The sequence below is a fragment of the Notolepis coatsorum genome (assembly GCF_963971535.1).
Source record: "Notolepis coatsorum genome assembly, chromosome: 12".
NCBI classification, from domain to species: Eukaryota; Metazoa; Chordata; class Actinopteri; order Aulopiformes; family Paralepididae; genus Notolepis; species Notolepis coatsorum.
In genome coordinates this window covers 86,739,298-86,811,386 of record NC_140176.1, presented here as the reverse complement: position 1 = coordinate 86,811,386, position 72,089 = coordinate 86,739,298, and the positions used below count along the sequence as shown (strand labels likewise).

The following is a 72,089-nucleotide window of genomic DNA, read 5'->3' as shown; positions in this document are numbered from 1 at the left end:
GTCTTTAGAAAGCTAAGAAAATCCTTGTTTCAATAGTATATGAAACTCAAAATGCCCTTTGTTATTAATGTTTCACATTTTGTTTATCATTTTGGAAATAAATTCTATTTGAATAAATTATAATTTTGAAAGCTAACCTCACCTTTTAATTGCCAAATAATAACATACACTCTTACCAGGGGTCAAAACAATGCAATTTACCGCTTTTTATATAGAAATAAAATGTATATTATGCATAATTGAGTTTGGAATTTTGGCCCGGCCCCCCAACATATTTTCAGTTGCTCATTCGGCCCCCTGGGAAAAATAATTGCCCACCCCTGGTTTAGAGCATCAAAAAGAATATGGCAGTCAATACTACATAACAGTCAATATTTATACACCAAACATGACCTCTGCAAATCTTCGCAATTTCTGTTTGGAAACAGGCTTCGTCATAGCGTCTGCTACCATGTCGTCTGTCGGACAATAAATCAGTGTCATCCTTTCTTCCCTGATGACAGATCTGATGAAATGATATTTTATATCCACATGTTTACACCTCTGTCGGCACACAGGGTTTCTCGCAATTGCAATGGTTCCCTGGTTGTCTTCATAAACAACAGTTTTCTTTTATACATAGGTATCCATTCCTTCGAGCAGTTGTTCTAGATAAATACATTCCTGTATTGTCATAGCTAGAGCCATGTATTCGGCTTCACAAGTTGATAGTGCCACTGTGAGCTGCTTCTTTGTTTTCCACGAAACCAGTGAGCTGTTTGTGTTCAAACTCACACAATACCCTGTGGTACTTCTTCTGTCTGTGGTGTCTGCCACCCAATCTGCATCACTGTAGGCTTTAAGCCCTAAACCCTCGCTGCTCTTTTTGAAACAAAGCTGTTTATCTGCTGTACCTTTGAGATAACGAAAAACATGTTTTGCTGTAATCCAGTGCTCCTCTGTGGGGTCAGCAAAATGCTGTGACAATTTACTCACTACAAAACATAGGTCAGGGCGAGTACATGTTGTCAAATAAATGAGGCTACCTACAGCTTCTCTGTAAATTTTTACATCTGTCAGTTTCTGAGCATCCTCTTGGTAGTCTAGCTTTTGATCACATGGTGTTTCCCTTGTTCTACATTCTTGCATGTCAAAATGTTTCAGGATCTTTTCCACATATATCTTCTGGGATATTTTTACACATCTGGCTGACTGTTCGAAGTCCATGCCTAGAAAATGTTTTAACCTACCATGGTCTTTCATTTTGAATCTGGTGGAGAGCATACATTTCACCTGTTCTAGGTTTCTAGTGTTGTCTGCTGCAATGATAAAATCATCCACCCAAATGACAATTATCACTTTTCCTGACTCTTTTGACTCCCTTGAGTAAACACAGGGGTCTACTGGGTTCTGTAGGAAGTGATATTCAATGAGACATGTATGAAGCATCTCGTTCCAATTTCGCCCAGACTGTTTCAGGCCGTAAATGGATTTTTCTAGCTTACATACTAGCTTCTCTCCTTTCTTCTCGTAACCTTCAGGTTGTTCCATGTATATCTCCCTATCTATGGGTGCGTGCAGGTAGGCTGTCTTCACATCCATCTGGTGTAAAATCAAACTGTCCTCAGCCGCTTTCTGCATCACTACCCTTACACTGGTCAGATTTGCTGTGGGGGAGAAGGTCTCACCGTAGTCTATCCCCTCCCTCTGACTGTAACCTTTAGCTATAAACCTGGCTTTGTACTTGTCGTGGCCTTCAATACCCTCCTTGATTGAGTACACCCATTTCCGTCCCACTGTCTGTCTGCCCTCTGGTAACTTGGTTAGAGTAAAGGTGTGGTTGTCCTCTAGGGACCTCATCTCCTCATCCATTGCTCTCTCCCATTTACTTGATTCAGGGGACACTATGGCCTCTTTAAAGGGGACCTGCATTGCTATTCCTAGCACTATTTGGGCAACTTTACACAATTCCTGTGAGTCTATTGAAGACATCTGTAAGATTTATTTAAAAAAAAATCATTGTTTTATATTTCTAATGGAGTCAGTGGCGTAACTCTCTCTCAATGTGTGCGGGGGACAGATTTGGGGGCGTGGCGAGTGACGTCGATGGGGGGGGTTAGGGTGCCCCCCCCCCTCTACCTAGAGTTTTTTTTTTAAATACCAGGGGTGCATTTTCCAAGGCGGTGGCGCCATTTCTCCATGTAAACGACACACTGAGCTCATACAGAAACAACCCCACCCCACCTACCCAACCTCCTCCAATGTACAGTTTCTATCTCAAATGTATGTCAGTATTCCAATGTACAGTGTCCCCCCCTACCCAACCCCCCCCCCCTCCCCACCTCCAATGTACAGCCCCACCCCACCTACCCAACCTCATCCAATGCACAGTTTCTATGTCAAATGTATACACTCTTTTTCTGGATTTTTTTAGTATCACAAACAGTACTGTATTTGAAAATCTGGTATGTCATAAATGTATAGATGTAGCAGTACTGTCTATCTGTATGTCATATGTTATGATGAATTGAAAATGGGGGACCCTGATGGAAACAAGACGAAAGTCTTTCTCAGGTCTGCATCCTCTTAACAATTGTATGTATTGAGCTGTACTGTACTGTACCCATTCTGCAATCTGTTAATACACTTTTCAATCAATCATGGACTTATGAACCACGATTATTTTCAAGAGAAACAAACAGGCAAATAGCTATAGCTTAGTCAATCTGGACAAATACATTAGGCCTATATTAAAAAAAGAAAATCTGCTAAAATGCTGTTACTTGCCGTTGCCCTCCTGTTTCGTGGTGGTGTCGTCACTGCTGCTGGTTTAGCTCTAGGCGACAGCGTAGCAAAACTTAGTTTGCTTTGAAGAAGTAGCTTTCTCCTCTTGGGCGACGGTGCCATCTCGTTGTTGCATGCACGCAGGTAGGAGTCGGACATAGCACTGAATGTCTTATCTTATCTCTCTTTATACCGTATGTGATGACGTATTTTAACACACACCTCGGCTGACGACCCGAGCTATTATTATGCAAAGACGAGTACTTTAGCGAGTGGGTACTTGGCCCGTGCAGGGCAAGAATGCGACCCCCATCTACTGCTCTTTGCATAATAATAGGACAGGTAGTCAGACTCAGCTCTTTGGATGGTAAACCGTGGGGGGTACATAACTGCATTCTGAAAACATGCGGGGGACACTTTCCGATGTCCCCGGCGTGAGTTACGCCCCTGAATGGAGTACTCAAAAGCATCATTTTCCAGCCTCAAGATTTCAGCCTGATATTGGCCTGGCTCCGCCCATAAGCACTTTGAGTGGCAGTCATCCACAGAGTCTGCGACTGGTAGACAGAGAGAGAGAGAGAGAGAGAGAGAGAGAGAGAGAGAGAGAGAGAGAGAGAGAGAGAGAGAGAGAGAGAGAGAGAGAGAGAGAGAGAGAGAGACAGAGAGAGACAGAGAGAGACAGAGAGAGAGAGAGAGAGACAGAGAGAGAGAGAGAGAGAGAGAGAGAGAGAGAGAGAGAGAGAGAGAGAGAGAGAGAGAGAGAGAGAGAGAGAGAGAGAGAGAGAGAGAGAGAGAGAGAGAGATTTGAGTCATCTAAGCCCCGCCCGTGCAACTTTGCGCACGCTACTCACGAACGCGGGTTGAATGATTGACAGCCGTCAACGGTCTGAGACTCAGGGCCCTTTCTCACTCACTCTATTCGTTTCTATTTCGTTCCGTTCTTCCCGTACCGAGATCTGATCCGAACTCTCCCCCCCCCCTCTCCCCCTTCTAGTTTGTGTACACACTTCATTCTGGGTGCGCTCTGGGTTTTGTTTACGGTTTGCGTTTTGAGCTTGTAAGCTTGCCGTAGTCGATGATGTCACGCTCGAAATGTAAACACAGGAAGTGTTCACACGGAGACTGGAGAATGGATGTTGATATAAAGATACAAATAACTAATAAATATGAAGTTATATTTGAACCTCTGTTGTCAAGCCTTGTCAATATAACCCACCCCCATTTTCTCACGAATGGAACTCTGTTGTAGAGTCCGCTTTTGATCGTTTTGCAGCGTTAACAATAACGCTAAGCTAACGGCTAACGCTAACGTTACTGCAACATACTAGTAACTCGCATCGATTATATTGAATGTCATTGATCTACTGGTCGACCGAAAATGTAAACGGGAATGTCTTAACACGACTGCGGACTCTGGATGTTGATATAAAATGAACAAATTGCCAATAAATATGAAGTTATATTTTATCACGAATGGATGGTGTTGTAGAGTCCGCTTTTGAGCGATCTACTGGTCGACCACGGCCGACTTGTTGGGCACCACTGGTCTAATAGAAATAAATGCATTCGAACAATGTTATAGACATAGCAATGGCAAACAAAATTTATGACGTTATGTCAGCACCAGGCGCCACGCCCGTGAAAAGGTACAAGCTCGCAAAGCCACACCCCCCGTTCTCCCGGGACCGACCCCGAGACCACCTCTGCCAGCTGGTCCCGTTCAGCGGGGGGTGAAACGATTCAGCGCCGTTTCGCACCCCAAAAGTGGTGAGTGAGAACACTGCCCCCCGTGCTCCGGGACGGTGATTCGGTACAAAAGGCTGAGTGTGAAAGCCCCCTCAATCAGAGAAGCAAGGGAATCAAATGAATGCGCTGCCTTCCCCCCCGAACCTCCCATGAGCTCAAAATACCGGAAGTGGTGCGGTGGTCAATTGTTTACACTTTCCATGGGATAAAAGAACGTGTCTCGACTCGAGTCGGACTTGTCACGATGGAGAAGCTGCAATATTCAATGGAAGATGAGATCGGTCACTGCTTTGGCTGTTGTGTGGTGAGTGGATTTAAAATATATATATATATTTTACAGTGATTATGAATTAATTGGCCCGCTGTGGCCTTGCGTGTGTAATACACCAACACGGTTCCCGCGGGCACCAGGTAGCCCCCAAGGACCACATGAGTCGCCTGCGGCAAGCCTTGCTTGCGTTTCTAATCAAATATTAATATCGCCGCGGGAGGGGGGGGGGGGGGGGGGGGGCATAATCCCACGGGACAATGCATTGGGATCTTGTGTCCCCAACACTCCTCCTCTCTCCTCTCCTCTCCTCTCCTCTCCCTCTCCCTCTCATCTCCTCTCCTCTCCTCTCCTCTCCTCTCCTCTCCTCTCCTCTCCTCTCCTCTCCTCTCCTCTCCTCTCCTCTCCTCTCCTCTCCTCTCCTCTCCTCTCTTAGGTATGAATTGAAAATGGGGGACCCTGATGTAAACAAGATGAAAGTTTTTCTCTGGTCTGCATCCCCTTAACAATTGTGTGTATTGAGCCGTACTGTATTGTACCCATTCTGCAATCTGTTAAATAAAGTTTTCATTCATTCATTCATTCATTCATTCATTCATTCATTCATTCATTCATTCATTCATTCATTCATTCATTCATTCATTCATTCATTGTCCTTGTGTTACATAAAACCCATCTGTGGCCTCGTGCAGAGCAAGGTGGTAAATACATGTTAGATATTCCAATGTACATTTTTGCTGTACCATTGACTCAGAATGGTCTGTTTTATTGAAATCGTCACAGCAGTATAGTTTGTTTATACTTCAGAAGTATGATATTTAAACATGGTCCCCAAAATGAATGGAAGCGAATGAGGAGCCTGACACCTGGTAGCAATGGGGGTGTTGCAGCGTTGGGGATGTTTAAAAATATAATTTAATATATAATATAATATAATAATTTTGTGCTTCACCAAGAAATTTGGTCAGCAGCCGCCACTGGTATACGGGGTGGTGCCCGTGTGCTTATTAAAGCACCTGTTTCTGGTGTAAGTGGCTTCTTGTACCGCATAATGCCATAGGCTCTTAGGTAAGTTACCAGCTATTAGCTTACACCTAGCCATTTCGAAAAGAGTACGTCCTTCCCTCTCTGCCACTCCGTTCTGGTGTGGGGAGCACGGACATTACTTCTCGTGTCTTATCTTGTTCCTTCTCAACAGTGATTGGAACTCTCTATTTGTGAACTCGGTTCCGTTGTCGGACCTCAAGCATCTTATGTTGCCATAAGGGGCTACGTCTGCCAGGAATTTCTCCATGGCCTGGGGTATGTCACTCTTTGCTTTGAGAAAGTAAACAAACACTGCCCCTGTACACACATCTGTAAAAGACTGTACATATCTAAAGCCTCCTATGGACTTGTTGCTTACTGGACCGGCTAGATCTGTGTTAACTAGCGCAGGTGGTACCTTTACTTTTTCTGTGGGATTTCTGTTTCGCGATTGAGTGAACTTCCCCTTTATGCACACTACACATTCTTTGTCAGGTCTACGCTTTTCACCTTAATGTGCATGCCTTCTGTCACTGCTTGCAGTTTCAGTAAATCCTCGTAATTACAATGACCCATGATCTCATGCCATGTCTGAATATCGTGACTGACAGTCACATTACACATATCATTATTATTACACTTGTCGTTGTCATTACACTCTGTTTGTAGATAATACATTCTCTTGTACACCTCTATTTTAAATCGCGTGCCGTCAGGCTCTACAAGAAAATGTTTACCTTCATTGAAGAACACTTTGGCACCGTTCGCAGTATCAGATTTGACAGAGAATAGTTCTTGTGGGAACGAGGGTATGTAGAGAGCGTTCTTTAACGTCACTGTACACCGGCGCCCCTCACTGTCTATGAGGCATACCTGTGCGTCTCCTCTTCCTTGCGCCAACCCGTAGGTGCGCTTCCCGTCTGCCAGCTCCATGCTGTGTCTCTCCGGGTCGAAGGTGTTGTCAAAGTTCTTGAATCGATTCCTGTCGTTGATGACATGGGACGACGCACCTGTGTCCACGATCAGTCCCTTCCTTTGGGCCTGCTGCAGCTGCGTTGGCTGGGTGACGTACGCTGTCTGCGCCCCGAAGATTAAGTCCTCTTGTCCCGCTACTCTCCGGGCGTCGTCTCGACTCGTCTCACGTCCACCGTCGTCGCCATCTTGTCCACAGCCGCCATCTTGTCCATGCGCGTACCGTGCGTTCTGGTCGCGTGTCGTATCTTGATTTAGATACAATGTTCTATGTACTAGCATTGTTCTGATCCCAGACCTATAGTCTTCTTAAAAACGGGTTGTCCAGACAAGCGCTCCTGGTTTTCTCTTGCAAGTTTATTAACCAAAGCATACAATAACGGCTTCTTAATAACTTCTTGCAGTTGATCAAAAACACTGAATGGTTACAATAACTCAAGGTTTGCATTGGATCTCCAGACTACTGTTACAAGAATGTTCCTTAGTATTTGTCAATACCGTCGTCCGTGATCTCTGTCTCTGTATAGCGCCGCAGATATGTAGAGTGGTTGAGGCTTTGTTCAAAATCTTCTTTTGCATCTCATTCATCTCCTTCATTCATCTTCATTCATCTTCATTCATCTGCTCCTCACAGTCCTGGGGCCTCAGTTATAAAGGCCCAGATTGCAGGGTGATGACATCACAGAAAGTGACATCACAACCAGTTTCCCTCCAATCTCCAAACAGCTTATTTTGAATTTGAAATGTAGGCGTGACTTACCATTAACGGCTCTGCTTAAGACAGTATTTCTTTCCAAATCATTTTAAGGCCTAAATCATTGTTACTATTTATAGTTGCCAAACCTGATACATAGATATTAATTAACACTTTGGTTGCCTTGGGTTAAATTAATGATATACCATAGATTGCCAGCGCTATTTGTCTATGGAGAAAGTCCCCTTCTTTGCAGGGCTATAACTTTTTAAATTCTATTGCTACATTGCCATTATTAGGGCCCATTCAAAGTCCTATATGTATTGTTCATTGTGTAGCAACGTTAAACTTTTTCATTCACATATTCATAGTAAAGTATGGTCTAATGTATAAGTATGTTTTCATCTCTTTCTGCAGCTTTCTCCAGAACGTGATATATAGCCCCAAATGCATTATATTGATGATGAAATACAGTTTGATGGCAATCAGCGCGATATAAAAAATTCCAACTAGACGTACTTCTAGAAGTTACTACACGTCATCTGATGTTGACCGGATGGGCGAGGGGGCGTTTATAATTCCGTGGGCAGCGTTATACCAATCATCTAATGTGGGTAAAATGTTGATAATAGCAGTTAGTATCTAAGACGGTAACGTTACACGCTAAAACTCACCCCAGTCTCCGCGCGCCGTTGGGCGATCATCGTCGAGTAGAAATTTTATCATTATGGGATATATTTTTACCCGGTCCATCTCCAGCTTGTATAATGGTATATATGTCCAAATCATGTTGTTTATCGAGTTATTGCCAATCGATCACCGTGTAGCGTGACGAGCCAGAGTCCCATGAACCATAGCGAGCGCCCGGAAGTACTACGGTCATCATGACAACCTCTATTCAACATCCTGTGTGGCGATTGCGCCGATCGGCCACCAGATGGCGCTCCTGAACCGCCAGAGAGCTCAGTGGGTCCTGCTGGTGGATCTCAGGCCAGCGGAGGGGGAATATGAATCCGATCGCAGATTTTTGAAATATTGATATAAGGACGCTGTACAGCGTCCCCCGGCAACTTTAGCATGGCCAGCAAAGACGCGAAAAGACGTGTCCCGGCAGTCAAAGTGTTAATGTCTTTCAGAGACGCACATGTCAACATAAGTTATTACCAGAATATACCAGATTACAACATAATGCTTAAAAGTCTTTGTTCTCATTTCATGGTATACAAGCATTTTGACTTACTCCAGTTCTTCACCTAGATTTCTTAAAACAGCTTTTCTAAATAATTATCTTAAATGATCCTAAGCTAACCAGTTACTTTGATAGATAGCATGGCAACGCCTCTACTTCCTCAGGCGTCTAAGGAAGTTCCAAGTCAGTCAGAAGATCCTTAAGAACTTCTACTCATGCACAATAGAGAGCATCCTGACTGGCAATATCACCTCCTGGTTTGGGAATAGCACCGCACAAGACCGTAGCAGACTACAGAGAGTGGCACGTTCAGCCGAACGCACAATTGGAGGGGGGCTTCCCACTCTCCAGAACATTTACAACAAGCGGTGCATGGGTAAGGCTAAGAGAATTATCAAAGACTCCAGCCACCCAAACAACTGCCTCTTTGAACTGCTGCGGTCAGGCAAGCGATACCGGAGTCTCATGGCAAGCACAGAAAGACTCAGAAGAAGCTTCTATCCCCAGGCCATCAGGATGCTCAACGAACAATAACACTATGTAACAACCATCAAATGCACTCACAGCACACACATCCACACGCACACACTCACTTTAAACAAACAACTCACTGCAGCACCCACTTTACACACTTTAGAACACCTAAACACACTTTATATTTATTGGTAAAGAATTTGCACTACAACCCATACCTCATTACACCTTACTGTAAATTGTACCTCATCCCATTTCTGCTTTGCACTATATAGTATATTGTATATTAGTATATTGTATGGTAACTCAGTTACTTCTACTCGGCATTGAACATTGTACATATGTACATACTGAACACTTGTGTCCACGTACGTGACTTCTATTTTTACTTGCTATACTTATTTTATTTTATACTTATTTATTTTTGTCTAGCACAGTCTCTGGAGCGTAATAGAAAGAAGCATTTTGTATAAAAGTATTCTGTACTTCTGTATGACAACTAATAAAGAAACTTGAAACTTGAGATCTATTAACCTTATACATTGTGAAAATACAATTGACCTTGTTTTCATTACAGACTATATATTCTAATAATACCTTTTAAATTATTGGCTATAACTATTCCATGTTTACTCTCAAACTGTCATAATCTGCACTCCCAGCCTGGTCCAATTCCAATTCCTCCACAGCAGGCTGGGAACAAGATCCCTGACTGCCCTGTGGCTCCCCCTAGCGGAGTCAATGGCGTACTACTCCCTCTGTTATTCCCTATGTTAATCAGTCTCCATATGTTTCTCTTGTTGTCTCTAATATGTACCCCAATGTTCAATGTGTGTATTGCATTCCTGACTCTGTTTCCCGGTCTGGTTTAATGTTGTATTTGTATGTATCATTGTTAATTCAGTCCTGTCTTGTTTTATATGGGTGTCACTGTTTATGTCAGCTTGTGTGTTTGTTCCAGGTGTTTCTTGTTAGTCATTAGTCTTCCTATATAAGCTGTCCTGTCCTTACTCCCCTGTCGGTTCGTAAACATTACTTGTGAATGTTGTTGTTATCATTATCATCATTATCATAGCATTGTGGTTGTGGTTTCACGGAGCACCTTTCCGTGCGCTCCACGTTTGTACCCTTTGTTATTTGATCATTATCTGCCAGCTTAGGCTGTGGTACATTTATTGTTTCGTTGTTGTAGTTGTACTGTAAAGAGTTAAGTAAAGCCTCTTCCCAACTACACCCAGTTGTGTCCTGCCTCTCTCTCTCGTTCCTGTTATTGCGCCTGGGTCCACACCACCAACAACGAGATTCTTACACAAACTGTTTCCCAAGTAAAACCTTATTTCAGTAATATTTATACTTTAGTTGAAAAGCTACATTCTTAGCCATCGGGGTTGACTCCCCTCTGTTCTGGATTCGTTTGAAGCTGGGCTAGGTGTCAACAGTAATCAAGACATTCAAATCTGCCTCTATTCTCTTACTTTGGTTGCCTAGTAACTAAGTGTTGTGATATCTTCATCCATTGTCACTGTATGTAAATGAATCATGTGTGGCTTGCGAGTTCCTGTGATGACTCCCTGACTCAGCGGTTCTGTGTGGCTTCAGCGATGTCAGGGGTCACAAGTAGATTTCCAATAACCTTCTAAAATATGTATATTTTGTCAAAATATACTACACGAGTTTCTTTCTGCACACTTTGTCTGTGTGCCCCGTGGATTTGCAGAAGCTACACCAAACAGTCTTTGTGCAGTTATCTTTCCGATGCCCTTTTTCTCCGCATCGCCAACACGCCAGCTCCGTCGTGGGCCTGGTCTTCTCTCTCGGTGCCGCCCGGGCCTTCAGCACCCTCTCTCCCGCCTCCGTGGCGGCTGGGTGGGTATCTTCTGAGGCCTAAAAATTTCGCAACTTAGCCTTGAACTCTCCCAGCAACATGTCCGCTGAACCGTGTGTTACCAGTAGTGTGAACGGTTTGTCTAAACACAACATTAAAAGTGAGACCGACTTTTGCGGTTTCTGTTCAGACTCTCTCCGTCTAAACATGGCCTAAGTTCTCTTTTACCTCTTATTTAATTCATTAATTAATTTAATTGTAGGTACTGTTTATATTGTACATAGTCCTGTGTGTTGTATATTGTGTCCTATGTTACTTTTGTGTTTATTGTCTCTTTCTTTCTATATACACCGTGGGAAGGGGGGCACGTAATTGAATTTTTCTGTATGTCTTGCACAAATTGAATGTTAAAAACGGATACTGCTGTAATATAAAGTGAAATTCTACCATGCCTCAATGTATCAACTTTAAACATACACTAAATGTTAATGTTAGAAATGTTAACACTTTAATCGCCGGAAACGCCGAAACTCGTCATTGCCCGCCATGCTCATTCTGCCGAAGACGCCGTAACACGTCTTTGATATCAATATTTCAAAAATCTGTGATCGAAATCATATTTCTCCTCCGGGGACCTGAGATATACTGCTGAGCTCCACTCAACTCTCTAACGGTTCAAGAGCGCCATCTGGTGGCCGATCGGCAGATCGCCCAACAGGAAGTCATGTGGATGAAGTGGTGCTCACCCATATTTCGTCCGGGCACTCGCTATCATTAGCAGGACTCCATCTTGACACAGTGAACACCGATCGGTGCAAATAACTCGACAAACAACATGATTTGGACGTATATACTATTATACAACCTGGAGATGGATCGGGTATTTCGACATCCCATAATAGGAATATCTCTGCTCCACGCTCATCGCCCAACGGCGCGAGGAAGATACGGTAAGATCCAGCGTTATTTTCCAACATGTTCTTTACTAACTGCTCTGATGATCATATCACCCACACTAGATGAATGATATAACGTTGCCCACGGAATTATAAACGACCCCCCGCCCATACGGTCAACATCAGATGATACGTAGTAACTTCTAGAACCACGTCCAGTTGAAATTTTTTATCTCGCGCCGATTGCTATCAAACTGTATTTCATCATCAATATAATGCATTTGGATCTGGAGAAAGCTGCAGAAAACGATAAAAACATACTTATACTTTAGACCGTATTTTAGTATGAATATGTGAATGAAAAAGTATAACGTTGCTACACCCTGAACAATAGATATAGGACATTGAATGGGCCATAATAATGTCAATTTAGCAATACAATTTAAAAGGTTATAGCCCTGCAAAGAAGGGGAACTTCTCCATAGACAAATAGAGATGGCGAGGGATGGTAAATTATGAATTTAACCATGGCGATCAAAGTGTTAATTTCCATTATTTCCACCATGTGCAACATTTCCTAAGAACAGCAATGTCCATTCTATCAACTCCAAATCTGTGCTATGAGCTCAATTCTCCTGGTGCATGCAGAAGTAGAATTGCTGTCTTGTTTTGGATGAATGAGTAGAAATAAAAAACGCAAATCTTGTTTTATTAAAGTAGTTTTGACATGTGATATAGATAAAGATATTGTTTCATTGTATATTGATTAACTTTACATTTGCGCTTCATTACTTTACAAAAGTTATACTGGCACATGGTCTAATACAGCAATGGATTATGGGTAAATGCAACGTTAAAGCAGTGCCAATGTAAGACTGACTTTACATTAAACGAATGACAATAATATAGTATAAAGTAGGGTATTATTTGGACTAAAGAATGGTGTTGTCTTACCCTACTCGCATGTTGAGGGAGAGCACCATACATTATACACTGAGAAACCACGGCCGAGAGTGAGCTCTCCGGGAACAACCCCACTTTGCCCTACATTAAAACCATTGAAGAAGAAGAAGAAGTTTTTTCTGCAACTGGCGGCCGGTCTGATTTCCTGCGCGAACGGTCTAATCTACACTCCTGCCAACTGTCATCACGGAGGGGAATTGCAGCCATTTTGTATAAAAAAATAAAACGGTGCAAATACGGGAGAATATTTTTATAATAAACCGTTACCTGGCAGCAGCATCTCTTTGGTGAGAACTTTTCATGTAGCCTACCGTCAAGAAGTTGTCGGAGTTAACGTTATTATTGGACAACGTTAACAAAGATCTCTAGTAAGTAACGTTAGCGTTGTCGACAAACATGAGCGATGATGTGTGTGTGCGAGTGGCGGTCCGAATCCGCCCGTTGATTCCTAAAGAGGTCCTCCACAACCACCGGGTGTGTGTGCGGGTGAAACCGCCGGGGCCGGGCACCGCGGCGCAGGTGGTGATGCTCGGTACAGACCGGACCTTTGACTTCGACCACGTATTCGGACCGACGTCGACCCAAGACGAGCTGTACGAGTCTTGCGTCCAGCCGCTGGTGTCCTCCCTCATGGCGGGACACAACGTCACCGTCCTGGCATATGGACAGACGGGGTCGGGGAAGACGTACACGATAGGAGGGGCGCCCGTTGGTGAGTTTGACTGTGACATGCAATCATACATAACATCTAACTTCAACAGGCAACATCAACAACATATAACTAACTAGCTGTTAAACGGCAAGCCAGTCGTACTGTATGTGTCAGTTTTGTGTTAATGAGTCATCTGGTAATTATTAACGTCCATAGCTGTCAACATTGGGATTTGAAAAAAGTTGTCGGAGTTAACGTTATTATTGGACAACGTTAACAAAGATCTCTAGTAAGTAACGTTAGCGTTGTCGACAAACATGAGCGATGATGTGTGTGTGCGAGTGGCGGTCCGAATCCGCCCGTTGATTCCTAAAGAGGTCCTCCACAACCACCGGGATTGAGATTTCGAGATTTCGCCCCCCGCCCCCTCCCAATGTAGTCTCCTCCCCCTCCGCAACTGTCTTCCGGTCTGACTTCCTGCGCAAACGTTCTAATCTACACTGATGCCACCTGTCGTCACGGAGGGGAATTGCAGCCATCTTGTATAAATAAAAAGAAAGGGGGAAATACGGGAGAATATTTTAACTGGAGGACAGCGGGAGAGAAGGTTGAAATACGGGGGGAAACAGGAGGGTTGACAGGTATGGTTTAACGTGTTAAACCAAACAGCAACGTCAACAACTGTAAACATATATAACTAACTAGCTGTTAAACGGCAAGCCAGTCGTACTAGCTTTGTGTTAATGAGTCATCTGGTAATTATTAATAACGTGTTGGCCACGTTATTATACTAAACCGTTACCTGGCAGCATCTCGTTGGTGAGAACTTTTCATGTACCGTCAAGAAGTTGTCGGAGTTAACGCCCGTTGGTGAGTTTGACTGAATGCCTCTAGTGCTATATATACATATACTACACAATGGCTGGAAAGGCTCGATTGATATCAGCCAATTAAGGAGAGGGATGACACATCACATCCATTCTTCATCCTCTCTCTCTCTCTCTCTCTCTCTCTCTCTCTCTCTCTCTCTCTCTCTCTCTCTCTCTCTCTCTCTCTCTCTCTCTCTGCATTATCTCCTTCTCTTCACCCCCTCCAGCACCGCTCACTGAGGAGGAGTATGGAGGAGGAGGTGTCATTGAGCGGATGACCCATGCCGTGTTTCAGGCACTGCAGGGGTCCAAGCAGCAGGCGGGTGGTGTAGGCATGGAGGCTACGGTCTCCTACTTGGAGCTGTACATGGAGGAGCTACAGGACCTGCTGGCGCTGCCCACCGCTCACAAAGACCTACACATCAGGGAGGACTGCCGGGGGAACACGGGTAAGTGAACCATTTCACTGTGACAATACAGAAGGTTAGCCCTTTACTATCACACAACCGATGACGATGCTCCATCATTAGCTCCGCACATGTCGTGTGGCAGTAAAAGGGTTAAGGGAATTCTCAGCGAGACCACACAGTGTTTTCCTCTGCCATATAGGTGAGCCGCCCGTGGGCCACCCGGCAAAGGAGAACTGATTAAGAGATTTGAACTTGTTTGGTTTCAGAGGGGGAGTGTTAGCATCTTGCGGACTGAAGGCTGTTTTGAAAAATCTTTCGAGCCCTCCAAGATAGACTTCTAGGTAGGGCTGGGAGATATGGCCCCCCAAAAAAAACGGATTTAAAAAACAATTATAATCCGATTTACGATTTTAATAGATTTTTTTCTCTTGAAAACTAGAAAGGCCAAGGAAATCATTCAAATAACCTTTGTTTTTATTTGACACAAAAAAAATGATCAAACCAAGATGAATTTCCCTATTGGGATTGAAGTGCAAACCTAACTTTCACCAATCTTCACTTAAAAAAAATAATATATAAGATAAGATAAGATAAGATAAGATAAGATATTCCTTTATTGATCCCCTTGGGGAAATTCAGGCATCATAGCAGCATGGGGGGAGGGGGGGAGGGGTACAGGTAGTAAAACAACACAGTATACAGGTAGTAAAAGACAACACAGGCAGTGTAAACAATTTGATCAATATGGTCAATATAATTTACTATCTGACTAGCTGAGGAATATTCACATTATTCACAGTGTCACATGAGGTGCAGTATGCAAGAGGTAGTGTTATAATTTACTATCTACTGAGTATACATTAATCAAAGTACCAGGGTAGTCTACTTTGTCCCCCTTGGGTTCCTATAAGTCCCAGGTCAATGTCTGGTAGCAGTCGCTGTCGCTGCCCCCTGTTGTGGGGCCTGGAGGCTGCTAGTCGCTGCCCACTGTTGTGGAGCCTGATGGCCGCTGGTATGAAGGACTGTCCGAGGCGGTTAGTTGAGTGTCGGGGGGGGATGAGTCTGTGGCTGAACGAGCTTCTCATCTTGACTAGCTCGTCGTAGAGGGGGTGGTAGGGGTTCTCCATGATGGCATCCAGCTTCCTTATCATCCCCCTCTCTACCATCACCTCAAGTCTAGGTAGCTCGACTCCCACCACGGAGCTAGCCTTCCTCACCAGCTTGTTGAGCTTGTTGGTGTCCCTTGAGTTGATGTAGCCTCCCCAGCATGCCACAGCATAGAAGAGGATGCTGGCCACAACAGACTGGTAAAAGGACTGCAGCAGTTTGTTGCACACATTGAAGGACCTGAGTCTCCTCAGGAAGAACAGCCTGCTCTGTCCCTTCCTGTAGAGGGCCTCTGTGTTGTCCGACCAGTCCAGTTTATTGTTCAGGTGTACCCCAAGGAACTTGTATGAGTCCACCATCTCCACATCCACCCCTCGGATGGAGATGGGAATCGGGGGGGGCCTCTTCTTGCCCCTCCGGAAGTCCACCACCAGCTCCTTGGTCTTACTGGTGTTGAGTTGGAGGTGGTTGCTGTCGCTCCACCCCACGAAGCTCTCCACCAGGGCTCTGTACTCCTCATCATCGTCGGTGATGTAGCTTACGATGGAGGAGTCGTCTGAGAACTTCTGCAGGTGGCACCCGCTGGAGTTGCGGCAGAAGTCTGAGGTGTAGAGGGTGAAGAGGAAGGGTGACAGCACAGTTCCCTGGGGGGCGCCGGTGTTGCTCACCAGTACGTCAGACTGACTGTCCTTTAGTCTGACGTACTGTGGCCTCTCAGTGAGGTAGTCCTTGATCCAGGCCACCAAGCCGTGCTCCAGCTGCATCGCAGAGAGCTTCTCCGCTAGCAGTGACGGCTGGATGGTGTTGAAGGCGCTGGAGAAATCAAAGAACATAATCCTCACTGAGCTGCGCGGCTTCTCCAGGTGCGTGTACGCTCTGTGGAGCATGTAGATGATGGCATCCTCCACCCCGATGTTTGCCTGGTATGCAAACTGCAGGGGGTCGAGGGAGTCACGCACCAGGGGCTTGAGGTGTTGCAGGACCAGTCTCTCAAACGTCTTCATGACGTGTGACGTCAGAGCGACTGGCCTGTAGTCGTTGGGGGTGCTGGGACGTCCCTTCTTGGGCACCGGGACAATGCAGGAGGTCTTCCAGAGCTGGGGCACCCTCTCCAGCCTCAGGGAGAGGTTGAAAAGATGCTGGAGCGGTGCTGCCAGCTGCTCTGCACATACCTTGAGCACCCTGGGATTGGTGTTGTACCGTATATATATATATATATATATATATATATATATATATATATATATAAAAAGTTACTCTTGATCAAACAAAGCTTTTTCACCAAACTTACTTCACTTAAAACAAATAAAAGGTGCCTCTTGATCATCAAACAAGAATGAATTTCCCTATTGGGATTAATAAAGTGCAAATCTAACTTTCACCAAACATCACTTTTTGTAAAATAAAAGGTGACTCTTGATTTTTTTATTTATTTGTATTTGTGAAAATCGATTTAATTTTTTTTAGATCGTCCTAAATCATTCATTCGAATTAATCGATAAAATCGATAAATCGCCCAGCCCTACTTCTAGGGGGAACAGATACTGTGACCAGTTCGGTGTTCCCCCCCCCCTTCCCCATAGCCCACTAGGTTACCCTGGTTACCCACACCTATTTTGTCCCATTTGCCAATCCCCATCTTTGCAGACAGCAGTAGGTATATTGTCCATCTCCATGGCCTCAGAAAGTCTCCATCTTGTCGCCTTGGCACTTGAATTAGCTTAGTAGCAAAAAGTACGTCATTTTGGGACTCATTGAAATGTATTTGACTAATAATAGCAGCGTTGTGTGGTGTCACACAGGCCGATAAAGAGCTCTTTGATTATGAATTCACAGGATATCTGAGTGTCCATACACTGTAAAAAAAAAAAATCACAGGAAATTCACTATTATTTTACAGATTACTTTTGTTTTTCTACTTTAAGTGTAAATGCCATAAAAATACACCAAATGACCTTTTATCAAAATATTAACCATTAAATAAAGGTTGTAATCTGTAAATGTATTTTATTTGACTGTAATTTGACAGTAAGTATTTGGCAACCATTGATGCCAGACATTTACCGTTTCCTTGCAGCTTTTTTCTTACAGTGTAGTCTTATGTATTTTGTGTGCATGTGTGTGTGAGAGTGAGTGAGTGAGTGAGTGAGTGAGTGAGTGAGTGAGTGAGTGAGTGAGTGAGTGAGTGAGTGAGTGAGTGAGTGAGTGAGTGAGTGAGTGAGTGAGAGAGAGAGAGAGAGAGAGAGAGAGAGAGAGAGAGAGAGAGAGAGAGAGAGAGAGAGAGAGAGAGAGAGAGAGAGAGAGAGAGAGAGAGAGAGAGAGAGAGAGAGAGAGAGAGAGAGAGTGAGTGAGTCGACCCCTGTGGGTCTAAGGGTAAAGGGCTGTAACATAAATGTTGGTTGATAGAAATGATGGACCAGGTTTGTAAACACAAGGATATTTATTGGTAAATGCAAAGGAAGCACATGTAGCTCAAGGGTGAGCCAAGGCCAAAACAACAAACACCACTATTCTTCAAATAAACCAACCTAATCTATGGTAAAATAAATGACATTACCTAAACTACCCTTACCTAACCAAAACAAAAGCTCACCCCATCTGGGCTTTCTGAAAAAGAGGGGAAAAAACACATTAATGATACACACAAGAATGGAAAACATATAACAAAACAATCTATAGCTAATAATGCTCTCTCTGTGGCCATACACACACAAAGGCAGTTTCACAAAGGCCAATAAACAAATGCAATATTATCAATGTTCAATGTCACTAAATCACACCAGGCCTAGCCTCATGCCAGAGAGAGAGACTGAAGTGAGAAGCCATGTTTTAACAGGGTGGGGTGATCCATGATTGGGTGGTGGGTGATGGCTTCTGATTGGGTCTTGGAGTCTTGAAACCCATCCACCAATCGGTGCTGTGCTGCTATGTAGTCCACCAATGGAAGGGCATAGCAGGGACCAATGGTGGAGGACGGGTTCTGGCTGGAGGGAGGAAACAAAATGGAGAACAAGACACACACTGGGGAAGCACATACATTGGGATGTAACAGTGTGTGTGTGTGCGTGTGTGTGGATGTGTGTGTGTGTGTGTGTGTGTGTGTGTGTGTGTATTTCCAGTGGTGGTGGGGGCCAGGGAGGTGCCGGTGTGCTCAGCAGAGGAGCTCCTCAGTGTCCTGAAAACAGGGAGTGCCCTGCGCCACACCGGGCCCACGGGTATGAACGAGTGCTCCAGCCGCTCGCACGCCATCCTCACCCTGCAGCTCTCCCAGCATTCCCAACACAACCGCCCTTCAGACTCCTCCTCCCCTTCCACCCGCTATTCCAAACTCCACCTCGTGGACCTCGCAGGATCCGAACGCGCCAAGAAGACCGGGAACACCGGGATGCGCTTTCAAGAGTCCGTTCACATCAACACGGGCCTGCTGGCCCTGGGGAACGTCATCCGCGCCCTCTCCGACCCCGGCCGCCATCGCCGCGGCAACAACAACAACCAGCACAACCACGTGCCGTACCGCGACGCCAAGATCACGCGCCTCCTTCGCGATTCACTGGGCGGCTCCGCCCACACACTGATGGTGGTGTGCATGAGCCCCTCCGACTGCCACATGGCCGAGACGCTGGGCGCGTTGCAGTTCGCCTCCAGGGCGCGGCGCGTCCGCAACCGTCCCAGAGCGCCGTGTGCCCACGGCGAGGCCGCATTGTGTCCAGCGTGGGATCCCAGGGAGGCCAGGCTCGGGGAACTGGAGTATGAAGTGCAGATACTCAGAGAGGCACTGATGGAGAGGGAGAGGGAGAAGGGACGTGGCGGGGGTGGGAACGTGATGGACAGTTCCACGCGGGCCAACCAGACCGACGTGACACGTGACCCGGACGGGCTGCTGCACCGCCTCCTGGCTCAGGAAGCTGCTCTGCTATTGGAGGATATAGGTAGCGCCGCCTTGAGTCCCTCTCTCAAGCAGCGGTTCGAGGATTGGCAGGAAAAACTGAGAGCTATCAATGACTCTGATCATCACACTGATATACTACAGCTCCGACGACAACTCAACACATGCCAGGTATTATTGATCACAGTTGAGTCTCCTTTTGATCCGCAATGTGTGTTTTTATTTTATTTACATAAATTAGCATAAAACTGACGGGAGTAAAATGGTGCTATAGTGCAATAAAATAAGATACACAGAAAATGGCTGTGTCCTATTTTCCACCCTCCCTCTCTCTTCTGATCTCCCCCTCAGGAGGCTCTAGCCATAGGTGAGCAGCGGGAGGAGCAGCTGAGGAGGGAGGTGCAGAAACTCCTCCATGACAACAAGTCACATCTCCAGTCCTTAGATGAAGCCAGGGAGCACACACACGCACAGGTGGGGACAGAGAGAGATAGAGAAAAGCAAATCAATGACAATTATATTGGCAAGGCAAATAAAAAATGCAGGCTTAAAGTTCAGGTTCATTTTAATGAAATAAAATTATGGTTAAAGGGGCTTAGCCCTATTTGCTATTACCAATGATGATGTTGATTGATGGCATATTTTCTCAGCACAATCTATGCTGTTCCTCATACTAGCTCTGGATAAGAAGCCACAAACCAATATTAAGTCAATGGGGTCACACTCCTGTATGAACAAGCTGACTGAAGCTCACTGAAGTACATTTCTTCAGGCTACCTATCCAGAGCTAGTATGAGGAACAGCGTGGATGGTGCTGAGAAAGGATTCTGTACCAATCAACAACATTATTGTTCAAATGTAACATGTCCACATTAAATTGTCTAAAAACTACTAGACCTAGGTTGTATATTTTGTTGAGTTGTGTACTTACATTATTACAAATGTTTCAAACAATGTTCAAACTCTGCGAAATCTGTAAGTTCAATCAAGAACATGGAGCGTGTTCTGTGGTTTTTCTTCTTCTTTTACGTTCCAGCAGACTAGACACAGTATCCTGTCAATGATGTCATATCCCCTTTACCCCCTTCCTAACTCGCCCTGTAGCGTGACAAACTGCAGTGCCTCCGATATTACGCTGTGATAGGCCGATTGGCTCTTTAGAGGCGCGATCAGAGCACGCTTGATTGACAGCTCCCTTTTTAGTGGAACTAGCTAAACAAAATATAACAAAAACAAAACACTAAAACATTTTGGTATAAACTACCATATCTATGAAATGGACCCTGCTGGTTAGAAAGATTGACTAATCACTAACTAACAAACTAGGTTAGACCACCATTTCCTTTTATTTATTCAACATCTCCCAGAGTATGGGGTTAATGGCCATCCATTCACTTACATGAAACGGTTAGAGATTTCGGTGATGTACCCCAGTCTGCCACTAGCTTTCAAACCATGCCGAGGTTCATTTAAATTAGCAATCTAGCTAAAAGTGTGTGTGTGTGTGTGTGTGTGTCTGTGTCTGTCTCTCTCTCTCTCTCTCTCTCTCTCTCTCTCTCTCTCTCCAGTGTGATCAGCTGGAGGAGCAGCAGATGCTGATCGATCGTCTCCGTGGTGAACTCCTGACTTTTAAGGTGGCAACCTCAGGAGTGTCTGTCGAAGCAAAGGATTCTGGGAACTCGGCAGGGAGACCCCATAGTGTACCTTTGATCAGCCATAGTTGTGGCGACGGACCCGTCAGGAAGGTGGGTGACTGCAGTGTGTGTGCCTGGGGTCAAAAAGAGCCCGACATTTTCCAATGCAAAGTTAAGCTCCGGAACTTTGGAAATGTTGGCAAATTTAGAATATTTGCTGACTGAGGCTCATTTAAAGGTCAACCTCCACGTTGTATTTTTGTTCAATAAACAATGTGGACTAGGCCAACAGTGGCTTTCATGAAGAAGGGGGAAAAAAAGTATTGAAATTGACCCAGTTTTAGCGTTTTTATCAAACATTTTGTCTGCCCAACACAATCACCACGCACGTGCATATTTTAATCAATGGTTCATAACGTGCGTGTGTAATCGAAATGATCGTCACAACAGGTGCAGGGCACCAGGGGGCTCACCAGGGGGCGCTGAGAGTCACACAGCTAGTGGCAGGCAGAGAGCCTTGCTACCATAGATATATGCTCGCTACTACTAGCCGAATGAAAATGTATGTTTCACCTCACTATTGCTCCGTGATTATAGCCATCCATCCATCTCTAAAGCTAACCACTATTTGTAAAAGCCACAACGACGTTACCATATTTGTAATAATGTAAATCATTGTGTCGTTGTACACATATTGTGTTTATAACGTTAGTAGATAACATAGCTTAGCTTGGTAGCTATTGTGCTAACAACATATCCCGACATCCGGCTCGCTGGCCGGCATGAACGGCCGACCCAAAATGGTTCTCCTCTCTGTACACCCCCGTCCCCACGGGTGCCCTGCCGGGGGGCCCATGGACGCGACGGCGGCGGCAGCCGTAGGGTGCTCGAGCCCGTAAAGGCTATTGTTACACGATAGCTATGAGCTACTAGCGCTGCGGGCTCCGGCGCGTTGTCGAGTCCACAAGCTCCTCCGCGGGGACGGGGGCACACAAAGAGGAGAGAACCACCCGCAGGGACGGCAGGCTATAGGCTAACGTCAGTGAGTGTAGTGGTAGCAGGGACTGTAGCAGGGATGCGTCTCTACAATTCGTAGCCGCATTTCTGCAGACCCCTCTCTGATTGGTTGAACTCCATTTTTGCAGACCCCTCCCATTTCTGCAGACCCCTCTCTGATTGGTTGAGCGAAGCCCCTCTCTGATTGGCCCCCCGCATGAGCCGAGACAAGCTCCTCTAGCCAGGAGTCGAAACTCCGTTAACTCCAGAGAGAGAGGCTGAAAACCCACGGTTGTTGCCCGACGGATGGGAGCCGAATCCCGGATCCGAGTTTTCTGATGAATAGCCCCAAAACATGGAGGTCGCGAATGCAATTTATACGCATGGAAGTATTGATTACGCCATAACGAATCATTAAAAAAATATACCGTTAACGTTAGGTTATGACTATAACCAAGTTCTGTTAGTTAGGGGCGATGCTTGGCATCGCTACTGCACTATCTCGCGTACGTGCACGCGTACTGAATAAACCACAAATGTACCTCTAATACCAGTATTAGTCTGACCACACCCCTCATCAGCTTACCTTCATAAGCAGGTGTGTGGTCACCTGCTCTCCTCCTTCCCAAGCTTTCACCACAAGGTGAGGACAAGGGCTGCAGCGGCGTCCGATGCCAAGCATCGCCCCTAACTAACAGAACTTGGTTATAGTCATAACCTAACGTTCTGTATCGTTAGTGGCTTAGCTTGGCATCGCTACTGCACAAGGGAGGCCAAGCGGAGCCACTTGGCTGACAAATACACCCCGCTGACAGCCCCCCAAAACCATCAGAACAGGGAGGGCCGAGCCCCCCCGACCCCCCCTAATGGAGGGTAGCCCCCCTATTAGGGACGTCACGGGAGGGCGACGGACCCGACCGTGCGAAGAGGCACTCAAGCAACTCAACGCACAGGGTGAGCAGACCGTGGCTTGACCCCACGACTACACACACGCACAACCCGCATGCCACCCGGGAACGAACGGAGGAACAACCTCGTTACTGCCCCCAGAATCACGGGGTCAAGGGCAAACCCAACCCCGTGGCAAGGCCGTAGCAGCGGAGCACGAAGGAAGACCCAGACCCACCAAAAGGACTGGACTCCCTGGAATGGGGGCCCGGAGAAGTCCATGATGCCAGCATCAAGACCCCACCAGGTGGGCACGTAGTGCCCCGCCCCCCACATCGCCAGCGTATTCGGACAAAGGCCCCTCAGTTACTGCACCTGGTATTCCCAGGCGGAACCAACCAGGCCAGAACCTGCCCAGCTTCCGAGATCGGACGAGACCGGGCGTGTTCAGGTCGGTATGGCCGTAAGCCGAGCGGGCCCCGTCCCCCCAATAGTACACCGCCTGGCACACTGACCCTGCAGAATAGGCAGTCAGCATGGCCGTAAGCACACAAAAAAGGTTAACCAACGGAAGCAGGCAGCGCACCGGGGAAAAACCAGGCAACAGGCTGTTAACCCTAGCCTGGAGACTGCGGACGAGACAGGCGCCAGAGGGGACAGCTGAACACAGCCGCCCCGGCGGAAGGAGCGTAAGCTGGCGGTGTTGCATGACCAAGCCTCCATTTAACAACCCCCACCCAGAGGGGTCGAGGCAGAGAAGGCTGACACGATTGGCAGACGTCATGAACGTGCAGGGGCACCCTCAAACGGTGAACCCGGGAGTTGACACTGCTCCAACACACCAGGGAATCAACCACCTCGGTGTTACCCAATGCGGTGGTTGTTCCTATAACCCCTCAAGAAAAAACTCCAAAACACACCTGCGGGTATACACCGGCTATACCGCAGTACAAGTGTTCCAGTTTCCAAAAAGGGTTAACCCAGGCCTACGGGTCGCAAACATCACTTCGGACCGAGCCTGGCGGTACGGGAAGCACAGGGTCACCAGAGGAGGTCAAAAAACCACCCCCACAGGCCCCTCTTCGCCATGCGTGAGAGAGGAGCGAAAAATAATGGAGAACCAGCCCCTAAGCACACCGTACCTGGTATTCCCCGGCGGTCTCCCAACCAAGTACTAACCAGGACCAACCTGTGTAGCGGCCGAGATCCGACGAGATCGAGCGCGTACAGAATGGCATGGCTGTAAGCCATGACGACAGTGCTGAGTAAAAACATACCCAACCAGGGTCTCCATAGCGCTTAACCCTGTGACACCCAGACCGACCTGGCATTTTTCCCCCTGAAAAAAGCCCAAGTCCCTCAGGGTACCAGAACAGCAGATCTGCATCCCCGGCGGACAACGGGTTCAACTGATCTGGACCAGCGTGACCAGAACCAGTCCCGTGCCCTAACCACGCCGACATGCCTACTCCAGGAGAAGGGCAGATATGCGTGTTGATCTTAACATGAAAAGAAGGCGCCACCCAGACGTCGGGACGAACCGCGCCTGGTGGCCCACCCCAAGGGCGTGAGACCCCACTACATATGTTCAGATCCATCCCGTCATCATCCCCCAGACATGAACGAGAATCCGTCGACAACCCACCCAGGTCATGGGATGTGGTCGCCGGAAGAGGAAAAACCCCCATCTCAGTTGCTTTATAAAAACGCTGTTTCAACCACAAGCAACTAAGGCGTGCCAGTCAATCGCCTGTTTACAGCGAGCTAGCACTATACGTGCGTCGGGACACACCCCCATCAATGAACAGGCTATTTAGACCTGTCATTGAATCCTCAAGGCGCCCAGGGGAACGACAAGAGGGGTGTGACACTCCCTAACTCCAACACTTCTGGAATAGAAAGAAGGAAGCATCAACAGTATGTATCCCAGTCTACACAGCCGGGGTAAAAAATGTTCACATTTTTACATCCCACCACCCTCCCATAGGAAAGAGACGGGGATCCCCAGAGAGACTTCCCACGCGAGCTGTACAGATTGAAAAGAATATATTGCACCTTGAGCCATGTAAAAAACTGGTTTTAGGGCCTCCGGGGAAGAGGCACCGAACCCATACACACTCAATAAACGAATTGAATCGAATATACATACAATAGAAAAGGACCCTTCTAGAGGGTCCACTCACTTTGACAATCTGAGGAGGAAGGCTCTGTACTCTGATGGAGGCTTCCTCACATGGAAGAAGGAGTCCGAACTCACAGAAGGCCTGAGTAGGCGCTTGGTGAGGAGGAGCCCTGACCACCCCCCCTGAAAACAGATCCATCACATGGACCTGAACAGCACACGGAAGTCCTACCAACAGAGACGCGCACGGTGACGTACTCTATGGCGGGGGAATTCCTGCGGTGCACACGCCCAATATACCAGGCCGTGGGACCAGGAACTCCCTCCCCCCCCCCCCCCCCCCCCCCCCCGTAACGTGCCGAACCGCCACGTGACGGGAACCTTGAAGGACAGGGGGTGTACCCCTGACCGACAGAACAATGGGGAGAGGAAAGGTTACCAGTTCACCCCTTTACGACCCCACACCCATGATACGACGTAACGACAAAAAGAGAATATGACACAGTCATAGTCAGCTCTATGAAGCGTTTCACAGCTCCACACAGCGCACGAGCTAACCTGCTATCTGATTTTTACTAAGGAAAAACACAGAATAGAGAGGGCTCTAAGAACCCCGGTCCAACATACACATGTGCTTCTGTGGCCAGTACAACCCAGTTGTAGGTCACATGACACACACAACCCATCATCACCTACAAAAAATGGCAAAAACACTCAACAGAGGAACGCCGTTTTTTTCACAATGAGAGAATACATCATTCTTGATTAGTATCGACCACAGGCCTTGCTAAGCACACATGACAGCAACCAAACCAATTACCCTTTAGGAAATAAGTTTCTCCAGCAGATTTAGCACAACCTCAGCAATCAAGCTGAGAGTTACATCGTATCCCTACCACACAAAAGACACAATTAATGCACAACATGTCTGATAGGAGGTGATAAAGTCCCCAGGGAACCGGGGGGGGAAACACAATCCTCCTATTTTACCCTCAATACGGCCAGTTAAAACAGGAAAACCTGTTAATGTGTGAACTCACTGTTCATTGTCATTACAGTCTGAGAAAGAACATTCTTTTACTCACTCGTCACCAAGCATAGCTTCATAGGTTAGTTGCCTTAGTAGTGAGTACACGGTACACATAAACACCATGATGTTTCTCACACAACAACCAGATCAATACATCACGACCTGCACGGAGAAGCTAACTGCCAGTGACAAAAACAGCTCACACACAACCCGCAACGTATCTCAAATGCATTGCAACAACACACGTTTTGGGAAAAAACACCGTTATTCACAATACATTTAGCAAGGTAAAACCAGAAGACGTGTTTATGAGGTCTGGCCAACCCCGTACCTGCCCGGAACGCAGATCAGCGAAGTGCAGTCACAAGCCACCGTAGAACACAGCCGTCCCGTGTTGTTCGATCCGGGCAGCGTCGCCGCTCCACCAGTCGCTACAGTCCTCTTTGTTGACGCAATCCCCGTCTAGGCTCAGGCAGGGTCGACGAACATCCCCTGTCAAGGATGACGTCGTGGTCAAGAGTGTAAAACATGTTAAAAATCAAAGCACGTTCAACAGAATAGCATCAAGCTAACGGCTGCTCCAACCGTTCGGGTGCTATTGCTTCCGCTCGCGAGACGCCGATCTACGACGCACGCGATCAGGAGCGAGCTCCCGGCGGCGCGCGAGAAGCCAAGCTACCCCGCGCCAGGCCACCGACCGGCTAACCGTAAGCTATGAACATGTAAACAATGACATAACACTCACCCAGACAGGCCGCCGTTCTGAACCCTCCTCACTTTTTAAGAGAAAAGAGAAAACAAGACGTCAACACCGCTTCACAACGGTGACATTAACACGTCCGGCGGAATCAGCACAGTACCAACTGGCCTGTATAGCTGACTTTGAACATGAATCTGCCGCTATCGCACATTACATGCACATATCCCCTCGTGAAGGAATACTCTCATTTGGATATGAAAGATGGGGTCTTAACACGGTGACAGAGAGAATCCACTCGTCCAGAACACACAGGGATCACCAGTGTCAATGGTCGCGGCCCACTAGTTAAAACTATAATGGTCGCCAGACCAAGGCCTTCTGTCGCCTAGACGGCTAAACAAAGGACCCTAGCCTGGGGCCGGTTTCCATAAACTTTGTCAAGTAGCCCCCATAGCACTAACAGACAAGTGGAGCCCGCCAGCAAAACACTACTCACCCAACCTGGAACGCACCGCTCCTCACAACAGCGGCATGTCCGACAGTTCAGCTGTGGCCTGACAGGTTTCACCCCAACAAACACAGCAAGGAACTGCAGTTGAGAAGCATGCAGCGGCGTGCTCCCAATACGAAAACCGGTGGAGGGTTTGTAGAATGATCATCATCTTCTAGACACTCCAGTACGAAGACAATATCGCCGTATTTTCTCGAAAATAGTGAGAGAGAAAATAAAGATATGATGTCAACGTATCCTTGTTTCCCAAGCTGTTCCTAATCCAATTTCTTCCATCATGGTGTCAAGTGTGGGGATCTACCGAGGCACCTCTTCCTTGTGGTGAAAGCGAGAAGGAGGAGAGCAGGTGACCACACACCTGCTTATGAAGGTAAGCTGATGAGGGGTGTGGTCAGACTAATACTGGTATTAGAGGTACATTTGTGGTTTATTCAGTACGCGTGCACGTACGCGAGATAGTGCAGTAGCGATGCCAAGCTAAGCCACTAACGATACAGAACTGGAATATGTTGTGTGTGCCTTTACACATGTTGGATAGGATTATGTAATTGGTTTGTATAGCTTCGCGTATAACGTTATTTCGCGTGACTTCACGGTTTATTCACATTTCACAACACAGCCAGCGTTCAACTTGTTTACACTCCCCACTTACTGTACAATGTAACATTTAGATTAACCCAGTTGTCTATCTGTATGTCATATGTTACGATGAATTGAAAATGGGGGACCCTGATGTAAACAAGACGAAAGTCTTTCTCTGGGGTCTGCATTCCCTTAACAATTGTATGTATTGAGCTGTACTGTGTACTGTACCCATTCTGCAATCTGTTAATAAAGTTTTCAATCAATTCAATCAATCAATAACTAGACAGTTACAATGTAACATTTAGATTAATTAACCCAGTTAATGCCTTAAGAGAGAGAGGCTGGTGGTCAAGTCAAGTCAAGAGTTATTTGTCACAAGTTGTTTATTTGCATACAAGTTTACAATGAAATGCGGGTGGTCTTGCCCGCAACGATGTGCATAATACAATAGTAATAACATATAATAGAATCCAATAGAACGACATTGTGCAATAAAACAAGTAAACAGAGTAGGGCATATCGGTATATGTACATAAGTTATTTAGGTCCCGTCTACCTGTATGTCATATATGTTATCATGAATTGAACATGGGGGACCCTGATGTAAACAAGACGATGAATTGAAAATGTCTAGGCCTACCACAAGTTCAAAATCTGGTATGTCATAAATGTCTAGATGTAGCAGTACTGTCCATCTGTCTACCTGTATGTCATATATGTTATCATGAATTGAACATGGGGGACCCTGATGTAAACAAGACGATGAATTGAAAATGTCTAGGCCTACCACAAGTTCAAAATCTGGTATGTCATGAATGTCTAGATGTAGCAGTACTGTCTATTTGTCTACCTGTATGTCATATGTTATCATGAATTGAACATGGGGGACCCTGATGTAAACAAGACGATGAATTGAAAATGTCTAGGCCTACCACAAGTTCAAAATCTGGTATGTCATAAATGTCTAGATGTAGCAGTACTGTCCATCTGTCTACCTGTATGTCATATATGTTATCATGAATTGAACATGGGGGACCCTGATGTAAACAAGATGATGAATTGAAAATGTCTAGGCCTACCACAAGTTCAGGGTACGCATCCAGATTAGATTCACATGGCGGAGTACAGGGAAAACGCTCATCATTGCTGACGCGTATTTTAAGATTTGCTGCCATATTAATGTGCGGCATCTTTTTTCTTTTTTTGGCGCGATTTCTTTTTTTGGCGCGAGCACCGCGATAACCTTACAACACGTACCTGAGAGGGGCTTTGCTCAAACCAAGCGCGTACCTTAAAAGGGGCTTCGCTCAACCAATCAGAGAGAGGCTTCGCTCAACCAATCAGAGAGGGGTCTGCAGAAATGGGAGGGGTCTGCAGAAATGGAGTTCAACCAATCAGAGAGGGGTCTGCAGAAATGCGGCTACGAATTGTAGAGACGCGGCGGAGATATAGGCTAACTGTGATGCACCGAGTGAGCCACCATTGATCTAGTACTATGACCCGGACGGACATAAGGCATACGTTTCCTGAAGTGACGTCACGGCCGTGCTAGGTGCTAGCGTCTGATAAGCTTTTAGATTCGGCTCATTAATATGCACCTGTTGTCCTGTTGTGACGTCGGCGTTTGATAAGCTTTTTTGATTCGCGCGTGCATGTTATTCGTGCGTGGACCTTTTTAACTCTTTCAGAGTGGCATTTCCGGTGTCAAATGGAAAAAAATAAATAATGAAATTATATACCAATGATGTAAACTACCCATAATTGATCAGTAGGGTTTAACCTGGAGGTTGGGCTTTAAGCAATAATACACGAGAACCAGTGGAATATCAGGAATATTGCCACGGCTATGGAATTTCAAATGGAGTAGGCTATCAACCAGCTTGGCAAACAAATGACGTATTATTCTAATTGAACGTACCCGTTAACTATAAACTATAGTTACTGTACTGTAGTACTGTACTGTAGCGACTATCCTGATGTCCTGGTAGGCGCTCGGATGGGTGCGGGAAATCCTCGTCTTTGACGCGCAATTAAAGATAAAAGTAATGTCCAGTCGTTGTCACTTGCCGTTGGATGAAGTTCCCATTTAACTCATTGACTGCCACGCTGTTTTCCCATTTTCACTCAATGGCGCCAGTGTTATTGACAATTTTCGCAATGTTTGCAGACCCATCGTGTGTTCTGTATTATAGCTATGGATTCAGATTCAGATTCAGATTACTTTATTCGCCATTTTATACAGGTACAAAATAGAACGTGATTTGACATTACAGTGCATACTTTTTTCACAATTAAGAACAATACAACAGTAAATAAATTATTTTAAGTAAAGTGCAAGACTGTGAAAGTGCGGTGGTTGGGGACATGGATACAGTGCAACACAAAGTTCAAGTCCAGAAGTCCAGCCCTAGCAGCTCGCCATAGAGGGGAGGGGGAGCAGGGGGACACCTGACTCATTTACCAGGCGAGCTGCTGAGGGGAAGAAACTCAGTCTGTGGCGGGACTTTAGTGTCTTGGGCAGCCGTAGCCGCCTGCCGTGGGGGAGCATGTTGAAGAGGTTGTGACCCGGGTGGGCGGGGTCTGCCATGATCTTCCTTGCCCTCCTCAAGGCCCTGGTGGAGTGTAGGGACTCGAGGGAGGGAAGGGGGCAGCCGATCACCCTCTCCGCCGAGCGTATCACCCGCTGCAGCTTGGCCTTGTCTCTGACCGTGGCTGCAGGGAACCAGGTGATGATGGAGAGGGTGAGGATGGACTGGATGATGGCGGTGTAAAACTGGACCATCATGGTCCTCGGCAGCCTGAACTTCCTCAGCTGACGTAGGAAGTACATCCTCTTCCGGGCCTTTTTATTGAGAGCGATGGTGTTCAGCTCCCATTTCAGGTCCCGGGAGAGTGTCATGCCGAGGAAGCGGCAGGACTCCACAGAGGCCACCGGGGTGCCTCCCAGAATAATCGGGGTGGGGGGGGCTGCCTTCCGCCTGAAGTCCAATAGTGACAGGCATTGTTTATAGTCCAATATTGACAAACCAGTTAATTTCTACATACTTTAGTTTGTGCGCTATTACGCGCTAAACATCACCCCTTTCCAAAATAATTGATGTGATATGACGTCTTATATGCATATGCCCAAATCGTTCGGGTTGCTCGCCTGAAACTCCAAATATTTCCAAATCAAAGGTATATACCATATATATTATGTTTCTTCACAAAATCATCAAGGGGGGGGGGGGGGTCGTTTTACCTCGAAACTGCGATCGTTACCAAAAGCATGTTTTAGGTTCGGTAAAAGACGACGCTGTGATCGGTACAAAAGCCTGTTTTTTTCGGTAAAATAGACAGAATAGACCTTACCTTAGCCAGAAGCTACTCCAAAAAGAATAATCCTAGTGATCCCATCGCGATCGCAATTACTTGTGTATATTGGGCATGGCTATCATACGGGAAACAATAGGTTTGAGGCGATAAAATCTGATTCCTTCTGAGGGGGAGGAGTTCCTGCAGCAAAATAAAAGCAGAGAGAGAAAGACAGAGAGACCATACCCAGTTCAAAAGGTAGGCGATACTGCCACCAGCGGTGCCAGGGAGACACAGGCAGCTCCGAGCGAGTGTTTAGAATGGGGATCAAAGGAAAAATATCAAAGGATCTAAACCTGAGAAATCTCGGGTATGGCTCTCAACCGTTGGCGACGAAACCCGATAAATCTCTGGTATGGCGCAGAAAGAGTTAATTCAAGTAATTAACATAAATACATGGTTGCTGAGCAAAACAATAGATTATATAAATGGACATTATGATAGTGAAACGAGCGTGGTGCATGCGGTAAAAACCGTGAGACATCTCCGTCACCCACGGGCACCTGATCAATGGACCAAACGGAGCAGCTGCACCCCCACAATTGAACTTGGGGGAGCAAACGTGTGCTTTTGCACCCCCACTTTTTGATCATGTGAAACGTAATTTCAATCAAATTAATAATACGCAATGACACTTAATAGTGAGTTTTTAAGTTCCCAAAGATTGTGCCCCCCCTGCCCCCCACATTTTAATGGTTTGATCCAGTGCCTCCCACGGCCCCTCCCTCCCCCAGCAGTCAGTGCGCATGCAACGCCGAGCTTTCAAACCATCCCGTATCTCTGTCCGAAACCCTCATGCAACTGTGAGTAGCTTTGTTTCAAGTTCAAGTTTCTTTAATAGTTGTCATACAGAAGTACAGAATACTTTTATACAAAATGCTTCTTACTGTTTCGCTCCAGAGACTGTGTTAGACAAGATAGTATGAAATAAAAATAAAAATAGTATAGCATGTAAAATAGAAGTGAAAATAGAGGTCACAGTGTTCAGTATAGACATATGTACAATGTTCGATGCAGAATAGAAGTAACTGAGTTACCATACAATATACAATATACTATGCAATGTACTAATATACAATACTATATAGTGCAGAGCAGAAATGGGATGAGGTACAATTTAGGTACAATTTACAGTAAGGTGTGCGAGTTGTAGTGAAAATTTGAAATTTGAAATGTCTCTGTGATACTTGTATAACGAGCGGTTCGGGCAGAACCAGTCCTTCATGGTCAACATACGTTGGTCTCCTATCGAGGAGCAAGTGACTGTGGATTCACTCGGTGCATCACAGTCACGGAAGGGGCTAGCTACCTGGTAGATCGAAGCCCATGAGAGTTTGAGTTGATTAGGATCCCCATTAGCTGTTGCATGACAACAACCAGTCTCCCTGGGGTCCACACAAAACATAAAACATTACATTCCACAAGACTTTTACAGAACAGTAAAACTGATTTCCGAAGTCCATTTTCCTTCAAGCATTGACTTTCATATTTTCCATCAAATACCACTTATTTTCTGATTTTTATTTCATTGGAAAGAAAATAATGATAATAATAATAATAATGATAATAAAATAAGAATAAAGTACTTATATCTGCATTTACAGATGCCAGCCTTCAATTCATTATGAATTGAAAATGGGGGACCCTGATGTAAACAAGACGAAAGTCTTTCTCTGGTCTGCATCCCCTTAACAATTGTGTGTATTGAGCCGTACTGTATTGTACCCATTCTGCAATATGTTAACACTATGGTCGCCGAAAACGCCTTTGGACGTCTTTCCTAGCCATGCTCATTCTGCCGAAGACGCCGTAACTCGTCTTTGATATCAATATTTCAAAAATCTGTGATCGAAATCATATTTCTCCTCCGGGGACCTGAGATGTACAGCTGAGCTCCACTCAACTCTAGCGGTTCAAGAGCGCCATCTGGTGGCCGATCGGCAGATCGCCAACAGGAAGTGACTCGTCAAACAGGAAGTGCTCATCCATATTTCATCATATATCATTAGCAGGACTCTATCTCAACACACTGGATAATCAATCGCTCGCCCTAACTCAATAAACAACGTTATTTGGTATTATACAACCTGGGCCCTATTCCCCGTACCTGGTTCAACTAAGTCGATCAATAGTCCCATTATCCAGCTTCAGTTAACCCGATGTTTGAAGCCGGGATTTTCATGTTCCTCGAAGGTGGATTCAGTCTCGTTAACTCAAACCAGACTTGAGACCCAGGATAAGTGCGCGCGGCCGCTTCAGTTGAAAAGCCATCACGTATCGATAGCAGAGATCCTGATTCTCTAACGGCATTGATTGATTAATTAATTTAAAACTTTATTAACAGATTGCATTACGGCTCAATCGCCTCGCCGACAAGTTAAATGCGTTATCTATAGTCTAATTTTAAGTCCCTCATTACCCCAATCAATCAGATTATATTTCTTTAAACTTGCCTGCTGGCAGTAGGTTTATGGAATGGATAATCAAATGAGATCTTGCTAGCGAAAATAATTAGTTAAACTGTTATACGGAATAAGGACACGGCTCTCTTACCCATTGATTGATGTATGGTGGATCTTTTACTTATCTACACTGTGGTGTAACGGTGTCTGCTTTTGACTTTCACACAGGCGGCCGGGTTCGAATCCCACTTCTCCTAGTCTTTTCCTTCTTTTTGCAATGTAGGAATAATTCAATTTGGTGCACGTTGAGAGCTATATAAAGAATGACATCCTCAATGCATGTAGATTTATAATATTTTAACTTAAAACTAGGCTACTTCTGCGTATAATCATTAATATTATATTCCAAAAAATTATATTGGAAACACGGGGTTTCGAACACCGGTCGCCCGGTTGCCAGGATTGTGCACTACCGCTGCGCCACTGTGCCAGATGGGATAAATTCATTGTTTATACATTAATGAACGAGAGACCCGTGTTTAGAATATTCTTTATTTTGAATGAAGTTTTATCTCTTTATTCTCATTCATTAATGTGACGTCAACGGCTCATTCAATTTCTCAAATCCGTCAAACAGCGCATCTCATCAGACATTTTAATCCCAGTTACAATATCACACAAAATCCACAATCCACGCATAGACACTTCAATTTTATGCTTGAAATGAAACAAAATCCAGGCGCTCCTCTCCTTCCTCGCTCCTCATCCACAGCGGAGAATATGAAAGGAATCAGCCAAACGAGCGATAGGTTTCAATCATTAAGGATATCCCCGCGGGATTCACATTTGCAATGCTGCGCGTTGTTAAAATAACCACATAATGTGTACATCGCACCGAGCGAGCGCCACGGTATAATATAACGTGCATTATTTAGGACAAAGTGAATTTAGTATCAGCATTTTGGGTCTATTTTACATTTCAAAAGCCCCCTCTGGAAGAATGGAGCACAAAAACGTAATTCAGAATGGTATAATGCAGATCGTAGACTGTGGGAATAATTTCAGGAAATGGGCTGTCACTTCTTTGCGGGGGCATGGCTATGGTTCATCCGGCTAACTTGAACTTAAACCCTGCTCTCGACCAGGCTCAAACTTTTTGATCTGTTGTCATGGTGATTTAGACAATCCAGCTTCGGGGAATGGGAAAGTCCGGCTTAAGTCAGACTTGACCGAAAGTTATCCGGCTAACTCAGTTATCCAGGTACGGGGAACGGGGCCCAGGAAATGGTTAATCAGGATCAACATCCCATAATCGAAAACTGTCTACTCCACGCTGATCGCCCAACGGCCCGAGGAGACTGGGGTGAGTTTTAGCGTGTATTATTACCGTGTTTGATATAAACTGCTATGATGATCATATGACCCACACTAGATGAATCATCTAACGCTGCCCACGGAATTATAAACGACCCCCCGCCCATCCGGTCAATATCAGATGATACGTAGTAACTTCTAGAAGTACCTCCAGTTGAAATTTTTCATCTGGCACCGATCGCTACCAAACTGTATTTGATCATCAATATAATGCATTTGGGGCTATAAATCAAGTTCTGGAGAAAGCTGCAGAAAACGATAAAAACATACTTATACTTTAGACCAGTGGTCACCAACCTTTTTAAGCCCAAGATCACTTCTTTTTTTTTTTTGGTGAAGGCAAGATCTACCTATTGAAGCGTTGAGAGAAAAAGACAGCCAAGATTGTACTTTAAACTAAATGACTTTTATTTGCCTGTATTCTAATTACATGCAATGCTTTGGTCCAACATTAAAACGTCAAAGTAGAACTATTATGTACTTTCTCAGTCAGTGCTAATTGCAGTCATCTTATGCGGCATCACTTTTCACATCAAAACAAAAGTAGAACTGTAATGTGGACTCTCATATTATTAACATTGACAAACATATTTACAATTAGCATTTTATAAAGTAGAACTGTAATGTTTACTTTCTCAGTCAGTGCTAATTGCAGCATCACTTTTCACATCAAAACAAAAGTAGAACTGTATGTGTACTTTCTCAGTCAGTGCTAAGTGCAGCATCACTTTTCACATCAAAACAAAGGTAGAACTGTAATGTGGACTCTCAGGGTAAGATCTAAAAAAAAAAAAAAAACGTTTTTTTTTTTTTTTTTTTTTTATTTTAAATTTTCATGGAAAGATCTACAGGGACAGTCTCAAAGATCGACCAGTCGATCAAGATCGACGGGTTGGTGACCACTGCTTTAGACCATATTTTAGTATGAATATGTGAACGAAAAAGTTTAACGTTGCTACACCCTGAACAATGGACATAGGACATTGAATGGGCCATAATAATGTCAATAGCAATAGAATTTAAAAAGTTATAGCCCTGCAAAGAAGGGGAACTTCTCCATAGACAAATAGAGCTGGCTAGGGATGGTAAATTATGAATTTAACCATGGCGATCAAAGTTAATAACATTTTTAATCAATCAATAACAGATTGCAGAATGGGTACAGCGTACAGTACAGTACGGCTCAATATACATGATTGTTAAGGGGATGCAAACCAGGGGCGTTTTTAGGGTTAGAAAACATTGGGGGCTTCAGCCCGGGGGGGTGGAGGGGGGCTCCCCCTTTTTTTTTTTTTTTTTTTTTTTAAACACAGAAATACGCAATTTTAGAGTAATTAGAGATGAATACTGAAGAACTCGAATCATTAGAGGTTCTCAAAGTGAGGTCCATGTCCATGAGAGGGATCTGGGCAGTTCCCATAGAAAATTCAAAGTTAACAGGACCAAATCATCAGTTTCTTATTTATTTATTTAACCTTTATTTTGCCAGATAAAACATTGATCTGGTCCAAGAGGCCCCAACAGGAGTACAAATATACATATATACACATATATATACATATATATATAATATATATACATATACTGTACATACATACACACATATACACCAATAACAAAATAAAAACAGTTAAGAATCATACACATAAGCAAATAAACAAACAAACAAACAAACAAACATTATGCACAGCCTATGTACAAAAGAAATAAACAGTTAATCTCTAGTCTTTACAGTTTTCTTCAATTGCATAAACACTCAAATCAAAAGTATTACACAATTATCAAAACCTTACACTCAAGGAGCAAAACGTAGGCCCAGATTTGCACCCCTATAAGCACAATGTCAGCCTCACACTTTTTGCAAAACAATACACACAGTGATTTGCAAAACACTAAACACACTTCCATTACATTAGACACAGAATGTCAAATTACCACACATATGAGCCAATTGGTTAAACACAGCCATCAGATGCACAAACACACCATTGCTTAATTGTAGATACACCAATCAGGTTTAAGCACTATAAAAATGCAGCAGGTGAGTTCACCTGTCTTCAACCAAAATGGAAAGAGAGTGAAGTACTGTACACAGAGAACGTGAAAATATACAATACATTCACCAAACACTACACAAGACAACCAATGATGCAGACTGATGAAAATATACATTTTCTCCCATTTTCCCAAATCCGTCAACATGTCAACATGGAGAATCACAACAAAAAATGATCTTGCCAGATCCATAGGCAAAGAGATAATGTCTAGTATTTTCTGTACTCTATTTAAATTTTTTCAAAATTGTTTTTGTTTTACTGTAATTTTAACCTGTACTGGATACAGTATTTTATGTTTGTCTGATATTTGCTGAGCTTACAGTGTTATGCACATAGTAGCATGAAAACTGGGACATGTTTTGTTGTGATTCTCCATGTTGAAATGTTGACTGATTTGGTTATATGGAGAGAACATTTATATTTTCATCAGTCTGCATCATTGATTTGGGTATATGGAGAGAAAATGTTTTTTTTAGCAGTCTGCATCATTGATTTGGGTATATGTAGATAAATAAATTATATTTTCATCAGTCTACTCTACAGCATTGGTCTTGTGTAGTGTTTGGTGAATTTATTGTATATTTGCACATTCTCTGCATACTTCACTTACAGTACTCTAATCACTGAGAAGTAGAATTGCTAAATGTGTTTTAGGTTAAGCACAGCAGTGTGTGTAACTGGTTCAAACAGAATTGAGTCATATGAAACGTGTGTTTCATATGGTAACAAAATGTAGTTTTTATAAATTAGTGTATGGTTTTGACAAGTGTTTAATTTAGCAAAGGATCTGAGGTGTTCTGATAATTGTGTGTGTGGTTGTGCTAATTGTGTGTTTTGAAACACCGGGCCCTGTTTTCAAAATCATGCTTAAGCAATCGAAAAAAAACTATTGTGTGTTTCATTATAATTATGTTTCAGTCTTCTCATAAAAGAAATATTCGATTTTTGGGTATTTTCCTGCCTTTGGTCCGCTTTGCATTCACATCTCAAATGAACTGTAGCAGGGTTCACTTGCAAGAGTGAATGAGCTTTCACACCACCCCAAACCAACCGGACTATCCGAGGAAATGAACCAGGGTTCGATTAAAGCTTATTATAGTTTATCACAGTATCATGAGCATGTCTTTGTCAGTGGACACTGGACATGGGTATGGGTGGCTCCAGGTGCTGCTGTGTTAAAGTGCACATCTTCAAGTCCACAAATCGGTGAATGAAAGAATGATAGGATCAAATGAAAACTACTTACTAAAAATGGATTAAAAGTACTAAAAACCAACAAAAAATACCAAACACTAACAAACATTCAGCACAGACAATGGGGATGCTAGGAGCTAGGAGAAAAACATCCGGGGCTAAAGCCCCGGAAGCCCAGGGCTAACGACGCCACTGATGCAAACCAGAGAAAGACTTTCGTCTTGTTTACATCAGGGTCCCCCATTTTCAATTCATAATGAATTGTAAGTAAGGGTGCAATTAGCACCGTGCAATCCATTCTTTGTGGATCCCGCCCTTAGACTAGTTGAAAAATGTTCATAAGAAAGAGGTGAAATGCTAATAGAAATGTTTCATAACGATGTTCAGTGTATTCATAAGTGTATTGCTCTCCTTAATGTAGAATGATATGGTGACTGTGCAGACTCAGGAAGGAGAGAAAGAGACACAAGAGTTACAGGTAATGGAAATATCACAGTCAGCTTAAAGTGTAGGATAACATAACAAATTAAGTCACAAATTCTTGGATCATATATCCCCCCCTCTCTCTCCCTTTCTTTACAGAGTAGCATAAAGATTGTGTATTCAAACCAGTTCAGTGTATTCATAAGTGTATTGCTCTCCTTAATGTAGAATGATATGGTGACTGTGCAGACTCAGGGAGGAGGCAGAGAAGGAGAGAAAGAGACACAAGAGTTACAGGTAATGGAAATATATCTTTTTTCTCTTTCTTATTAAAAACGTGGCCTATTTGAAAGGAGATTGATTTAATAAAAATAAAAGAGCGAAAAATCAATATACAGTATATATACAGTATATATATTAATATATTATTATTATTATAGTAATTGGCTATCATACTGCAATATAAACTGAGTTTTATAGTGAAAAGAGCAGCTTTATTGGTCAAGATTGAAGGCTATATTGCAGGAAATTGCACGTACAGGTGTTCATTAAATTAAAAAAAATCTGCCTCCAAACCACCCCTTGCCTGTCACTTAAGAATCGTGCACCCCCACTTTCAACTATAACTAGGCGGCCATGCCGTCACCCATACCTTGATTGCGCAATAGCCTACACCGCATGCTTAGGAAACCAAGCCGCATTTCTCGGAGACGCTCTCTGATTGGCACTGACTGACGCTCTCTGATTGGCCACTGACGCGTTTGCCCAATCCGTGACGAGCTGTGTCTTTGCCCATTTCCATGCCAAACAGCCTGCAAAACTACCTGGCGTTCTATCGCCATGCTCTAAGACAAACTAACCTTAACCAACTTCGAAAGAGTGCCTAAGCTTAACCGTCGAAATAACTTGCCGTCACGCTCTAAGACAAACTCTAACCTTAACCAACTTCGAAGAGTGCCTAAGCTTAACCAGTGTAGAAACAGGCGTCGGCCAATCAGAGAGCGTCTCCGAGAAATGCGGCTTGGTTTTGTAATCACGCGCCTACACCTGTGCCTATATCCAAAAACCCATGTGCTCCGCGCTGCCACCCAGTGATGAACTTAACCAACTACAGACATAACACAAAACAATCAAATTGCTCCTACAGGTACGTTAAATCAAACGTAACGTTGTCTGCGGAGTAGGTCATGTTGACACAGTTTCCGTTTGATGAATGGCAGTTGAAACTTTCTACAACATTCGAAAGCCCGCTAGCGCAGTGGTATATTCATGGTGATTTAACCGTGAGTGTATCATGAATATACTAATGGCTTAGAATGCTCTCGAGCAATCACAATGCGTGGTCGCACTGGTCGGACCTACCTGTTGTAAAATTTAAATGGTCTCCACAGTGCACACAAAGTCAATGTCAGTGAGCCTCAATCAGCTTGTACAGACAGGAGCTTAACGCGATTGACTTTGCATTGGTTTGTGACTAACTATCTGGAGCTACTTTGGGTCATTGAAAAGCACTATACAAAATAAATGAATTATTATTATTATTTATTATTATGACGAACAGCATGGATTGTGTTGAGGAAGGACTCTGCCAATCAACATTATCATTGGGAAGTAAGAAAAAATATCCCTTTAATTGTGTGTGTGTGTGTGTGCGTGCGTGTAATATAATATAATATAATGCAGGACCTGTTCAGAGGTCTTTAATTGGCATGCAATTATCCTCAATGTGTGTGTGTGCGTGCGTGTGTTTGTGTGTGTGTGTGTGTGTGTGTGTGTGTGTGTGTGTGTGTGTGTGTGTGTGTGTGTGTGTGTGTGTGTGTGTGTGTGTGTGTGTGTGTGTGTGTGTGTGTGTGTGTGTGTGTGTGTGTGTGTGTGTAATATAATATAATATAATGCAGGACCTGTTCAGAGGTCTTTAATTGGCATGCAATTATCCTCAATGTGTGTGTGTGCGTGCGTGTGTTTGTGTGTGTTTGTGTGTGTTTGTTTGTGTGTGTGTGTGTGTGTGTAGATCCACACTAGTCCCCATGCCTTTTCATTGGAGAGAGTGATGGCAGCCTTTAAGATGCGTGGTCACCTCCTGTCGGCAGAGATCGAGGCGAAAGAGGAGGTGTACTGTCCATTCATAAACCAGCTAGAGGAGGAGAGGGAAGAGGAGCAGGAAGACGAAGAGGAGGAGAACGAGGACACAACAGGGTTTAGGTGAGAGAACTGGTGCAATCTTCACCTGCAGACACCGATGTCATTATGTGCAGACTGCAAGCACACTAATAATCATAATTAATTAAATGTATTTTCCCAAGTAGCAATTCCAATTCAGTTTCCTTCCACCAGTGAGTTAGCTGTGGACTTGGTAGACCATGTGACATTTCCACAGGCGTACCATGAACCGGACATGGACCAGACCAGTCCAGAGTCAGGACAGCACCGGGCCGCTCCAGATCCTACAGAGTGGCATCCTGTCACCTCAACGGACCGAGCTAACCACAGGTACACTGGGGTCTCTCAGGGTGTAGGTCATTGTAGAGTCGTCAGCAGCTCATCCTGATTTCAAGACGGAATCTCTCCCCATTCATCATGACACATAGACGTCTGTTTCTAATCGGAATAGCACAGCTGACTAGACGGGCACAACAAGTATGCTAATCAGTTGTGTGATGGCCCAGCCACCGGCTGCTGTGTTTGGTGGAGGAGGGAGGATGAGAATAATGAACACGCCATGAAGAGGATCTGTCCAACAACAGCCCAAAGGGAAGTTGGGAACAGAGAGACTCAGGGAACAGAGAGACTCAGGGAACAGAGAGACTCAGAAGGAGCTTCTTCTATCCCCAGGCCATCAGGACGCTCAATGACAATAACACTATGTAACAAACCATCAAATACACTCACAGCACACACATCCACACGCACACACTCACTTTAAATAAACAACTCACCTGCTAGCACCCACTTTAGACACTTTAGACACTCTAACACACTTTATATTTATATTATTGGTAAAGAGATTTGCACTAGAACTCATACCTCATTGCACCTTACCCTAAGTTGTACCTCATCCCATTTCTGCATTGTACTTTATATTGTATTGTAACTCAGTTTAAAAAAAAATTCTACTCTATATTGTATATATGTATATTGAACACTTTTGTTTTGAACACTTTTGTTTACACTTGTTACATACTTTTGACTTCTATTTTTTACTTATATATTTTATTTTTATCTAGCAGATAAGCATTTCATATAAAAGTATTCTGTATTTTTGTATGACAACTAATAAAGAAACTTGAACTTTTACCTCAGAATGGTATTTATTCACATAAAAAAACAACTTTAATCCCCTTGTCTGTCTGTCAGGGGATGAGAGCAGTGCCAAGCTGTATGTAGAGCAGACTGGACCCCATGGCAGTATCGCTCAGAGGAGGAGCCAGGTCCTCCAGGAGCTGTCAATCAAAGAGATACTCATCAATGAGCTGGACAACACCGGTGTGTGTGTGTGTGTGTGTGTGTGTGTGTGTGTGTGTGTGTGTGTGTGTGTGTGTGTGTGTGTGTGTGTGTGTGTGTGTGTGTGTGTGTGTGTGTGTGTGTGTGTGTGTGTGTGTGTGTGTGTGTGTGTGTGTGTGTGTGTGTGTGTGTGTGTGTGTGTGTGTGTGTGTGTGTGTGTGTGTGTGTGTGTGTGTGTGTGTGTGTGTGTGTGTGTGTGTGTGTGTGTGTGTGTGTGTGTGTGTGTGTGTGTGTGTGTGTGTGTGTGTGTGTGTGTGTGTGTGTGTGTGTGTGTGTGTGTGTGTGTGTGTGTGTGTGTGTGTGTGTGTGTGTGTGTGTGTGTGTGTGTGTGTGTGTGTGTGTGTGTGTGTGTGTGTGTGTGTGTGTGTGTGTGCATTTTCGTATGTCTGTCTGCTTTATAATAATCATCATAAACTTTATTTGTAGGGATGACCGATATTATCGGCCGATATTGGCATTAAAATGTAATCTCGGAAATTATCGGTATCGGTTTTAAAATATATATATATATTTTTTTACATTTATTTAACCTTTATTTACCCAGGCAAGCAAGTAAGAACAAATTCTTATTTTATTTATTCTGAAAAGTATGCATAATGTTGTTTTTGGGGGGGGGGGTGTTGTGCATATATCGGTATCGGTTGATATCGGTATCGGAAATTAAGAGTTGGACAATATCGGTATATCGGATATCGGTAAAAAAAGCCAATATCGAACATCCCTATTTATGTGTATAGCACCTTTCATACAATACTTGCAGCCCAAAGTGCTTCACAGCAGTGATATAGACACAAAATAGACATACCGTAGGCATAAAAATCTACATAAAATTGTCATAATTATAATTATATATAAATATAAATGAACAGAGAATTTATATTAAAACCCTCCCGGAAAGAAATGAATAGATTTGTCATAAAAAAATCGATGAGAAAAAAAGATTATAATAGAGATCTCTGTCATTAGAATCTATTTAAAAAAAAAAGAGAGAGAGATTGTAATAGATTTCTTATTGATTATGATAGATTTCTGACTGAATCTACAGAAGATTATTAGCAGTTTTCTGACAAAATAAAGACAATGCATAAAGTGCAGACATAGAATGAGTATAAAAATAGACAGAATAAGAGCAGTGCAAAAGGTGTAGACAGAATACGCGCAGTGCAATAAAATGGCTATATAATATTTTAATATTTAATCAAACTCCATGCGTGTGTGTGAAAATGATAATGTTGTGTGTGTCTTTTCAGCAGCTTGATGAGATGTTTCAGAGTTTCTAGTTTCTAGTTATCTTTTCAACACCCTTCTCCCGTTCTGTTTTCCGTCTCGTCGGCTCCTCGTCCCGCTCGTTGATCCATGACGATCCCACTGTGTTCCTGTGTGTGTCGCAGGCGAGAAGGCCCAGGAAGCGGACAAACGCGGCAGGAGGCATGGCGATGATAGTGGCGCGGCTGGCCCACCTACCGGGGGGGTGTTGGGCCGGCAGGCCCGGGCGGAGCTCCAGCAGAGCTCGAAGCACATGAGACGGCAGAGAGAACAGCTCCAGACCATCCTCAGACAGGTGAGAGACGCTGCCGACACCACTGCACCCCTGGACCCGGCGAGGAGGGTTTGTACAGCGTGCAGCTGCAGCACTCACACAGTAATGTCACGCACGCTGCTTGGTGCAGTAATGAATGAATGAATGAATGAATGAGAATGAATGAATGAATGAATGAATGAATGAATGAATGAATGAATGAATGAATGAATGAATGAATGAATGAAAAAGTATGTATTCTCCATATTCCTCCAAACAAATCACGGTATCTAGCTCCGTCAAACACAACAATCATAATAAAAAATTAAAAATAAATAAAAAGAGAAATTATAAACAAAAAGTCAAGAGCAATATATTTAGTTAGTTGACATGTTCAAAAAAGGAGTAAGCTAAGCTTATTGATCCCTACCCCCTTACATTTACATTTGTTCTTCCATTAATTTGACTAGATATAACATAATTTAGTATAATACAATATACTTTTACTTATAGTACAAAAAGAAAAAAACTTGATTAGCTTGACAGCAGTAAATACAATACAACACTACATAACACAATACAACATAACACATAACTTTGTTTATCCGCATTACTCATTTCTGTATTTCTCTAATGTGTATTTTTTTAAGCTGCTTTTTAAATTGTGCAATATGTTTACTCATTTTGATGTTTTCAGGTAAATTATTCCACAACTTCACTCCACAAACAGATATGCACATGCTTTTCAGCGTAGTGTGTACCATTGGTTGTTTAGGATTCCCTCTCCCTCGTTATATCCTCCTTCCCTGTCTCTGAACCATTTTTGAATGTTGGCTGGGATTAGTTTATATCTGGCTTTGTATACAATACACAATATACAATCACAGGTGTGAACCTATCTCAAACTCTGCCCTCTTTTCTTGATCCTCCAACCAAAGACAAACAATGGTCCTTTGACGAATACTCCACAAGCTCAAAACAACAGTGTAATAGGCAAACTAATATTATAACCAACTCCTTGGCATCCCTCAGCTTTCATGCCTACCTCACAGCAGCTCACGATAACACTTCAACACAATAGCCATCCACCCGGAAACACTTCACCTTTTATAAAGAGGAAGACACGCTCACTTGAGTTGAAATTATGTAGCAGTTAGCTTTGAAATACAGCAAAGGTGAACCGTTGAGCAAGTCCATAGTTTGATGCGGTTTTTTGTTTGCAGGAGCTGAGGTTAGAGGATTTGACTGTTGGTGACGATGAAGGATCAAAAGAAAAGGTACTAAAAATATTGCTCAAATTCAGATTCACCTATCAAGCCCGCCCTCTTTTCTTGATTCTCCAATCAACAGTTGTGATTGGAGGATCAAGAAAAGAGAGCGGGGGTGCTCCAGTAGCACACCATGTTACCGCGCTCGCGCGGGACTCCGTGCTGCGTCACGGATCTGGTTGACTCCGAGTTCGATTCCCGGACCCGCCGTCATTTGCCGAATGTCTCCCCCTGCTCTCTCTCCCGTTTCACCCTACAACTGTCGGTCATGCTTGACCAGGAAAGCGATAAACGCTAAAAAATAAAGTTTAAAAAAAAAAAGAAAAGAGAGCGGGGCTTGAGATGGGTAAATCGTGCTCCATGTGTGTAACCTTCCCCCTCCCCCCCCAACCTCAACCTCAGACTCTTCACAGCATGTGGCTGAAGGCCGAGGAGGAGGGGGTTCTGCAGAAGAGAGCGGAGCTGCAGGAGTTGGAGGAGGAGCTGAGGAGGAGAGAGGAGGTGCTACAGCGCAGGGAGGCCTGTCTAAAGAAGCCTTGCACCATTCAGGTGTGTGTGTGTGTGTGTGTGTGTGTGTGGTCCTTGAAGAGGACTTGCTGGTGTAATAATACGGGCGTGTTGGTCGCATTTTTATGTCTTCAAACTTCTTTATTTTTCAAATACACAACAATACAGGGGGCATTGCAGGTAGGGATGTCCGATATTATCGGCCGATATTGGCATAAAAATGTGATATCGGAAAATATCGGTAAACATTTCTTTTTTTTTGTTTACATTTATTTAACCTTTATTTACCCAGGCAAGCAAGTAAGAACAAATTATTATTTTATTTATTGTCAAAGTATGCATAATGTTGTGTTAATTACACGAAATATGTAATGTTAATTACCTGAAATTATTCCGTTTTTGGGGGGGGGGAGGAACCCTGCATATATCGGTATCGGTTGATATCGGTATCGGAAATTAAGAGTTGGACAATATCGGTATATAGGTATCGGTAGAAAAGCCAATATCGAACATCCCTAATTGCAGGTAATAAAGCTCCAGTTGGAGGAGGCCATCGAGGCCCTGGACACCACCCTGGACCTCAAGAGTCGCTCCATCCGGGACAGGCCGAAACAGCTGTCAGTCACAGCCTCCGCCAGTCAGCAGTCACACAGCACAGACTCCGCCCTCCACTGTGATGTCATCAGGAAGCTGAAGGAGCTGTCGCCACCAGAGGCCTCAGAGCTGCTTGTCAAATGCTTCAACAAGGTAAGGGAAGGGCGGCTAGGTGGTGTAGTGGGCAAGGTGCTCGCCATCAACGCTGGAGACGCTGGGTTCGAATCCAGCTCTCGGCGTTGCTATCAGCTTGGCTGGTCGTACAGGTATGGGCATGGTAATAGTAGAAAGTAGTGATGCACCGATGTGAAAATTCTGGCCGATACGATAACCGATATTAATATTGCTGTTCTGGCCGATACCGATATTTACCGATGTCGATATCTCTGTATAGAAAACACTTTTTTATGATAATCAAATAAAGAGCTATTTTCAAAAACGCATTTTTTTTTTACTTTTGTAACTTTCAGAAATTACTGATATTTTTTAACTATCTAAGGCCAAAACATGTAAAAAATGTATTTGTATCAGCCCATATCGGCCCTATCTTGATATCGGACCGATACCGATGTGTAACGGCCATATCGGCCGATATTATATCGGCGGCCGATATTATCGTGCATCACTAGTAGAAAGACAAAATATAGGCAATAAATAATAGATCTGAATATAAAAGAATGAGAACAAAATAAATACAAATAAACAATTTGAATACAAGAATATGAGAAAGTAGCAGTGTAATCAAAGATGCAGACGAGGGTCTGTATGCCCCATCAGTTATATTATACATTACAATAAATATGGGCAATAGGTGCGGCTGGGTGGCACAGCAGACATTGCGCTCGTCACCAACGCAAGAGACACCTGTCTCGAATCCGGCTGTCAGCGTTGCCTCCGGCTTGGGCCGGCCGTCATACTGACTCAATTGGCGGAGTCAGCGGGAGGGGAGTCGATGGGTGGTAGTCTGGTCGTTGTAAACAGCGACTCCTACAGGTCGGTCAGGGCGCCTACACAGCAAAGACAGGAAAATGGCGGGGGCAGTGTGAGCTTCCTACACGTTACTCCTCGCCAATGAGAGTCCGCACTGGCAGGTGAAAAGAAGTGACTGGCTGCCTCCACATGTATCGGAGGGGACATGTGATGGGCTTCTATCCTCCCTACGACCGGCCAGTGAGGGGCACATGCGAGCAACGATCAGGACAGGGGAGGGAGAATTGGCACGAGAGGAAATTGGGATGGGAGAAAAATCACAGAAAAAAGGGGGAGAAAAAGTGGGTAAAAAAAAATATATGGGCAATAAAGAATTAGAATCTGAATATATACTATGAGTAAAGTAAACTATACACGGGTGCAGTATACACAAGGTACCCATATACAGTACGTCATAGTTATACATTGTAGTCCATGCGGTTTGTGAGAGTTCCTAGTAGTTCTCGAGTTCTACCGCCGTTAGTTCCCCGGCTGCTGGCAGCGGTCCCTGCGCACAGAGCCTGATGGCCGCTGGCACCAAGGACCTATGTGGAGGTTGTTTTGCTAATTCTTCTGAACTGACTCTCCCATAGTCAAGCCAGTAGCACAATGCCATCGCCTCCTCTTTATGCCACAGCTGTTGTGCTATGAATAGTGCTGTCAGGCGATTAAAAAATTGTATCTAATTAATTACAGGATTTGTAATGAATTATTCTAATTAATCGCATAACCATTTTAGGCCTGATATTCTATATTCTATAATCATATTTCAAATAGCATGTGTCCGGATGTCAGAATTCAGTACTGTATCTACAAAACCTGTGTAATCATCTTCCATTTATTCATTTGCTTCGATTTTTCAGGTCTGGTCAATTTTAGCATGGTGTTATTCACAGTCAAAGATAAAAACATTTGTATTGATATTCTCATTTGGTTCATTACAATTTACTCAAGCCTAGTAACACACACAGTATTTCTGACACTGGGAATACATTCCCTGAGATCCATAGATGTCCAATTTGATGTGTAATTAATTAATCTAATTAACGCGATAAACTGACAGCCCTCCCTCTCCCTAACCCTCCCTCTCCCTCCCCCTCCCTCTCCATCCCTCCCCCTCCCTCCCTCTCCCTCCCTCCCTTCCCCTCTCCCTCCCCGTCCCTCTCCCAGGTGGTGGGTCTTCAGGAGGAGAAGCGGAGGCTGCGTCTGCGCTGCGAGGAGCTGCGGCTCCAGTCCGGGGAGCAGGAGGGGCTGGCGAGGGAGCAGGAGGCCGCCCTGCAGCGCCTCGCCCTGGACACGGACCGCAGGCTGACCCAGCAGCACCGGGACTACCAGCACTGCGTCCAGCTGCTGCGGCAGCAACTCGGAGGTGAGGTGGCGAGGAGGAGGAGGGCGATGAAGGATCCTGGTTAGTGATGTCCGATATTATCGGCCGTCCGATATTATCGGCCGATATTGGCATTCAAATGTGATATCGGAAATGATCGGTATCGGTTTAAAAAAAAAAACGATATATATATTTTTTTACATTTATTTAACCTTTATTTACCCAGGCAAGCAAGTAAGAACAAATTCTGATTTTATTTATTGTCAAAAGTATGCATAATGTTGTGTTAATTCCACGACAAGAGATATGTAATGTTAATTACCTGAAATTATTCCATTTTTTTGGGGGGAGGGAACCCTGCATATATCGGTATCGTTTGATATCGGTATCGGAAAAAAAGCCAATATCGAACATCCCTAATCCTGGTCATTGCAAATAGCGACTCCTACTGGTCGGTCGGGGCGCCTGTTCAGCGGGGAGGGGATCTGGGGGGAATAGCGTGAACCTCTGCACGCGTTAGAGTCCCCCAGTGAAACTCCTCGCTGTCAGGGGAAAAGAAGCGGCTGGCTGACTCCACATGTATCGGAGGAGGCATGTGGTAGTTCTACACCCTCCCTAGGCCGACAGTGGGGCAATGGGCCTAACGACCAGGAAAGGAATTGGCATAACGACTAAATTGGGGAATGGGAGAAAAAGATAGAAAGGCAACATTTTTTATTTAGATATGGTGATTATATTGTGTGTGTATGATATCAAAGAAACTAGCTCATGTATTTACATCTCTGAAATGCTGACGTGTGTGTGTGTGTGTGTGTGTGTGTGTGTGTGTGTGTGTGTGTGTGTGTGTGTGTGTGTGTGTGTGTGTGTGTGTGTGTGTGTGTGTGTGTGTGTGTGTGTGTGTGTGTGTGTGTGTGTGTGTGTGTGTGTGTGTGTGTGTGTGTGTGTGTGTGTGTGTGTAGACGGTGGAGCAGGTGGAGCAGGTGAGGCTGAGCGGGCCCTTAAGACTAGAGTGCAGCAGTTGGAGAAAGACCTGTACTTCTATAAGAGCTCCAGCCGCATCCTGAAGAAGCAACTGAAAGAGATGCTGGACGCAAAGCAGAAGCAGCACGCACACCAAAACCCCTGCTGCACCCCTTCACCCTCTGATCTCCAAACACACAAACGAACACTCGCACACACCCAGACACAACCAGATTCCCATCATCCAGATTCAATTAACCCGATGTTTGAATCCAGGCTTTCCCTGTTCCTCGAAGGCGGTTTCAGTCTCGTTAATTCGAACCAGACTTGATACTCAGGATAATTGCGCGCGGCCGCCTCACCTGAAAAGACAGCAGGTGACGATCACAGAAATCCTGATTTTCTAACGGCATTGATTTATTGATTGATTGAAAACTTTATTAACAGATTGCAGAATGGGTACAATACAGTACGGCTCAATAACCTCGCGGGCAAATTAAATGCATAATCTATAGGCTAATTTTAAGTCCCTCATTACCCCAATCAATCAGATTATATTTCTTTAAATGTGCCTGCTGGCAGTAGGCTTAATGGAATGAATAATCGAATGAGATCTATTGCTAGCAAAAATAATTAGTTCAACTCTTTCAGAATAAGTAGATACAAACAAGCCCAAAGAGTATCTAATTGATACGAATTAATAGATACTTATGAGCATATCTGTACTGTGCGCTCGGCTTAGGTATCATCAGGGGTGTAAAGTACTTGAGTAATTGTACTTCGTTACAATACTTAAGTACTGTTTTGGGGGATTTGTACTTTACTCAAGTATTATTAGGTTTGTATACTTTGTACTTTTACTCCATTACATTTCAGAGAAAAAAAACATACTTTTTACTCCTTACATTTAAAATGCTGACCTACAAAGTACAAAGTACAAATCTCACAGGTCCAACCATTTTAATTAGTATATTTTAATTGTTTATCTGGCCGAACTAACGTTAACTTTATTAATCCTGCGACCACAGGTAAACAGCCAATCAAATCCCCATCAATGGAAAATTAACCCGTCCATACCCATGCTGATTGGTCCTTGTGCAACACTTGAAAGCGGGGATCTTTGATTAAACACCTGCTATCAGAAGAATAGACAGATCCACATTATGCTGTGGTTAATATTGTGATATTATTCAGGGTACTCCAGTATTCTGTCTTTAATATTGTGATATTATTCAGGGTACTCCAGTATTCTGCCCTTTAATATTGTGATATTATTCAGGATAATCCAATATGCTGTGGTTAATATTGTGATATTATTCAGGATACACCATTCTGTTTTTAATATTGTGATATTATTCATGCTGTGATGTGAATGTTGTCCATGTTAGTTTACCTTCAATGGAGAAGTGCATTAAATAATTTTAATGCAAAAAAAGTGTTCTCTGTTCTTTCATTTCAGCATTGTCTATCGCAGAACACATTCCATTGTTGGCAGAGTATGCTTGGTTTCATTCCAGCCTTGCCTAAACACCAGCTGATGATTTCACTAATTGGCTCACCTCTTCAACTAACTCACCTGGTGCAATGTATAGTTAAAATGAAAACTTGGCCCACGATGGAATGTATCCCTTTCAAAAAAAAAATTACTTTGACTTTTTAATACTTAAGTACATTTAAAAGTAGGACTTTTTGACTTTTACTTTTTTTTTTTGCGGTCAGGCCACTGAACTTAGAAGCAGGCCAGGCCAGTGTTTCTATTTGCACCAGCGCAATAGTTAGATAACCTAGGTGGGGAACAACCAGGAGATCACTGCAACTCACACAAGTTGGAGAACTATCTCTTTCTCTCTCTTGCTCTCACACACACACAAAGGGAGCCGCATGTGATTGGTGGAGGCGGGATCCTTACGAAAAACTGCTAATCATTGACACATGCTAGCCTGTAATAATCCCCCCCAGAAAAATTTACTTTGCATTTGATATATTGCAAATATATGCCATCACACACACTGGCATTTAAAGGGTTAGAATTATAAAATGAATATGTGGTGTTATGATCAGGGCTGAAGTTGAATAAAATATTGTATTTATCAATTACAAAAAACTGAAAATCCATAAAAATCTGTGTTGTTGCTAATCATACATATGCTAGCCTGTTTTTTAACAATAAGTTGTGATGCCATCACAAACACTGGCATTTAAAGGGTACAAATAAAAAAAATGCCTGCACCAGAATGCAGGAAATTAAGTCTTTGTAACAAAAAAAATCCTGGTGGGGGACCCCCAGACTCCCTGCTTAAAAAGTGGCCTGACTGGGGCTATATTTCCTGGCCTGAATGATTTCCCCAGTCCGGCCCTGCAAAAGCCTCCAATGCTCATTAGTGTGTGTGCGTTTGAACGTTTGCATGTTTCAACCATACATTTCCATTTAAAATAATTTTTTTACCTCCTATAATAGTGGGGGTCGCGGCTCTCTGACACCGTTTTTTTTGGGTCGCGGCCTGAAAAATTTGGGAACCCCTGGTCTAGCCTGTACCCCCCAGACATGTTGCTGGCCCCGTCAAAACAGTATCCTATCAGCCTCTCCATGGGCAGGTCGAGGCGTAAAAGTATTTTATACACAAACAGCGTCTCATTTACATTTAGTCATTTAGCTGACGCTTTTATCCAAAGCGACTTACAAGTTCTGTACGACAAGACAGCAAGAAGGGTACAACTATCAGCTGAGTAACAATGTTCATCAATTGTTGTCTCGGCTGTTGTGTCTGGGCCGGGCATTGTAAAAACCCCAAAAGAAGTTCTGAGCTTCCAAGTTGTCATCAGCTAACTGTATATTACACGAGAATTGTTCTTTTCCAGTGAGACATCAGTGGTTCCGTCAGCGCTCAAGCCAAAGATTGGGCTTTTGGATGCTTTGCCTCTAATTTGTCGCTGAATATCATGGGCAAGCAGCTGTAAGATTTCGTTTTGGATGTTGTTGGACATCCAGTTGTCTCTCTTTTGGAGCCAATTCTTCAACTCGGGATCAGACTCGGTGCGCACTCTTTCCATCATGAGCTGCCATAACACCCCATCCCTATTTGCATCACCCCTCAGTGGAAGCCCCTGGCGCCTGAGGGGGGGTATAGGGGAACAGACTCAGTTAACTCTTCAATACCTGATGCTGAGGCTGAACCTGTCGTCTCTGTCTCTCTCTGACGTTTATCAGATTTAGTGGGACTGTCACTGGGACCGGCGGGACGTTTCGAAAATAAATCTGATATTTTTCTTTTCTGCGAGTGAGACATTCTGTGCTAGCAAAGTCTGACTACTAGCTCAAATCGACTGACTGCGCAAGCACTGTATCACAGTAGCTCAGTGGTTCGTGGCGCGTGGGAAGGGCGTGAGACGGGAGGTGAATACAATTAGTTGTTTCACCTGTCATTCAATCAGTCTGTGACAGTCTGTCATCACTCGAAAATCTACTCGGTTTTACACGTATGATTGTGTACATACAGTAGTGTAATGAATGAATGAAAACTTTATTTAACAGATTGGAGAATGGCTACAATACAGTACGGCTCAATACACACAATATTAAAATGGTGACGTGCTTTGAGCAGGATAAACTTATAATATACAGTGTTACAGTTATACAGTTACAGTATATACAAATATATAAATACTGCCATACATTTTTTTTTTTTTTTTTTTTTTTTTTGCAATAATTGAGAGGGGGTGCTGCAGCACCCCCCGCACCCCCCCTTCCTGCGTCCCTGAGGGAGGCTATACAGTTTCACTATTAATCAGGTTTTAATCTGTTTCTGACATCATCCATACATGCATTGAATTTATTAACCTTTGGTTTATACCAGTGACACCTCATGAGGCTCATGTTCATCATCAGATAACAGTGCTTGAACAGATAAATGCATTTTCTCAAATTCATTAATGTCAACGGCTCATTCAATTTCTCAAATCCGTCAATCAGCGCATCTCCTCAGACATTTTAAACCCAGTTACAATATCACAATAAGGTGTGAGTGACTGATACAATTCAACAATCCACAGATTCAGATTCCTCATAATTCATAATCCACAGTCCACACATAAAGACGCTTCAATTTATGCTTGAATGAAACACAATCCGGGCGCTCCGTTAAGCAAATACATCAACAGCGAAGAATATTAAACTAATCAGAGCCAAACGCCCGATAGGTTTCATTCATTAAAAATATCCCCACGGGATTCACATTTGCAATGCTCCGCATTATTAAAATAACCACTTGTGTGTCGCGACGAGTGAGCGCCATATCCGTATAAATATGACATGCATTATTTAGGACAAAGTAAATCTATAGGCTGAATATGATTTATTATCAGCATTTTAGGTATATTATTTTACATTTCAAAAGCCCCCTCTAGAAAAACGAAGCACAAAAACATAATTCACAATGGTATAATAGATCTAGACTGTGAGAATTATTTCAGGAAGGGAGCTGCATTTCTTTGCGAGGGCGTGGCCATGGTTTATCCAGCTAACTGAACTAAACCCTGCACAGGTTCAAACTTTTTGATATGTTGCCATAGCGATTTAGACAATCCGACGTCGGGGAACGGAAAGGTCTGGCTTAAGTCAAGCTATGCTGAAAATTATCCGGCTAACTCAGTTAGCTAGGTACGAGGAACAGGGCCGCACAGAGTTGATACTCGAGGATTCCATAGAAATATACAGAAACACAGACTGATGGGAACAGTAAACATCAGTGGCACTTTTGGGGTTAGAGCTCTACACACTTTATTTATTTATTTTTTCTGAATTAAGGTATTGCCAATTGTCGGAGATTGGCTTTGAGCCATAAATATTGGATCTGATTAAATTTTATTTTGTTTTCTTTATTTATTATTATTATAATTTTTTGCTATATAAAACAGCACTTAAAAGTGAACTGTATTATTTTTTTCTTTTTTGAGAAAGTCCTTGAATTTAATTTTGCAATGTCTGTGGGAACCCTGGAGGGAGGGGGGGAGGGCGAAAATATAAAATGTGCCATTCAATGCGTACTGTAAAAAAATAAGAGCTCTGCACACTGAAGTCTAACATTATTCCAAGGTGAATCGGACCAAGTTCCTAAAAAGACTGGTCATGATCAAACGATACCAGACACAATAGTGCCTCATCTTTTACTATTAAACTCTCACTTCTCTCACTTTCACAGTAAGGTTTATGAAGGAAATGAAGCGACAGAGCGTTACTGGCTACTGGCTAGAGAGTATCCACATTCCATTGAAAAATGCATTATAACTTTGAAAATCAAATATCACACAAAAGAAATCTCTATTTTAGGTTAAAGTGGGACGTGATTAAACGGTTAAAGTTAAGGCAAGGGTTAGGTTTATAAACAGTGAGGTTAAGGTAAGGGTTAGGTTTATAAAGGTAAGGGTTAGGTTTATAAACTACCTATGAAAAATCTACTAAATATGCATACCTTGTAGACATGACATTAAGTGTGCAGACTCAGGCCCCCACATGGTTCACAGGCCTGTTTCTGGCAACCCTTCCTTCTACATAAATATGTGTTTGTTTTGATGAGCTGGGGTCCCAGGTCAAGGTTGAATTTACTCTGTTTGGGTCTTGAAGAATCTGATACTGCGACACAAAGCCCTTTTTCCAAACTGCACAGCACTTGAAATGGTCACACCGGCCTGTTTTCCGCACTACGATAATACCATGTGTACATGGTGTGTTTATTTGTTGAATGCTGATTGTTGTTGCTGAATAGTTTGATTGATAGCATTTTATTGTTGTATGTTAGCTATGTATTTGAATGTGTAATTTATTTGATTAAAACACTTCAAATATGCACACTGAATATCGGCATTTTGTTTATAGTAACCATCACTCACTCTCTTACTCACACACACACACACACCAAAACACTGGGACGGTGTTGTGGCTAGAAAACACCCACCGGTTTTCAAGCTGTCACTCATTTAGGGATTGACCAGATTTATCCATGACCTCAGGAGAAACATTGCTGAATAACTCAACCAGAGCAAAATTAGGAGAATTATTTTCTGTAGTAAGAAGATTTGGGATGATATATTATGCAAGTTCTTGGATTCCCTGAATATTCCCTGGCTTTACCTTTTTTATTGCCAAAATACACATTTAATCTAATATGAGGTTAAAATCTGGGTAACATAAATTCAGAGATTTGTTTCTAAACGCATTGTACGTATTTCAATATATTTGCTGAAAATGTTTAAAAAGACTGAACTATTATACTGAATTGTGGAGTTAGACCGGCTACTGTTTTTCACCATTTTTGTGTTCATGATTTTTTGGGCGGACCTGAAATCATGGCTCAATGGGGCGACTTGTCCCCTAACACTATATAAAAGGGCATTAGCAGCATGGTTCTCCTGGGGTTGATTTGATTGATTGAAAACTTTATTATAATATACTAACAACTGCTAAGAGGATGAAGACCAGAAAAAGACTTTCGTCTTGTTTACATAAGGGTCCTCCATTTTCAATTCATCAAGACATTTATGAAATACAAGACATACAAATATACGGTACTGTGTAAGAAAAAGAGATCATAGAAAATATATACCGAAGGTGAAGAAACTACATTGGAAGGGGTTGGGTGGGTGTGGGGGATTTTGACATTTTCTTAACGATTAGGATAACCAGGAGACTATCGCATAGAAAAGCTAACTAACGGTTTCATGTAGTTGAATGAAAAATGCTTTTCAATTATTCAAACAATTAGTGCCATACTCCGGGAGCCAGGTATAGTAGAATAAAAACACAAATTTGGGTGAAATTGATTAGTCAAGCTTTCTAACCCAAGTAGGGTCCATTTGATAGATTTATATATAGCAAAGAAAATTGTGAATGAACGGGGGGAAATGGCAGTTGAGTTGAAAGGGAGCCGTCAATCAAGTGTGGTCTGACCACGCCCCCACAATCCTGAAAGGTGGAGTCTCCCGCGTACTTCACCGGTGGCCATCTTTGCGAGGGTGGACTACTGCTTTAAGGTGATGATCTTCACAAACAAAAGTACTCTTAACTCGCTGAAATCTTGATGGATTTACAAACGTTATTAATTAACATGGCTATGATAATTTTTTTCATATCAAAGTCCATTATAAGTATGCAGTATGATAACTACATCTCTGACGTTTTTAACAAACCAAACGGTTGAAAATTGAGCAAGCTATGGTTATTTCAATAGTACATGCACTATAGACATTCATGTCATGAGTGGGCGTGCTCCACCCTCACAAGATGGCCGCTATGTGGCAATGTCGGTCTCCGTTGGCCAGCAGCGGGGTAAGCCATCTAGTGCTATATATCTATGATTACAGCCATAGATATATATATATCTTTATACAACGGCATGCAAATTTCTCGATTCTGATTGGCTGAAACAGTCAACTTACACGTGGGTATTTGTAATAACCCCACGCTCTTGGTCCCAGGACCCGCCCACAACCGCATTACTATCACTCCGCCATGCGAGTTTTTAGAAGTGAAAGCAAGATGGCGGACACGCCGGACAATAATCTTTACGAAAGGATATGGTGATAGGGTCATAAAGACTAAATGAAAAACGATTCTGTCACGGCGAATGTGTTAGTTTCTTAAACAATGTTGGATGATGTAATTGATGGGTCATGAGTCATTGTGGAACAAAATAAAAATCGTGCGAATTGATTGATTGATTGATTAATTGCAAATTTTATTACTGTCCGCCTTGTTTCCAACTGGTTAAGTTTAGGCACTCTTTCAAAGTTGGTTAAGGTTAGTGTTTATATGTCCCACCCTCTGGCCTCTGAAGTTGCTAATGTCTTTTTAATTTGGGCCTCACAGGGTTAACCTCTTAAGCTCGAGATATACAGTAAAAGTGTATATTTTCAGCATTACGTTTGTTTATCAATTATTTTAACTGTTATTAGTGAAATATAAGATTATAGAAATCTCAGGGCATTGAGTCGGAAACCGGCGCATATTGACAGGAGGAAGTGGCACAGCAAAAAGTGAGTGTAGTCTTTTGAAGGAAGAGACTCAGGGCTTTCGAATTTCAGAAAACTACCCTACCCAGCTCACACCAGCCCCTGTCAATCATCTGACTTCTGGATTTACTTTTTTATTTCTCTTATTTTTTGGGATTATCTCCCACAAACCTGAACGTTATTGCCATAAAACAGAACACAGTTAGTTTCTCTACCTTTCTGTGAACGTCTTGCAAGAAACGGTGTTGCAATACGATGAAAAATGGTGGAGAAATTTACATTATAAAAAAGATGGCAGAATTCAGTACTATATCTACAAAACCTTCTGTTTAATCATCTTCCCTTTATTCATTTGCTTAGATTTTTCAGGTCTGGTCAATTTTAGCATGGTGTTATTCACAGTCAAAGATAATTTTTTTTTTAAATAGAATTGATATTCTCCTTTGGTTCATTACAATTTACTCAAGCCTAGTAACAGACACACTATTTCTGACACTGATCCATATATGTCCCTAGATTCAGATACCAAGAACATGCAAATGGGCCATTTAAAAAAAAATGTTTATTCTACGTCCTTATGGAATGAGTGACATAAAAAAAAATTTTAAATGTAAAAAAGAAATATATATATATATTATAATTATTAATTTTTTTTATGGATGGAAGAGCCGCACATTGACGGGCAAAGAGCCGCATGGGGCTCGCGAGCCGCGGGTTGGCCACCCCTGCGCTAAACCCTGCAAAGGAAGCGTAGGTAAGCCCTAGGATGGAAGATCGGGGATGCGAATACGCATCCTACAGGTCTATGGAGGAGAACCAGGCCCCCACCTGACAGTGTTCAACAGGCGGGAGACGGTCCAAAATGCTGAACCTTCCATGGGACAGGTCCAGCATGGGTCTGACACCCGCGAGGAAACGCCACGACGATGGCTTGCTTCACCCACAGAGATTGGATCTAGTTGACCAGAGCTGTCACTGCTGGTGACCCTGACAATAGGGTCTGTACCAAACCTGAAAACGGGTGGGGTTGTGTAAACACAAGTCCCCGCCTCAGCGTTCTCTCCATCCACCTCGACATATGGTACTGCTGTAGCCATATGTGATGATACTCCCAAAACGCACCCGCCGCCATTTGGCGCTGGTCCGCTAGGAACTGTAGATAGGCGGCCCGGTCCCACCCGCTGTGCGTAGCCAACCCTGGACCCGCTAATTGTGCGAGCAGAGCGTTCCGTGGAGTCGGGACATCGGACCCTTGCACTACCCATGAGGCAATCGCACCCAAGGGGGGACCCCGACAGAAAGGGCCGGTTTGATACGGGGGAAGCTGACATCATACTAGGTGACAAAAGCTCCCCCACTGAACACCCCTCCAGCATGGACCGCTGAGGAGCTATTCTGCAGCTGGACATGCAAGGTGTGAGGCCCCCATGGGTTCCTACACACCGTAGCCCTGCAGTGATATTACTACCACCCAAATCACGCGTGCCTGCCAGACCACTGCAGGCTCTCCGGAGTGGGAGGCATCAATGTGATACCCGGCCTGGCGAAGGCAAGGTCGGGGAAACCTGCACTGTTTGCCTCAAGAGGTCTCGAGTCCCCCTGCTGACAAACTTTTGTAGTTGACAGACGTAACACCAGGCTCAACCAAACACAGACGCAGAACGTGTGGCGTGGGAGCCGCTTGACAGCACAACATTCTCACGGACAGACCCAGTCTCAGCCATCAACTGGGTGTCAGCCCCTGTCCCCATGAGAAGCGAAACGCGGGGCCGCTTGCGCTTCATTGAAGACACGCGGCCTGCAGCCAAAGGAAACAAATCAGAGCCCTTATCCCACTGGTGTTGGGGGGGAGTGACCGGAGAGCGAGCTGCACACAGCTAGAGGGCGACGGTTTTTTAGGGCGTGCTCATCTAATGTAGCCGATCCCTCGACCGCCAAGGCTGTCGGCCTTGCGGTCACCTGTTGACGTTGCGCCCAGGGTACCACAGGCGGCGGAAACATGGCCGCTGGTTGAGGGCCTCGCCACAGCCGCTGGCGAGGCCGTGCTCTCACCTCTGGCTGCGCGGCGTGAGGCGGTGAGGGGCCTAGGTCAAATACCGCCCGCGCTCCAGCGGAAAGACCAAAGTCCCTCTGCAGAGAGAGGATCCCTGAGGAGGGGAACATTTTTTTTTAACTTCTCACCCCCTCAAAGGGAGACTAATCCAACCAAGATGTCTGTAAACAAGCGTTGACAGCATCCTAGCCCTCCCTGCGGTTATAGCTTGCGGCTAGGTCAAAGCTAATAACGTCAAAACCTCGCGCGATGTTTCGACGTCGGCTGGCCTTCATGGCCCCGCCACCCGACACCATTTTTGACAGAAAAAACAGCAATTCGAACAAAGTTACCAATCGCTGCTAATTCTATACTGTGGCGGTATAGGCTTAACAGCCCACCAGCCACCCACCGGGCCGACTCACCTCATGGCGTCGGCCGGGCGGGGCACTGTTCCAACATGCCAGAGGCAAAGGACTGATGCCACCTGCTTCACAAGCACGGAGCACCAGTGGTGGTTGCAACCAGCAACCTCCACTGTGGTGTGCACCCATGAAGGGGTTAATGAATAAATTAACTAAAACACCACCAACACACTGTAGAATGGGCTAGCCCATACACACAACGTTAAGGGGATGCAGACCAGAGAACACCAGTCCTGCATACCATTCATAATATTCACAAAAAGCACACCAGCCCTAGGCCTCAGCCCATTCACCCATGAAAAAGGTAAACAAGCCCCCGTCAACACTCCCAACAGTAGACACCGATCGACCGTCAGCATGAATGGTTAAGAGGAGGGAAGACCTTTTTAAAAAAGACAGCCCTCAGCGGGGAATCAAACAGAACAGTAACCCAGCATCATAGCGTTAGCCGCGCGATCCAGGATAACCGGGAAAACGGTATTCTATATAAAACGATATTCTGCCCCTTGTGCCAACACACAACTCGATTGTCTCACGGGACAACTCGAGCAGCATCACTAACGCCAGCATTGTTATGCCTAGTGCCTCAGATCCTACCTGGGCACGACCTAGCCACGACAGCTAGCCGCCGCGGCGACGTCCCTCGATCCGCTGTCAGAAGACGAGGAAACCCCAGGACAGGCCCGATGCGCTGTCAGAACGCGCCGAGAAGATTCCAGGGGCTGGCAAATCTCCGGCGAAAACCCAACATTGTTCAATTACTCTCTGCATTTCATCAACAGCTAGTTCATGGGATGCAATGCATGTCCATGATGGAAAACGAAAAAGCGGAAGGGCGAGTGTGACCATGCCTGGTGTCTTATAGGAGGACACTGGGGCGGGGCCTGGTCAAGTGCATGGGTGCATTTGTTTCGTTAATGAAGTACAGTAGGTACTGGAGATGAGGTATATCTCAATATGGCGAAAGAGCGAGACGCGATTCACCAGTACGAATATATAACCAACTTCGAAAGAGGGCCTAAACTTAACCAGTTGGAAACAGCTAATTTTATTACTGTCCGCCTTGTTTCCAACTGGTTAAGTTTAGGCCCTCTTTCAAAGTTGGTTAAGGTTAGAGTTTGTCTTTATACAACGGCATGCACATTTCTCGATTCTGATTGGCTGAAACAGTCAACTTACACGTAGTTATTTTTCATAAACCCACGCTCTTGGTCCCAGGACCCGCCCACAACCGAATTACTATCACTCCGCCGTGCGATTTTTTTGAAAAAAACAAGATGCCGGACAATAATCTTTATGAAAGGATATGGTGATAGGGTCATAACGACTAAATGGAAAACGATTCTGTCACGGCGAATGTCTTAGTTGCTTAAACAATGTTGGAAGATGTAATTGATGGATCATGAGTCATTGTGGAACAAAATAAAAATTGCACGAATTGATTGATTGATTGATTAATTGCAAAAAAAAAAAAATGTTTCTTTCTATAGAAGCAGCTGGGAGGTGCGCTGTTTTAAGTGAGCGTGGACTATTGAATTGATTGATTGATTGATTGCTAATTTTATTACTGTCCGCCTTGTTTCCAACTGGTTAAGTTTAGGCCCTCTTTCGAAGTTGGTTACGGTTAGAGTTTGTCTTTAGAGCAGGGCGATAGACCACCAGCCCTGATTCCAAACTCTAACCTTAACCAAATTCTTACAAAAAAAATAAAAATCTTATAGGGCAAATAACTTTTAAACTTTTAAACAAATAACTTAAAATTTTACCTACTATCTATAGAAGCATCTAAGAATGAAGTTCTATAGAAAGTAGGTTAAAAACTAAAGAAAATTGGATGTGTTAGTTTGTTGGATGCCTAGTTGAGAGACAGTTGGATGTGTTAGTTTGTTGGATGTCTTAGTTGAGAGACAGTTGGATGTGTTAGTTTGTTGGATGCCTAGTTGAGAGACAGTTGGATGTGTTAGTTTGTTGGATGTCTTAGTTGAGAGACAGTTGGATGTGTTAGTTTGTTGGATGTCCTACTGAGAACAGTTGGATGCACTTCCGAGCTGCTTCCACATGGAGGCAACTTCTCTTTTTTTTTTGGGAACTACTTTTTCTGGCATGGTCTAATTTTCACGCACCGGACTGCGACGTAACGTTTTATCGTTTATTTTACCTGCTCCACCAGTGCACAACACACACACATCATTTCCCGTTACCACAACGCTTTACGGTATTTTACAGCACGGTCGCAACATTACCGTGCCATCTTAAAGGGCCCCGTGAACACCGTTGTGATCCACATACACAAAATATCCCCCCCCCCACAGGGAACCCCGAAGAACATCCCCATACAGTTTAATTCATACTAACAGTCCCTGCACCCTACCTAGGTGAACCGGGTAGACTGCCAGTCACCGACATAGTCTTTTGGATTATTCTGCCACGCAACAGACTATGCTCTGACTAAAATGGTTAATGAATAAATAATCTGTAACATAAATAGTCTGTCTCTCAAGTAACATAGTCTCTCAAGTAGGCCGGTCTATTCCGGACGCGGACTGGACGGGCGTCCCGGTGAACCTGGGGCTCGACTGGCAATGGCAATGGTGAGCCCCGCTGGGCGCGGTCTGGAGAGGCCTCCAGGTGAACCTGGGGCTCGGCTGGCAATGGCGGGCTCGGCTGGCAATGGCGGGCCCCGCTGCGGCTCATCTAGCAAAACCCAGTCCTCAATATCCAGCTCTAAACCCTCCCTGGACTCTGGGTCCGAGACGGGGTCGTTTGCCACCTTCTGAACCCGGTTTGCGTGCCACCGTGATCCATCTGCCAGACGAAAGGTGGCCGGGCCCAGCCGGGCCGTGACCCGTATCGGTGCCGACCAGAAAGAGAGCAGCTTGTGGTCCGACGAATCCGGACCCAGTCTCCTTCTGTGAAGGAAGGCACTTTCACCCTCCGCCTCCTGTCGAACCGCTGCTTCATTCGACGCTGAGCATTTGCGACCCCGGCGCCCTGGCAGGGTATCACTGCCGGCGTGATGCTTGCCGGGACCCTCAGCCGATCCAGGGGAAGCTGCAACTCGCGTCCCATCATCAGGAGGGCTGGGGAACTGCCCGTAGTTGTGTGCGGCGTCGCCCTGTAGTGAAGTGTCTGATTAAATCTCTCCACCCCCCCCCCCCCCCCCCCCCCCCGTTTACCTCCGGGTGGTAGAAAGCTGTACGGACGTGGTTAATCCCCCTGGCCTCCATGAAGGTGGCAAAGTCAGCAGAGACAAACTGCGGCCCATTGTCCGTAGTGAGGGTGTCTGGAATGCCCCACCGGGCGAACAGGGCGGAGAGGAAATCTGTGACCACACGGGTAGTCACAGACCCCGAGGCGGCCACCTCTGGCCACTTGGAATGGAGGTCATAGGCAACCAGGATGAAACGCTGGTGGTGTGGGACACCATGGAGCTCCCCACAGATGTCCAGCTGGATGTGCTTCCAAGGTGCGGGTGGCCATGGCAAAGGCTGCAGAGGCGCTGGGGTCGGCGGCCCGTCTTACCGCTGAGAAGGCAGGCTGAGCAGTCCCTCACCATTGTCTCTATATCCCGGTCAATGCCCGGCCACCACACCAGATCCCTGCAGCGCTGCTTCACCCTCACGATGCCCAGGTGCCCCTCGTGCGCCATGGTCAGTATGCGTGCTCTGAGGTCACTGGGGATGATTGTGCGAAGTCCCCAAGCCACACAAACACTGCTCCAGCAGGACAGCTCATCCTTGACCCGATGAAAAGGCGCCAGCACCTCCGGGACCTTCACGGGCCACCCCCCCCTGATGTAGGTGCGGAGCTGGGCGAGTGTGGAGTCCCCCTCCGATGCAAGCTGAAAGTCCTCCAGGGAGACTGTGGCCTGGAGCGGGCCGTGAAGCTGAAGGACAAGCTCCGGTTCCATTGGATCCGGGCACGTTTTGGGTGCCGGGCCGGGGGTGGCACGGGAGAGCAGGTCAGCCACTACATTCTCCCTGCCGGGAGTGAACACTGTGGTGAAGTTATATGGCTGGAGTCTCTCCGACCAGCAGTGAATCCTCAACGGCTTGTGGCCCGACCCGGATGTAGCGAGCAGGGCGGTAAGAGCCTGGTGGTCCGTCCGCAGCGTAAAATTTCGTCTGTACACGTACATGTGCCACTGTTCACACGCCCAGACACAGGCCAGAGCCTCTCGCTCCCCCACCGAGTACTTCTGTTCCGCTGGGGAGAGAGACCGGGAGGCAAACGCCACTTGGCGCTCCACGCCCCGCTGGACCTGAGACAGTGCAGCCCCGATCGCTGTATTGGACGCATCACAGGTGACAAACGTCGGGCTCGCCAGATCGAAGAACGCGAGCACCGGTGGTGAGGTGAGCTGCGTTTTAAGTTGGCGAACAGCGATAGAGCAGGCTGGGGTCCACTCCCAGACCGCGTCCTGTTTCAGGAGCTTCCGAAGCGCGGTGGTGGTTGCAGAGTATTGGGGAAGGAAGCGAAGGTAGTAGGCTGTCATCCCTAGAAACGACGAGAGCTGCGCTGGGCAGGACAGCTCAGGCAGGCGCAGCACGGCCTCCACGTTAGACTGGAGCGGGCTGAGGCCATCAGCAGACAGGCGGAACCCCACAAACTCGATGACTGGGACAGAGAAGGTGCACTTGTCCCCATTCAGCGTGAGGTTGTGACTGGAAAGGACGTCCAGCACCCTCGCCAGGCGCTCGTCGTGGATGGCTGATGTTGCACGATGGACCACTATGTCATCCAAAAAAACGACCACGCCCGGGATGCCGGCGAAGATGTTGGCCATTATTTTTTGAAAACAGCTGGGGGCCGAGCTGAGACCAAAAGGCATGCGGGTATACCTAAACACTCCGACATGCGTCACGAAAGCCGTAAGGCTGCGACTGTCAATAACAATGCACTCTTGATTGGAAAACAACCTATAAGATTCCCTAGATGGGAAAAGCAAGGCATACACACATTAGGAGACGTTTTCAACAAACAGGGTTTTTGTAGTTTTGATGAGATATGCAAAAAAAATTATCTCACCAAGTCCTCATATTATTTTTACGCACAGTTATTGGCATGTTTGAAGGCTCACAGTGTTCCATTAAGGATACCAATTGTACACCACAGATACCACAAATTCTTCTATGAAAGAGAGACATCGAGAGGTTTTGTTTCAGATTTTTATCATCAATTACTAACGGCCTCGTATGAAACCCTACATCTAGACTCAGTCTGGAGGAGGGATATACCAGACCTGGAGATAGACTTTGACTGGCAAGAAGCCTGGGCAAATGTACGCCTTGCATCAAGGAACCCGGACCATCAACAAATCAATCTTAACTATATTCACAGGACATACTTAACTCCTATAAGACTGAACAAAATGGGTCTTAAACAAGACTCCAAATGCTCCTTATGTACAAATGGGGACGAAGGGACATTTATGCACATGTACTGGGACTGCCCACCAGTTAAGATATTTTGAAAAGAAGTGACCCAGCAATTGTCAAATCTCTTAACTCTGGATATACATGTACACCCCTCTGTATTACTGCTGAATGATGTCTTTGAGCATGCAGTACCTCCACAGCTAAAGAGATTGGTTTTATCCGGTATCACAGTGGCTAAAAAGCTGATAGCATCACGATGGTTTCAACCGGAAAAAATTTGCCGTAAGGTCTGGATTCTTACATATCTCGATGTGATTTATCAAGAAATATCAACAGCTAGAATTTTGGGTCTCAATGAATCCAAAATGGCAATGTGGTTAGAAGTGGTGGAGAGAATAAAAGCCAGCATATAATGGTAGTGTCTGGTTAGGAACAAATTATAATGGTTGGATTATCCAATGGGGGGTCCGGGAGAGGGGGGTACGAGCTGGAGCATATGTGTATTTGTATATCCTATTGTGTGTTGTCATGTTTGTTTATGTGTTTGTTTAAAAAATAATAAAAAAATAAAATACAAAAAAGTAGGGATGCTCGATATTGGCTTTTTTACCGATACCGATATTCCGATATTGTCCAACTCTTAATTTCCGATACCGATACGATACCGATATCAACCGATACCGATATATGCAGGGTTTCCCCCCAAAAAAACGGAATAATTTCAGGTAACTAATAATTTCACTGGATGCATTCAAAAGGCTTTCTAAATGTAAGCATTATCTGTGCAAAATATGATCATTAAAAAAGTTAAAATTAACATAAAAGTTGTTGAATTAAACCAACATGCATACTTTTGACAATAAATAAAATAAGAATTGGTTCTTACTTGCTTGCCTGGGTAAATAAAGGTTAAAATTTTTTTTTTTTTTTTTTTTTTTTTTTTTACCGATACCGATATTTTCCGATATCACATTTTACTGCCGATATCGGCCGATAATATCGGTCGGCCGATAATATCGGACATCCCTACAAAAAAGGCTGCAACTGTCAGGATGCAGTGGAACCTGCAGGTAGCCCTGGCGAAGGTCCAGTTTGGTGAAAACTGAGGAGCCGTAAAACTGTGCCGCCAGTTCCTCCACTGTGGGCAATGGGTACTTATCCGGAATCACCGCTTTGTTCACCTGCCTGAGGTCGATGCATGGACACAGTCCGCATAATTCGGTGCAGCTCCGAGAGTCCTAAAGATCCTTTGTCCCTCGGTTCCTAGGTTGTGAATGAGCAGGGCTCTCTTCCAAGCAGCATTAGTGTCGGCGAGCCCGACGGCTACTATGAACGTATTAAACGCTTCCAGCCAGTGAATCCACGGAACCGGTGGCTCGCCAGGCAGGGCGAGGAACGGAGAAAGAGGTGAAAGTAGGGAATCCATGATCCCATCCTCGTCGCCAATATTGTGTATTCAAATAACACACCGGACTGCGACGTAACGTTTTACCGTTTATTTTACCTGCTCCACCAGTGCACAACACACACACATCATTTCCCGTTACCACAACGCTTTACGGTATTTTACAGCACTGTCGCAACATTACCGTGCCATCTTAAAGGGCCCGGTGAACACCGTTGTGATCCACATACACAACACACCAGCCCTGATTCCAAACTCTAACCTTAACCAAATTCTTACAAAAATCTTATAGGGCAAAGAACCCCCCCCCCCCTATATAGGGCAAAGAAAACTTTTTTTCCCTATAGGGCAAAGAAAACTATTTTTTATTTGTTTTACCTACTTTCTATAGAAGCATCTAAGAATGAAGTTCTATAGAAAGTAGGTTAAAAACTAAAGAAAAGTTGGATGTGTTAGTTTGTTGGATGCCTAGTTGAGAGACAGTTGGATGTGTTAGTTTGTTGGATGTCTTAGTTGAGAGACAGTTGGATGTGTTAGTTTGTTGGATGCCTAGTTGAGAGACAGTTGGATGTGTTAGTTTGTTGGATGTCTTAGTTGAGAGACAGTTGGATGTGTTAGTTTGTTGGATGTCCTACTGAGAACAGTTGGATGCACTTCCGAGCTGCTTCCACATGGAGGCAACTTCTCTTTTTTTTTTGGGAACTACTTTTTCTGGCGTGGTCTAATTTTCACGCACTGGACTGCGACGTAACGTTTTATCGTTTATTTTACCTGCTCCACCAGTGCACAACACACACACATCATCTCCCGTTACCACAACGCTTTACGGTATTTTACAGCACGGTCGCAACATTACCATGCCATCTTAAAGGGCCCCGTGAACACCGTTGTGATCCACATACACAAAATATCCCCCCCCCCCACAGGGAACCCAGAAGAACATCCCCATACAGTTTAATTCATACTAACAGTCCCTGCAACCTACCTAGGTGAACCGGGTAGACTGCCAGTCACCGACATAGTCTTGTGGATTATTCTGCCACGCAACAGACTATGCTCTGACTAAAATGGTTAATGAATAAATAATCTGTAACATAAATAGTCTGTCTCTCAAGTAACATAGTCTCTCAAGTAGGCCAGTTTTACCTACTTTCTATAGAAGCATCTAAGAATGAAGTTCTATAGAAAGTAGGTAAAAAAATAAAAGTTGGATGTGTTAGTTTGTTGGATGTCTAGTTGAAAGACAGTTGGATGTCTTAGTTTGTTGGATGTCTAGTTGAAAGACAGTTGGATGTCTTAGTTTGTTGGATGCCTAGTTGAAAGACAGTTGGATGTCTTAGTTTGTTGGATGTCTTAGACTAAGACATCCAACAAACTAAGACATCCAACTGTCTCTCAACTAAGACTCTTAGTTGAGAGACAGTTGGATGTCTTAGTTTGTTGGATGTCTTACTGAGAACAGTTGGATGCACTTCCGAGCTGCTTCCACATGGAGGCAACTTCTCTTATTTTTTTTTGGGAACTACTTTTTCTGGCGGATGGTTTTTTCAATAAATCTTCAATTAATGTGTGTTTATTGTATAGCAATAAGGTTGGATGAATGTGCCAGTTGTATAATGCTTTAATGATTACAGCTGAGCAGTGTATGTATGCTCTCCATGTTTCTCCCATCTATATAAAGTACCAAACAACAGACAACAAGTTGTCATGTTGTCATTCCTTTTAGAGGTTACCAATATAATATTAGATTATTTTCAGCAGATCAGATATTGTGGTTGAGATATTACTTTTACTTTAAAACTAATTTCAGATTTAGTCTGAAGTTTTGAATCGTTTCATTATGCCTTTGCCATAAAAAGGTATGTGTGGTAAAAAAAAAAAAAATACAAGGTATAAAAGTTAGATTTTCTAAGTGCATGTCTATGGCTTGGGGGAAACATGCACTTAGATACACCAGAAAGGCTTTCGAAATAGTGAAATGCCATGTTGGCCTCAATATTTTCAAAACAAATTATATGAAAAGGTTATGAAATAAACAAGACTGTGATAAAATATGTAATAAAAACGGAGCTCAACGCATACATTTGATGGTAGAAATCCGTTTGTTTCGCGGTCTCGTGACATCAGAGTGTCTTCGAGAATGCGAGTGGCTGCTGGCAGATTTAGATTTATCTGCCGACGACTTTTATTTTGAAAAAAAAAAAAAAAAAAAAAAAAAAAGGCAGACAAACTCTACCGGAAGTGCTGTTATACTTTTACAGCATATCGCCGATGCTAGCTGTGGGCTAATAACACTTACGCTTGTTATTCACCAGTAAAATGTTGACCTCATAAGAGTCTGTTACTGTCAGAAGCCACACAGACGGTAAGGAACATTATCTTTGTTCAATCGTACAGTTTGCACTCGCAGCTGTGAATGATTTAACAGATGGAAACGAAGGAGCTAACGTTAAGCTAACGTGGCTGTGTTGGGAAATGGTCGCTGGTGGATCATCTCACGTTAAAACGATAGAACGAAACGAGGTGTGTGAGGAGAGGAGATATAGTTCGATATCATCAATAAGATCATGTTCTTATTTCACTTGTGGTTTTATTGGTAACGGACTTGGAACGAGCTGTTATTCGCTTGGACGCATCTGCCCAGATGTTAGGCCGCTGAATAGAAAACTATGAAAGGGGAAATGAACAGTATGTACACAAGGTGTCCTAACTGGCCATACGTTGTAATCCGTGCAGGTTTTGGTGGTTATTAAGCGCCAGACACATCAGTGGTCAGACATTCCTAATAGTTCTCGAGTTTTGCAGCTGTTAGTTCGCCTGCTGCTGGACGACTGACCACTGTCTGGCAAGAACAACTGGCCGAGGCAGTTAGTGGGGGGGGGGTATGAAGTCTGTCACCGAGGGGCGCGGCTTTTTCTGACGCGGTAGTGTGATAGTAAAGGGTTAACTTTCTGTGTAGTGTGGCAGTGAAAGGATTAACCTGCTGTCGTGTGGCAGTGAAAGGGTTAACCGTCTGTGTATTGTCACAGTGAAAGGGTTAACCTTCTGTAGTGTGGCAGTGCCCGCTACTGTTCCTAATTTATGCAAATGACATGTCGTCAGCTTGTGACTGCAACTTGTTCCTGTTTGCGGACGACTCAGCCCTGCTGGTCTCTGACAAGAACAAGTTACAGGTTGAAAAAACCCTCAGCTCGGAACTAGGCAGAATCTGCATATGGCTCGCTGATAACAAACTATCATTACACATGGGCAAAACAGAGTCCATTCTCTTCGGTTCAAATAACAAACTCAGCAAGACAGACGGCTTCTCGGTTACAGTGGGTGACAATATTGTCACAAGGAAAGATGAAATTACCTACCTGGGTTCCATCCTAGAGGCTAATCTCTCCTGTGACAAAATGGCATCCAATGTAATAAAAAAAGTCAACCAACGAACTCGATTCTTGTACCGGATCTCCTCTCTGGTAAACAAGAATACCCTGAAGACTCTGGCAGGAGCACTCATTCAGGGGTACTACGACTATGCTTGCACCTCATGGTACCAAAGCACCTCAAAGGCGCTAAAAACAAAATTACAAACATCTCAAAACAAACTGGTCAGACTACTGCTTGACCTTACTCCTAGAACCCACCTCACCCCTGCCCACTTTGACAACCTAGGATGGCTTAGAGTAGACGACAGAGTACAGCAACTTGCAATGGGCCTGGTCTATAAGATACACTACACGACCAAGGTACCCATGTACATGTCAAAATACTTCCCAAAGGTCAGTGAATACCACGATCACAACACCAGAGGGAGCTCCACAAATCATGTTAAACCCAGATTCGGCTCAAATAAGGGACTAAACACGTTTCGCAATTATGCCACATCAATGTGGAACGCCCTACCCAAAGCTGTAAAGGAATGTGGATCACTACCCACTTTCAAAACCTCTCTCAAGGGACACCTACGGGAGACTGCAATTCAACACTGGCCCCTGTAAATATCCTAACCCAACCCCCTCCAATGTACAGTCATTTACCTAGTATGGTTTTGTCAATAGTCCAATGTACAATTTTGTTTGTTTGTACAGTGTCTCCTCCCCCCCCCCTCAATGTACAGTTTTGCTTGTTTATACAGTGTGCCCCCCCCCCCCCAACCACCTCCAATGTAAATTACCCAGTATGGTTGTCAATATCCCAATGTACCCAACCCCCCCCACCCAACCTCCTCCAATGTACAGTTTCTACGTCAAATGTATATACTCCCTTTTCTTGACTCCTTCTGTAACACAAACAGTACTGTATTTGCAAATCTGGTATGTCATAAATGTATAGATGTAGCAGTACTGACTATCTGTATGTCATGTATGTCATATATGTCCTGATGAATTGAAAATGGGGGACCCTGATGTAAACAAGACGAAAGTCTTTCTCTGGTCTGCATCCCCTTAACAATTGTGTGTATTGAGCTGTACTGTATTGTACCCATTCTGCAATCTGTTAATAAAGTTTTCAATCAATCAATCAATCAATCAATCAAAGGGTTAACCTTCTGTAGTGTGGTAGTGAAAGGGTTAACCTTCTGTGTATTGTCACAGTGAAAGGGTTAACCTTCTGTAGTGTGGCAGTGAAAGGGTTAACCTTCTGTAGTGTGGTAGTGAAAGGTTAACCTTCTGTAGTGTGGCAGTGAAAGGGTTAACCTTCTGTGTATTGTCACAGTGAAAGGGTTTTAACCGTTTGGTTAAGCGGAGTGCGTTGCGGTGGAGATTGAATTGGAACTCTCAAGTTGACACAGTTCATCTCTAGCCTCGTGTAGGCATATTTATTTATCAGGCGAGAGAGATGCGGTTGTGCTGCCGCTCTTTATAGCAATAAGAATTAATAGACCGAAAAACAGGTAGTGGTACAGGTAATAATACAAAAGGTAACGTCAGTGACGTCACGTCCTGGACATACTACATACAACATCGCCCTCTGTAGGACACAATTAGTAAGAGCGCACATAATAATACATTTAAAGGGGACATGCATTGCCATTCCTAGCACTATTTGGGCAACTTTACACAATTCCTGTGAGTCTATTGAACACATCTGTAAGCTTTTATTCAAAAAAATTCATTGTTTTATATTTCTAATCAAGTACTCAAAAGCCAAATTTTTCTCACTTTGGATTTCAGGCTGTGTTGGCCCCTCCCATAAGCACTT

The 72,089-nt window shown here is 44.3% G+C and overlaps 1 protein-coding gene across 1 annotated transcript; it reads left to right on the top strand.

Moving 5' to 3' along the window:
- Positions 1-13,212: 13,212 nt before the first annotated feature.
- On the top strand, positions 13,213-62,470 carry LOC311237957 (kinesin-like protein KIF27; the record flags this gene model as incomplete). Its single annotated transcript, XM_084325931.1, has 13 exons — positions 13,213-13,528; positions 14,565-14,786; positions 18,974-19,911; positions 20,092-20,214; positions 41,022-41,212; positions 41,388-41,500; positions 42,365-42,493; positions 43,903-44,072; positions 45,701-45,847; positions 46,331-46,552; positions 48,539-48,737; positions 49,655-49,785; positions 62,429-62,470. 13 exons carry the CDS (start codon positions 13,213-13,215, stop codon positions 62,468-62,470), a joined length of 2,943 nt encoding a protein of 980 aa, XP_084182057.1.
- Between the last annotated feature and the right edge of the window lie 9,619 nt (positions 62,471-72,089).